This window comes from Canis lupus, chromosome 24, assembly GCF_003254725.2.
Source record: "Canis lupus dingo isolate Sandy chromosome 24, ASM325472v2, whole genome shotgun sequence".
Classification (NCBI taxonomy): domain Eukaryota; kingdom Metazoa; phylum Chordata; class Mammalia; order Carnivora; family Canidae; genus Canis; species Canis lupus.
Genome location: NC_064266.1, coordinates 18,879,829 through 18,940,776, shown reverse-complemented (window position 1 = coordinate 18,940,776; position 60,948 = coordinate 18,879,829). Strand labels below are relative to the sequence as shown.

The window sequence follows — 60,948 nt, the reverse complement described above, 5'->3', positions numbered from 1 at the left end:
GTAAATTTCCACACTAGGACTTTTTTAAAAAAATGTAAATGACAAACCAGCCAACACAAAATGTAGATTGTCAGGGTCATCCCCCTCTCCCCACCCTTCTTTTCAAAATGTCCTGGAGCCTGGCCCAGAGAGAGACTGATCCCCTCTTTTGCAGAGACTGTGGGGCAGAACTGGGATGAAACTGCGTCACCATGGCTGGTTCTGCTGCTGTCCCTGCTGTCTCTTTGGAAAGAACAGTCTCCCCTCAGTCTGGATTTACACCATTACAGTCCACATCCCTGTACCACCTCATTTGACTGTTCCCATCACTTAGCGGGCAGAGAAGGGTAGACACGATCACCCCCTATCGCAGACAGGGCTTCCAGGGCTGTGGGGTCCAGTGATGCCCAGGGCCCTGTCAGCATCAGAACCTACTACTGCTTCATGCCTCATGCCCCAAACCAAGTGCTCTTTCTACAGCACAGCAACCTGAACAAGCTGGCTGTGATGAGCATCTCCTACCTCTCATGCCGGCAGAAAACACCAACGTCACATACACTGAGAAAGGACCAAGCTGTTTTCTATTTCTGGGTTCTGTAGGCCCATTCTCTTGACCTCCCAAAGGACTTCTGAGCACCAGCTCTAGACGAGATACTTCGAGAAAAGCATGACATCATTTCCTAAACTCTACAATCCAGGAAGTTCGTCTTAGAAGAAAAAAAAATCATAAAAGCGAACTCCTGGCATTTCTTATCTCCCTTCTTCTGCCCAAGCTGGTCTTGCACAAGCAGGATGACCTTCCATTGGGTGACAAATATGTCGTAAGGGAAACGTTTACAAGCACTACAGGAATGACCTGGTGCCTCGCCCACTTCATTAGAATTCTAATTAGGTGTGTAGGAGAGGCTGCTATAAATGGTAAGGACATCCCCAGCCGGCTCCCCACACCTTCCGTCCGTCTGTCTGTGCCATTCCCAGAGAAGAGGCAGAGGAAGGCCAACATGACGGGTGAGTGCATGGCATCTTCCTTACAGGTCCTCGCTGGAAGCCCGTGCTTCTCCTGGGCCAGTCCAACGGGCCAGTGTTCAACCCCCGACGGTTGCCCTGGGGGCTCTGAAGGCTAGATCTTAGTACCCTGGGATGGTATTCCCCGGCGCCTCTTTCTCACTGGCTGCCTCACCACTCCAGCATGATGCCGGGGGTAGAACATGTTTGGAATGTAGTCCTGAGTGATGGGCACAGTATTCCACTCAGCTGGACGTCCTGTCCCTTAGATGGACAAGTCTCGCCTTTTCCAGCCCAGTGAGACCCGCCTCTCTTATTTCTCAGTGCGCTTGTTCCAGCTGTCAGTAAACATAGGCAAAGAAAAGCACATCGCAGAGCTACAAAGGAGAGAGAGAGTGACAGCGTGTAAGTTGATTTAAAAAAAAAAAAACTCATTAGCACAGCTGGAATGCTCCTAAGTAAACCACACATCCGGAAGCACCGCAGGCTCTTTGAAAAGCGACTTGATGAGCTGAAACCTCCCGTGACAGAAAGAGCAGGTGTGCCGCAAGACGGTCCCTTCTAGCTGCACCAGGGGAGGACGGGTGGGAAAGAGCTCTAAGGAGCACAGTTTCTTGGGCTCTGCAGTCACTGCTGAGGGTTTGGGTTCTCGTTAGCCAGTGCCCCTGCCAGGCAGCGTGCTAATTATTGCGTGTCAGGGGTGCTCAGCCTCGTGGGTTGACAGTGACGCCAAACCCAAACAAGGCATGAGTCAAACCTGTAAAAATCGTGAATGGTAGTTAGGACCTCGGGAAGGTCTGCCAAAGAAATCCTTCAGCCTGATGCAAAAGGCAAATGCTGGTTACCTTGGTAATCCCAAAGCCCAGGACAGGGTGGCTGCAAGCACCAAGCCCTCCCTTGTCCTCTGTATCCTCCTGGGAACATGCATTCATGCTGGGTTGCTAAGAAGAACTCTGGACCCTATAGACTCTAGCATGAGGAGATAAGTGTCCTCTAGGCCATCCCCCTCCCTCCAGGTGGAAAGGGCAGCGGCCCAGTGGGGACAGTCTTCCCGGGGCCACACAGCCCAAACTTGGTCCCAGCAGTGACCTTTCTGCTCTGTCCTGTTATCAGAGCTGAGCTCAGAGATGAGCACATGTGACATCTGGGACGCAGGAAAACAGTACAGACCTTGGTTGCTCGGTTGAGCTCTCTTCCCCACTGCTCTGTGTTCCTTGGCATCACCAAGCCTCAGGCTCCCGTTTGCAAGATGAAAGGCCTGCAGTAGACAGGCTTAGGCTCCTTCTGGTACTGGCCGCCCTGGCCATGAGAGGAAACCAGGATCAGGGAGCACGGGTCCTGGCACACGCTCACCCCAGTGGCGAGTGCATGGCATCACTCTGCAGGCCTGCAGGGACCCCAGCATAGCCTGCCCGTGGTGAGACCACGCCACTTCAGCAGGCCTGTGTTTCAGGGCCTGTGACTCATGGAGACACTGAGCTTTCAAAGTTCAGTATCTAAATCAACCAGAGCCATCCTAAGGTCACAACAGAATGTAGACAGTAGCCAGTTGGGGGAAAAAATCCGTTTTTAAAAAGGCAGGGTGAGTACCTTCATTCCCTTCGATTTGTGGCATTGTCACACAGGTGGTTCCTAGCTTAGCATCAGCCAAGCCAGGTAGTGCTCAGCAAATGTTTCTGGAATGAATGGCTTTACTTGTGGGACACCTAGGGAATAGAGCCATGGCAGGTGCGGGTGCGGGTGGGGGACACAGATACATGAGCTGTAGTATATGCCCTCAGTGAGCTTGCACTCACGGCCTGACACTGCTTGGAAACACCAGTTCCTAGGCAAGTGACCCACAAGGTGGACGGTCATGAGATTGCTTAGCAAATCCAAACCCAGCGCTGTGGGGCGCCAAGAGGAGGAGGGGATTAAGTGCAGCCAGGATTTAGGATAGGGGAGGCCCCGGGGGAGCAGATGGCATTTGGTCACGGACGATGAGTTAGGCATGGTCAGGAGCCTCGTGGGGTGAGGAGGGTTTGGGGCACAGGAAACAGGAAAATAAATGGGGATGGGTCGACAGGTATAACCCAGGGGACAAGCAGGGTCCCATGTGTGCTGGTTTGAAAGGACTCTGTGTCCCGCTCCAGGTTCTAACCGGAATCAGCAGGGACCTGGTTATTCCTCTCCTACTGGAGGGAGCAGCCCGGGTGGTGGTGGGGATGACGATGGCAGAGGAAGGCCTGGCTGGCAATGCTCTGCACAAAGTGGTGCAGCGTCCTAGGGCCCTCTGTGAGGGTGGAAGCCTTGTTCCCCACCCCCAAACATCCCCCAAAGCCCCTTGGGGGGGTCTGAGTCAGAGACAGAACCCCCAAAGTCTAAACCTGCAGGAGGCCAGGACTAATTCTCCGTCCCCCGTGGGGCGGTGAGCTTCTCTTGCCACCTGCTTTATGGGGCAGAGTGCTCACCTTCCTCAGCCTCATTCCTGATCTGCAGAGGACCTGTGCCATTTTGGGCTGTAGATCTGCCACAGAAAAGTTCTCCTTGGAGCTGGGACACCAGTGGCTCTTTCTGCCCCTGAAGCAGGGGTCTGCCTCCTTCTGTAAACTCAGAGAGTCCAGGGCTCTCCTGGAGCAGGGGGTACAGCTTCTGTCTCAGCCCCCTGGACCAGAGTGACACCGAGGCTACCTCTGCAGGCAGATCACCCCTTGGGCTCAGGGGCTCAGGGCTATACCCTCTTAGCACCTGTAAGAGGATGAGCTGCCCCTTCTCTGCCTCAGGACCCCACCTACCCCCCAGCTTCCTGTCACCCAGTGGCTGCAACCACCTGCAGGGAGGGCCACCCAGGATTCCACTTTTGCCACCAAGGATTCCACCTACAGAGATAGGACAGCCTCGGGGTTACAAGTGATGTCAGACGTGTCCTGGGTTGCATCTCAGCTCTGTTCCTACTAGCTGAGTGACTTTGGGCAGGCTACTTAACCCTGTGTCTCAGTTTTCTCATCTCTAAGACGGGGTGCTTTTAGGGGAGCCTGGTTAAGCATCCAACCAGGCTTAAGCATCCAACTCTTGATTTCAGCTCAGGTCATGATCTCAGGGTTGTGAGATGGAGACCCCCATCAGGCTCCACACTCAGTGAAGTGGGGAGTCTACTTGAAGATTCTCTTCCTCCTTCTGCCTCTGCTCCTTCCCCTATTCATGCTGTTTCTCTCTCAAATAAATAAATCTAAAATAAAGTAAAATAACACGTGGCATTTTAGTGTCCGCTTCATAGGTGCTCAGGCCACATAGCTTATTATCACTTGGGAACTTATTTCCTGAGTCTGTTTTCTCCTTGTCTTGGAGTCTGAAGAAAAACCCTATGAGACAAAGAGCATTTTGTTTTTCTATTGAGGAGGGTTTCCAAGGACCCTCTCCCCCTCCAGCCTCCTCACCAGCCTCTGGAGTCCCCAGTTCTCATCTGTATGTGGGCTATCTGTATTCACCTCCCATGATTTCTCCATCTGTGTCCACTCTGCTGGGCTGGGCTGCACAGATGGGGCAATTAATCCCCCCAAGGCTCCCCTGCCACTGGGGTGAGAACTCAAATAGGAAATCCTTTTCCCCATCGCTGGGGAGTGGAGGGAACAAGGCCCCAGGGGTTCTAGCAGGAGCTGAGGGATGGGTTCAGAAGGCTCTGCCTTCCTTGCTCTTAGCTTAGTTCCTTCTTTTGTGATGAGGAGCTGTGATCTCCCCGCACCCCCATTCCACCCCCTAGAATGGCCACGTGGCTCAGGTGAGACAGGTGGGGGCAGAGCGTGCTGCTGATGAGCGTAAAATGGTGACCAGGCCCAAGAGAGGGACCCTCAGTACTCCCTGCATATTAGAATCATGGAGGGGGGGGTTAAAACAACAACCCCCTAGTGCTGACCCTAACCCTGAGATTCTAATTGAATCTTTCTAGGAAGGGGGCCCCAGCCCAATCTAACACTCTCTAGACAGTTCTTATGTGCAGCCAGGGTGGAGAACCACTGGTTTAGGGGCTTCTAACAGCTCCTTTTGGAAACGAGGGGGCTGAGGAGTCCTTCTTCCTTCCTCTCTCCCTGACCGCATACTGTCAAGGTAGGGAGTAAGCTAGGGGTGGCCCTTTCTCCTCGACAGCTTCCTGGACCTGTGCCTAAGTCACTGACACCACAGTCACCTGGATTGGCTGTAGGCTGGCAACTTGGAGGCATGTGTGGTCAGGCAAAACTGGCTTCCAGTCTGGGCTGGGGCCAGGCTCTCTGTCTGAGTATGTGCTATTTGGCCAGTGACGTCACCAACTGGACTTTCAAATCTCTCATCTGTGACAGGGGAATAACAACATCATGGGAGTTTTGTCACTATTGAAGGACATAATGTCAATAAGATACACGGTGCCGGGTGTGTCCAAGGTCCCCAGTGGCAGTCCATAAAAAAGCTCCAACTCTCCTTCATCTTATGTCACTATTGGCATAACGTGTCGGATCCCAAGGGACTTGTCCCCCTCCCTGCCCCCACCTGTGGGGGCCCAAGTGTTAGTGATGGGATCCCGATAATTACCCTACAAGAGAGGATGTTGGGGCCTCACTGTCCCCTTCTATAGATGGAGAAAGCACCACCCAGAGATGTGGAGAGCTTGACCAAGGCCCCAGGACCCTTCAGACCACCAGTCCAGGGTGCATTCCACATGACCCCAGGGGGCCTCGCCAGCCCCTTGCTCAGCTGGCCAGTGGAACCCCATCTTCCCCTCCACCTGCGTGCCAAGAAACTGTACTTCCCGTGCTGCATGGGGATCGAACATGTCTGAACACGGGTGAAGGACAAAAGGAAATGAATGACCCGAGCTCAAGAGAGCTGAGAGCTGAGAGGAAAGCCCTGTGTGCCTGGGGCCAGTGGGGGGCTGGCCAGGAGCTGGGGGTGTTCCGGGTGTCCAGAGGGGAGTGGCAGGAGAGGGTGGGAATTGGGAATGGCTCACAGCCCCTCAGTGAGTGACCAGGCTTCCAGACCTGGTTTCTGGGCCACGCTCTGCTTCTAAACTACTTTGAAATCCTTTTGGGGGTTCAGTGGTCTTCCTGTAATATGAGAATATTGGATTACATCACTGCTTTTCAAGCTGTCAGCTGTCACTCATTAGAAGATTATAAAATCAGTTTAGTGGATTGTGACCAGCAATCAAAAAAAAAAAAAAGAGGAGAGAAAATATCAAAATATCAATACATTGTAAATAGTAAAGGTTAGTATTTTGTGAAACTTTATATCTATTATAGACTCATGTATTTAAACACTCTAATTTCTTAATGTGGTCTCTAAAAAAATACTTGAAGACACTTGGCTAGACAGTTTTTAGTTTAACAATCAGCCCTAATTAGCTCTAGAAATCTGTAAGATACAAATCTTTGCCTAGAGAGGAGACTTGGGGAATAGGGTCTGGACAGGTGGGGAAGATCCAGCCACCGGAGTATTAGTTATGTCATGCTGGACCACGTGCCAGCAACTGTATGGTGTGGTCCTCCTGGGAATGGGAAGCGGAGAACCCCAGGCACACACCTGGCAATCCCCGTCTGCTGCTGTCCTGTCTATGGCAGGTGATTCAGGTACAGAGCCAGGCTGATAAAGATTGAGACAGCTGACTAGTAACACAGTCCAGAATCTGTTCTGCGCTTCTCATGTTATCTCTGCCAAAGATGGACCACAGAGTGGGAGTTATGTTTTAGGTATATGTGATTAGGTTTGGTTATGAATGATGGTGAACTCACAAATAGGAATGGCTTAGAGAAACAAAACAGAAGTTTACTTCTTCCTTAAACAGTGGGTTGAGATGTGGGCCATTCTGGGAGGGTAAGGCAGCTGCACAGTGCCCAGGGGCCCGACCCCAACCAGGCTCCCACTCTGCCATTCCCAGGGCATTCCCTGCACATCTATCCACATCACACCCACACTCTGGGCAGCAGGATGGAAGAAGAGGGAGATAAGCAGATTAAGGGCATTTGCCAACCATTTTTAAAAAGAGATTTTCTCAAAAGAATTGAAAACAGGTATTCAAACAATGACCCGCAAAAGAACATTCCTAGCAATACTATTCACAAGAGCCAAAAGGTAGAAACAACCCAAATGCCCCTCAACTGATGAATGCGTAAACAAAGTACAGTACCGCCATATCACAGAATATTTTGCAGCCATAAGCAGGAATGAACTTCTGATAAATGCTACCTCGTGGACAAACCTTGAAAACGTTATGCTAAGTGAAAGAAACCAACCCTGAAGGCCACATAGCTGTGTGATTCCTCCTACATGAAATGTCCAGGTTAGGCAAATCTGTGGGAACAGAAAACAGGTTCATAGTAGCCAGGGGGAATGAGGAATGATTGTTAATAGGGGTGATGGGAAGATCTGAAACCAGACCATGGTGATGGTTTCACAACATAGTGAATGTACTATAGGCCACTGAATTGTACACTTTAAAAAGGCTACACTGGGAAATTTTATGTTCTGTGACTTTTAGCTCAATTAAAATAAAAAAAAAAAAAAAGAGGTTTCCTGGCAGCTTTATAACTTCTGCCTACAGGTCATTGGCCAGAACTCATTCACGTGACACCCCCCCCCCCCACCGGCTGCAGGGAGCCCGGGAAATGTAGTGCCCAGTTATATGGGGGATTTTATTACCAAGAAAGAAGGGGAGAGGGATGCCCGGGTGGCTCAGCGATTTAGCGCCTGCCTTCAGCCCAGGGCATGATCCTGGAGTCCTGGGATCGAGTCTCGCATCAGGTTCCCTGCATAGAGCCTGCGTCTCCCTCTGCCTGTATTTCTGCCTCTCTCTGTGTCTCTCATGAATAAATAAATAAATAAAATCTTCAAAAAAAAAAGAAGGGGTGAAGGAATATAGGGGTAGACACTTAGAATAGTCTCTGCCACACTGGGACTGCTGGAGCCACTGATATTCTCAGGAATTGGAGAAATTGCCCCAAGCCTGCCACCGGAGTTAAGCAGTAACTCCAGGAGGTGGCATGGAAATGAGAGAACCCTGGGATGAGAGTCCAGAGATGTCCTGCTGTGGGAAAGCCACATTCCAGGCCTCCATGAGCTCACATCCAGAGTGTGAGTGTGAGTGTATGATCTGTCTCCAAAGTTTCTTTCCCTCTGATGTTTTTCATGAGTCAATTGGAAGAGTCATGCAACTCTCCCTTCCTCCCTTCCTTCCATCCAGACTGGGGCAAGCCCTGAGGTTGTAGTAAACTCAACCTTGTGGAGAACCTTACATAGTTGTGTCCTTACCCCACTCCCTGCCTGTCCTTTTCCTTCCCCTTCCCCTTCCCTTCTGGCAGAGGGGGCTGTGATGAGTGATATGTCAAGGGATGGAGGGTGGGGGAAAACGAAGGAAACTAGGAAATCCACAGACAGGATCATCAGATCCTTGATTAAGGGGCTGGTAGAGCCAATCCTAGGGTTCAGAGAAAGGACAGTGATTGAAGGTGGCAAGGAGAAAAGTTTCAGAAACCACACCAGAGGCTTTATGAGTATGCACCCAACCTGCCCATCCCACTCAGGGATGCAGGGGCAGGCTGCTCCCCTTTTATTCACCTCTCATGTAGAAGGAATGCCTTTTTGTTTTGTGGGCTTTTTTTTTTTTTTTTTTGAACATGTTTCTCTTCCAGGTATTCACTCTTTCCTCTTGGTCAGAATGCAAATGCCAGTGGGAAAAACAATGCGTAATGAGGTCCACTCACCATGTGGGTAATTTCTGGGCTGAAGGTCTTGTAGGCCCCCCATTCCAGGCAGAGAACTGGGGATCACAGCAACAGGAGAGTGCCAGTAAAAACCTGACCCTGTCGGTTACTAGGTATATGACCTCAAATAAGACTTTGATCCCCCTGAGAGTCAGTTTCCAATTTGTAGAAGGATTCCACCCATGATGTATGCAAAGTGCTCTGCATATTGTTAATAGCAATTGACTTGCAGTTGACTGATGTCAAATGTAAGGCTTGCTTCTCCTCACCTTCCAGTTCAGAGAAGTCCTGTGTGTCTCACAGATGCCCTAATGGGGAGCTTGGCTCCTTCGTGCTGGGGCTCACGCGTGGTGTCAGGAAATGCAGAAATGACTGTCACAGTCACTCTGAGCGAAGTCTTGCCTCCCGGGGCATGCACAGTGCTCCTCATCTCCTTTCAGTGTCTCTGTAGCCTATGCACCTGGAGCTCAGCCTTTTCTTCATCATCTTCTCTATGAACAAACCATTGGTTTCTGGAGTGAAAGGGAGAAGGCCCTATTCTGGACTCAGCAAATAGTGCATAACCCTTGGTGGAGCAAAGAAGGATGTTTGGGCCTGTTGGAGGGGAGGCAGATGCCAGCTACAGACACGAACCCCTCTTTCCCTCCCCCTGAGCTTTGCAGAGGACTATCTGGGTATACACTTTCTACTCTCAAAAAGTTCATGATCTAAAGTAGTGAGCTTCATCTGGGGAGAAAGGTATGCTTCCTTTTGGGTTTGGGAGGAGGGTGAGGAATCTTTGGAGACTCATACGATCTGAGGCTACATGTTCCTTAGAGCTATTCTTTCTAAAACAAGACAGTATAAAGCTCTACCAAATCGCAACTGTCAGGGATACACGGAAAGTAGTAAACAAGCTGTCAAGAGGCAGGGGTTCAAAAACATGGGAACATTGCCCTAGAAAGACCAAGGAACTAACAAGTTAGCTCTGTACAAGCCCTAAAGAGCTCAATATTTGCCCAGTTACGTGGGAGTATATAGAAGGTCTAAGATCTGGGCTGTCACCATTCAATATTTATGTACAGGAACATTCATCTCCTTTCTGCTCTTCCTCTGCTCTTACCTTTATTCAATAGATACTTATGGATTGCAGGAATGTTTTCATTTCCCTGAGTTTGTGCCAAAGCTTATCACTTTATTCTTTCAATACTTACCTGTTGAGTGAATGAATGAATGAATGGGCAGATGTAAATGAATGAATCTTTCATGCCCTGAGCTGGTGGCAAGATCACTTCCTGAACCCCCTCTCTCCACTCGCATTCTTTGGCTCACTACTCCAGACAGTCTGCATTTCACTTGATAGAGTATCTATGAGGAGCTTCTGCCCATTTCTCCAGCTAATTGGGTGGGAGCCCGTGGCCCCAGGCCTGCCCTGGAGCCCCACTCTCTCCCACCTCAACTTTCTCTTGTGTGCAGAGCCTCTACACTAGCCAAACAACACATCTGCTGGCCCTGCCTTGGGATTCTCTCCCTATCTTCTGGAATGCAGGCTATTCCCTTTGCATCCAAGAAAACTCTCTTCAAGACCTGGCATTTTCAGTGAAGCTTTTCCTAATCCCTACAATTGAAAGTGATTCTTTTCTGCCTGCATCTCCAGGACAGCTTTTATGGGGAGACAGTGGACTTACCCCATTATATCATTCATTTCCACTTGCGCTTGTCTTACCCACAGCTGAAACTCTTCGAGGGTTAAGACTCCTTTTCAGGATCCCTGGGTGGCGCAGCGGTTTGGCGCCTGCCTTCAACCCAGGGCGCGATCCTGGAGACCCGGGATCGAATCCCACGTCGGGCTCTCGGTGCATGGAGCCTGCTTCTCCCTCTGCCTGTGTCTCTGCCTCTCCCTCTCTCTGTGTGACTATCATAAATAAATTTTAAAAAATTAAAAAAAAAACTCCTTTTCATACATTTTTACACTTCCAACATTGCACCTAATGTAGTGTCCTACAAATAATAGATACTTTATGCATGTTTACTGGATGAATGCGCCACACTCAACTTTCCCTATGAGCTAAATTTTGAGTTGTGGTCATGATGATCATTGCATGATGAGACTTTATTTGTTCATTTATTCCTTCATCCATTTGTCTATCTACCTGTCCTAACACTATCAAGTGATGTGCTTAGGCATAAGAATATGAAGATCAAGAAGGCCCATTCTGATGGTGAGAGGCAGATACACATTAAAAAAAAAAGTTGTGTCTGGCACTGGGACATGTCACCACACTCTCATCATATAGCCAGAAACCAGTTTGGTTTGCAGAGGAATGAGTGATAAAAATCTCGCATGCAACTTTGAGGAATACAATTTCTCAGAAGGTTTATCCAGGCTACCCTCCTTATACATCATGGCATCTGTCATAAATCCTTCTCAATTTAACTCCACAACCACATAAGAAGAATCTGGGGTTGGGTGGAGGTTCGAAGTGTTTAACCTCGGGGTCTTATCCAGAAATCTCATGGGGCTTTGACTGGTTCCCATATTCCGCTCTTGCCAGTGAGCAGTTGAAAGCCCCCTCCAGGCCAGTGATCACCCAATCTCTAGGCCTAGAAATGCTCCTCAGAGTCACGCTATCCTCCCCAGCCAGCAGCAGAGGCCCAGCTGACATCCAGGTATTGCACATCTAGAGAAAGTAAGGAATACACTACACTAGTACACATTTGCTGGATGTTGCAGTGGTAAAAAAAAAAAAAAAAAAAAAAAAAAACAACAACAACAACTTGTGGTATCTGGGAAGGTACAAAGAGAAAAGCAAGCAAGTCAAACTGAGATGATGGATTTGAGAGACATAACCTCCTCCCAGTTCTGTCCGAGCCCCTCTCCCCCCACCAAAGTAATGATGCTAAAGTGACAAAATGTGGTTACACAGAACTGATCGCATGGTTCTCCTGACTGGTTGGGTGAAAGTACCCTGAGCACATGGCCTGCTCCTTAAGGGCTGAATGACTGTTGACCAAGTAGAAGGGAAGGTATTCTCAGCTCCTTGATAGTATGTGCAGAGGTTCAGCTGCCTGAAAGGACAGCATGAGGAATAGGTTATGAAGTGCTTGCTATGCTCAGTCAAGGTCTTTGAATTTTAATGTGATTCTTCCTAGAAGTTTGGCTCTTTCCCAACTAGCCCCACCCAAAAGCTGTCCTTTTGGTAACTTACACCTTTTCCCAAGCCACCATCCCTTGCCTTCCAGGACCTCAGTTCCCCTCTTCTGTCTTACAGCTTTAGAACCCCAGAGTATCAACTGGCAGGCGACCTCCAACCGGCGTGCACATCACACAGACAGGTTCTCCAGCCAGGAGCTCATCTTGCGGAGAGGCCAATCCTTCAATTTCTCATTGAGCTTAAACCGAAGTCTTGGCACTGGAGAAAGTCTGGGTTTCGTAGTCTCCACAGGTACCTGCTCATCCTTCACACACACACACACACACACACACACACACACACACACACCTGAGCAGCCCTTGGGCCTGTGCATTCCTGGGAGTGGTGGTGTGACACTGGGGTCACTAGGCTCTGGGCTCTAACCCAGCTCTGCCATTGACTTGGTGTGACTTTGGGCAAGTTTCTGCATGTCTTTGAGCCTGAGAGTCCAACTCTTCAAACCAGAGAGATTTGGCCCACTTGGCCTCTCTGGTTGTGTCAGTTGTGTCCAGTGTTATTATTGGTACCTCAGTGGATGATGTCCCCACAAAACACCCCTGTGGTTGTATTGAGATCTGGTCTCTCCCCACAGTCTGGCCAGTACGCCTTGGTTTTCATTGTCCTCTGTCTTCTTTTATAGGACCTCAACCCTCAGAGTCAGCCAGGACAAAGGCTGTGTTTCCACTTTCCAATAGGACAAGTCGTGGTGGCTGGAGTGCAGAGCTTGTGTCCAACAAGGACAATATTCTGACCATCTCCATCTCCAGTCCTGTCAATGCACCTGTAGGATGGTACACACTGAGCACTCAGATCTCCTCCCAGGGCAAAGACTTCATTCTGAAACTTGGGATGTTCATTCTGCTCTTTAACCCCTGGTTGCAAGGTAGGCACGTAACCCACACTCCCAGCCATCAGCTAAGCAATACCAATGGAAAGAAGCTGGGGGAATGATTTTTACAGGCTCAAGTTCTATTAGGGGAGGTTTGTGGGCTATGGAAATAGAAGCCAGGAGGAGGCTAGGAGGAGGCTAGTGAAACTGCTCCATCACTGGGCTCCTCCAGAAGCCATAGATCTGAGTCCCAGTTCTGTTACCTAACCAGCTCTGTAAGTCTTGGCAGTCAATCTATCTTTCTGAGTTTCAAATTCCTTACCATTAAATGGATACCCTGCTATTTCCTCTGCGGCTATTGCAGGGACCTCATGAGCTTTTACAAAGTGCATAATATGGTATAACTAAAAGAGACAATGACCACAGTGTAATTCTACAGCATGGAGATGGCTTTCTGCCTGAAGGAGCAAGTGTCTCATTCCTGGAGTCTCATTTTCAGACCCTCAGGTCACCCCAGCTTCTCTTCCAAGTTCATAGTTCCCACAATATGAGTTGGAAGCATTAGAGTTCAAGGCTTCATTCCTTAGTGGAGATTGGTGGAAGGGCTGCAAGTATGGCTTGTTCCAGCCACAAGGCCAGTACTTAGGAATGGGAGAAGGACTGGTCTCTGAAGTCCTCTGTAAGATTCTAGTTTGTTACATCTGATTTTTGTATTGAACAGAGGATGGTGTTTTTATGAGTAACCATGTGGAAAGAGAGGAGTATGTTCTGGAAGATGCCGGCATCATCTATGTGGGGAGTACAAATCGAATCGGCATGGTTGGCTGGAACTTCGGACAGGTAAAAGGGTCATAAGGAGGCTGGGCATACTGTTCCTATTACCCAAGAAGCTCTGTGGCTGGCCCTGCGGAGGTGGAAGTTCCCAACTCTGTCTATTTGCCTGCCCTTCTGTTCATTCATTTACTCATTCAGAAGACATTTACTGACCACCTACTATGTACCAGGCCCCAGCTGCACACTTTTGCACACGGAAGAGAGATAAGACACATTTTCTGTCATTGAGGAGGTCGTGATCTAGTGTACAAAACAAATATATCATTAAATTGATACAATGAGGTTTTCTTGGTGCCATGATACACAGATGAAGATAAGGCCTAGATGAGACACTTGGGCAATAATGTACTTTCTGTTACTCATTCCATCTAAGAATGTGACAGAACTTCCTGGAAGGAAGTTTGGCCTCTCAAAGCCTTAGCCTTTTGTCCTTCGTTACTCTGACCACCCCATCTGAGTCCACAGAGCTCTCAGGTGTGCTTAGCCTAGAACATATTAGGGGACCCCCTCCACCTTTTCTTCCCAGCATATAGTCAACTAGAGCAAGGCAGCTGTATATTTCATATGTTGGAGGTTTTGGGCCAAATTTCACTGGAAGGAAGAAAAAAGAAAAAAAAGTGTAAGGGCATAGGGTGTGCCTCGGGGTAGAAAGGAGGCTAATTTTAATGGCATGGTCTGGAAAAGCCTCTCTTAGGGAGGAAATTTTAATCAGAAACCTGAAGGAGGCAAAGGAGTTAGATAGGTGTCTTGGGGAAGCGCATTAGAGGCCGAAGGAACAGCACATGCGAAGACCCTAAGGCAAGAGGAAGCATGGCCTTCTCCGTTTGAGAAGCGGTAACTAAAAACAAGCCTTATTTTGAGAAAATGGCCTCAAAATCTTCATTTAGTGAGATATTATATCTTCATAATTAATTTCCCAGAAGTCGAAATAATGTGCTCAAGATTGTAGAGCCAGCTGGAAACTTTGAGATGAGCTTGGCCTGCTCCCCTGTTATACAGATGGAGAAATTGAGGCCCAGGCAGGCTAAGTGATTTGTTCCCAATTTTCCCTGACAGTGAGGAAGTCTGGTTCACTTTAGGGACTTCGGCACAGGGCTCTGTGCATAGCCAGGGCTTCTGCCTGAGTTTGCGGGTTCAAGGCTGGGCGAGGCAGCTGCTCCTTGGGAGCTCTCTATCCTGGAAGCCACAGGGTGAAAGGACCCAAGTCATGCCTGTGGTTCTCACCAGCATAGCTCCTGTACCCTTAATTAGCCAACACTCCTTGTCGTTTCTTTCATCATCATCTATGGTGTCTTTTGGAACAGTTTGAAGAAGGCATTCTGAACATTTGCCTCTCGATCCTGGATCACAGCCTGAATTTCCGCCGTGACCCTGCTACGGATGTGGCCCGCAGAAATGACCCCAAATATGTTGGTCGAGTGCTCAGTGCCATGGTGAGTGATAGGAATACCATCATAACTGTTTGTTACCATCGATCAAACTCAACAATGGGTTAGGTCTGTGTTTTTTTATGTATATCATCTCATTGAAGCCTCACAAAATATAGTCGGTGGCTATTACCACCCTGCTCTGCACACACGGACTATGAGACTTCTCTAAATTAAAGGACTTGCCTCAGACACATGGTGAGTGAATGGCAGAGGCGGCACTGGCCCCAGGTCTGGCCTGGCTCCAAGGCCCTGGCCACTGTATCTTGACGCCTTTCTTGGATGATAAGGGAACTTGCCCTTTTGGTGTCTACTAGGCTAGGAGGAGACAAAGGTGAAACTGCTCCATCACTGGGCTCCTCCAGAAAAGGGTAAGTTCCCAAGTAAGCCTGAGGTATTAACCTCCTCTGCTTTGCTCCATCCCCTCCTCAGAAGAGCACTCACATGTCAGACTGGGCAGGCAGTGAGCTGACCCACTCAGTATCTAGATGGGAAACCGGCAGAGCTGAAGTGACTGGCTCACAGCCCATGGCCAATGAGTCAAACCAGAACAAGTCCTCAAACGGCCTGCCCAGGGCCTCTTGCATCCACTCAGTCCTTCCACGTGGGACCTGCCCCCTCCCTGAACACACACACACACACACACACACACACACACATACACACACTAGATCCTGGAAGAATCTATCTCCTGGTACTCAGTGCACTGACAAGGTCTCCATCACAAAGTGTCCAAACATGGTATCAACCTGCTTAAAAGTTATGAATTACAAAGCTGAAAGTCAAGGAGTTCTTGAACTTGAATCCTCTCAAACCAATGGCCTGGAAGCGTCTAACTTTTTTGTTGTTAATGGCCGAGGCATTTCTCTGTCTCTTTACTTTGAGGTTGGAGCCTGAGTTAACCAGTTAGTTATGTTGTTAGACATTGGAGCAATCTGTTTTCCGGAAAAGTGCAGGCTGAGTCGGAGCTTGCAGGGAAAGGAGGCGGGAGGCCCAGAGGATGTGGAGCCGCTGAGGCAGGGGCAGGAACCAAGGAGGGAAGGCCTGGGCTGAATCTTGCCAGTGGAGTGGCCTGGGAGCAGCAGGATGGTGCTGAGGCTGAGGTTAAGGGAGGCTGAGCCTCGTAGACCCAGGAGAGGGTGGGGGAGGCCAGCCGGCTCCAGCAGCTGCTGACTCACTCTGACCTTGGGCACAAAGCAGGTTATGGTAGCACCAAGTTCCTTAGCTGCTCCTCCCCACTGTTCTCTCCAGGCCTCTTGGTCGGGCTGGGCCTGCAGCTAATTATGGTCTGTACGGGGCTTTGAAATGCTCAGCTTTCAGCCAGAGATGACCTTGCTGATTACCACTTCAGTGGCTGCAGCCTGTGTGACTCAGAGATGGGATGGGCCACAGAATGTTCCATCATGGAGAAGGCCTGTCTTGCCTGATTTTGCGATGAGAGCCCAGACTTTGCTGGAAGTGGGGAAAGGGGCTGTGGAAGGTGGCTCCACCCTTGTGGGGCAAGGACTCTTCTGTGTCCAGGCTCTGTTCTCCTTAGTCTCGGCCCTTGCAGAGCCCAGAGAGAGGGAGCAGGGCTCACAGCCTCTCACTGGACAGTCGGGATAAGTGCTGGCCGAAGTTTCATGAACTCTGAACACTTGGCTCCTGGAGGCTCATTTGTTTCTAACTCTCCTTGTAAGGGAAGGAAGGTGAAGAACAACAGGCCCAGAGAGGGGAACTGACCTGCCCACAGTCACCCAGCTGACAAGTGACAAAGTTGGGCTTATACCCTGGTTTCTCTTTTCTTTCTCTTGTAAACTTTTTATTGTGGAAAAGCTCAGACCTTCACAAAAATAGAGGAAACAGTACAACGAACTCCCAGGTTACCCACCATCAGCTTTTGTGATCACCTCCTTAGGCCAGTCTGGTTTCAGCTCTGACCCCCTCCTTTACAGATTATTTGATAAATCCCAGACATTAAATCACTTCATCTATAAATATTACAATATGTGTCTCTAAAAGACAATGGAACTCAGGTCTCTTGATTCCTAATTCGGTGCTCTGTTCACACTGCATCCTGCTTGTACTACTTATAAGAGAATCAGATCTTCAGTTGAATGAATGAGTGAGTGAATGAATGAATGAAAAGCAGTATTCCATCTTTATATGTTCCAAGAAGTTAGCAGCTAAAGTTCTAAAGGCACCTTTTTAGACCAGTACACCAAAACTGAGTTTCAAAATACAGACTCCCAAGTCAGACATGAATGACAGCCCATACGTGCTGGCAGGAAGTTATCTGCACGTTGCCTGTCTGACCCTGCAGTGCCACTGACAAGCCGTGAATTCTCAGGTTGCCATGTGAGCCTGCTCATGGGATTGATAGATGGGTTAGGGGCAATTGATCATGGCCTATTAAGCAAAACACTTTTAAATTAATAAACTGTTTAATACCCCTAGAAGATCATTATTACAATTATCATTCCCAAGTCACCCAGAAAGACACAGAAAATTCTCTTGACATCTTCATGGTTTCCTTCCACATGTCCCCACCTTGTCCCCCTCTATGCTGATTCATCTGGGGCTCCCCCTGCCCAGGTCAACGGCAATGATGACAACGGTGTGCTCTCAGGAAACTGGAGTGGCAACTACACAGGTGGCCGGGACCCACGGAACTGGAATGGCAGTGTGGAGATCCTCAAGGAGTGGAAAAAATCTGGCTTCAGGCCAGTGCGCTTTGGCCAGTGCTGGGTCTTTGCTGGAACCCTCAACACAGGTACTCGGGGTTGGTGACAACAATGGGGGACCCCAAGGTGCCATTTCCATCGCAGCCTGGGTCCTTATGCTGCCCCTTGACTTGCAGTGCTGAGGTCTTTTGGGATTCCCTCCCGGGTGGTCACCAACTTCAACTCAGCTCATGACACAGACCGAAACCTCAGCGTGGATGTGTACTACGACCCCTATGGGAGGCCCATGGACAAAGGCAGTGATAGTGTCTGGTGAGTAACTGACTTTCTGAGCACCAAACCGGAGCAGCTTCTTAGTCCACCTCCCAACCCCCAACCCCCAACCCCCAACAGGTCCTGGGACCAGACTCCAAACAGGAGCTGGGAGACAAGTGATAAGTCAGCACAAGCTTTAGAATGGGAATGTTGGCCATGCTTATTAGACTTCTAGTACGATCCAAAACAACTCTTTCCAGGGCTCTGTAAAGACTGGAAGTCCAGTGTCTTGCCTTAGGGTGAAGGGTCTGGTACCAGTGAGAGATAGTGGCTCACGGGCTCTGCACAACTGCCCTGAATTTATAGGGTCCACTAGACCCTAAGCTACTTAAGAATATAAATGATGACACTCTTGATTTTCCAGTAACAAATATAAATTTATCTTATATCAGGCAACCCATATGACTTATGGTTTGCTTAAAGAAAGGCAACACATTTTCTCTTATGCATGTGTACCTTTTATGTACTTTGATTGATAGAATAAAAAGTCAATTACTCTGGATTCCTACTGAAAAAAAGAAGCTTTGTGTGTATTTGAACATATATATTTCTAACCATCAACATGCCATGTGCACATGTATGTATCTACACATAAGTATGTAATATGTAATAGGTGGCAACTGGAAGTCAGTTGTATAAAACTTATAGACATATATCTATAACTTCATATAGCAGTATAAAAATGCATAAAATAAATATTATTACAGCTATCTGAGATCATACTAAATGCCAGTTTATTACCAAGTGGTAACTGAAAATGGTTATGTCTATACCCACATGTATTACATAGATATCTATGTGCCTATATATGCAAAGAACTACATGCATATGTCAACAATCTACTGTTTTGTTTTGTTTTTTTAACAATCTACTGGTTTTAATCCATTTCAAAGAATATCCCTCCACACAAACACACAATCACTCACACACATATAGGGCTAGATAACCTGATAGCAGATGCCATCTTATTTCCGGATGTCCAATTTTGAGATAGTCTGTATAAGATATTTCCTATTACTTAATATTCCCAGTATAAGTAGGTCCAACTTTTCTGAAATGTGCTTAATGTAATCAATTGAATAAAGTTGAAGGAAAATAAACGCAAACAAAAAAGTTGTTAAAACAGGTAAACAACAACCCCATACCGACAATGGAACTAAGATAAATATCCCCTCACCTCCGAGGGAGAATAAGACTTACATAAGTCACCCAAGGTCACGTGGCTTCTAGGGTGTAATGAGACAGAGAAGGCTTGTTTCAGGACATTCCTTCCTGATCTACACATATACAACTTTTTCTCTAATGACATTGCTACATAGCAAGATGTTGTTTCCCAGCTGCTCATAAATGAGTATTTTCTTTTTCTCCTCCCTGTTTTTTTCTTTTGTTGTTGTGTTCAAAATCCCACTGCAACCTGTTTTCACCACTGGGTGAAAATGCCATTCCTGACCTTGGCTTCCTTGCAAGAGGAGATGATTGATCCAACATCATTTGGGAGGGGAGGTCCCTTGGGGCGTAACACCTCTGGGATTATCCTCCTTGCCAGGATCCAGAGAGGGACCAGAAAGCTGGAGACTCCATCCTTTACTGAAAACATTCTGGTTCTGTTAGAAGACAGGGAATGGGAAGCCATTAGTCAAAGCTGTTTAGTGTGTCGTGGGACGGTGTGTGGTATGCCAGGGAAGTGCATCAGGCAGTAAGCCCTGTGGGAGCTTGGGGAAGGAGTCATGGAGGAAGGCTCCCTCGGAACAGAAATGTGGGGCTTTTAAACTGAATTTGGAATTAGGACCCAGACCTCTTGGTTACTGGTTCACACTACCACCCACATTAGCTTTATAATTCATTCCAAAAATAATCATGTAGGGACAAGTATGGGCCCGTGGAGACATTCCAGGGCATCTCCACTGTCATTTTTTGGCCTCATTGGAGGGTGTCAGGCCCCAAAGCTCTGATTATTGCTGGAGGTCTCCTCATTTCTTACCCTCTCGCCCCCCACCAGGCTTTCCGAGCCCTCTCAGAAAGCAGTGGCAACCAGCGGTCCCTACCCAACCCACTGCCTACCAGCTGCAGGTAGAGAACCTGAGGACAGGGAGTCCTGAGTCCTGGTTCCAGCCCCACTACCATCTTGCTCTTACTGGCTTTAATTTTTTTTTATTCTCATCTTCCCTTTTGTATGAGAGCTACCCTTCCCAAGGGACCTATATGTTTCCTTCTGCATAGATTCCACCCAGGGGGGAGATAAACCACGAGTCATTCTCTGCCTGGCATGACTTTCCTAGCCCTTATTATAAGGACAATTTGGGTTTGGACAGAAACACTTTGATGTGAATCTCTCTGTGTTGCACATGTTGAAAGCGTTTAGAACCTTGCCCAATTTGCCTAAAGTAATAGAAAGTAGGGATCAAGTGAGGTTAAGCATCTGAAAGTTGTTGATAATAGCAGCAGTGCATAGTTTGCGAGCAACTGTTGTGTACCAGGCACTATCCTAAGTGCTTCCACTTACTCGTCAGAAATGATGAGGTAGGCACTATTATCATCACCCCATTTTACAATTGAGGCAACTGAGACACAGAGTCACTCACCCAAGGGCACTCAACTAGCAAATGGTGGAGTTGGGATTTGAACCCAGGCAGCTTTGTAAACTATAAAGCACAAGAGAGATGCCAGAGAATGTTGTTATTATTTCTGATTGATGTTACCTTGAGCAATAGAACATTGCTTACCTTGAGATTTTCCTGGTTGGCTGGATACCAACCAGAGCTATGGTGAGGTTGGGTGCCGTCCAACCCATGCAGATGGCGGAGTGAGGCTTTTTGGTTCATGCCTGGGCAGCAGATGGTACTTCTCTGTCAAGGCTAAGCAGTACCTCACGGGCTCAGCAGGGGGAAATGACTTGCCTGAAGTCAAACTGTGAATTTGTGTCCAAGCTAGGGGTGGAACACAGATTCCCACAGATGGTACTCTCCCAAATCAGAAAACCTTAGGACTGGAAGGATCTCGGGGAGGGACTTGCTGATTTCATGAATGAGAAAATGAGCTTTTATGTGCCTCAGTTTCCCATCTGTCCAAAGAAGGGCTAGATCAAGGGACCTCAGCAATTTCTTCTAGATCTTCTTTCTTTAAATCACATTCACTGCTTCTACTGGGGTACATGTTCTTCTTAACTATTCTTTTTTTTTTAACATTTTATTTATTTATTCATGAGAGACATAGAGAGAGGCAGGCTCCCCATGGGAAGCCCAATATGGGACTCAATCCCAGGACCCCAGGATCATGACCTGAGCCAAAAGGAAGATGCTCTACCACTGAGCCACGCAGATGCCCCTCTTCTTAGCCATCCAGCTCATACCAGTGATTTGGCTTAGGAGGCCCAAGCCCCTGGACTATTTGCTTCTTGAGAATCAGGCTGCTTTGGGGTGGGGGTGAGGGGCTTAGTTTGGAATGCTTTTTTTACACAACTCTTTTTCTGAGCCACTGTAAAGGAGGACTCCAGGGCCTTCCTTATTCAGTCACTGAGCAGTAAGCAAATGATTTGGAACAGTAGGACCAAGGTTATACTTGCCATTTCTGGCTTGTTTTCTTAATTTGTTTGACTTGATTCCCCAATTTCCAGAGTCACAGACCTGACTCTACTTGTAGACTTTATATAGCTCTATAGCTCCGAGATGGCAGGCACGTGGAGGTTGCCCTGCCCCATCGCAGGGAGGTGGAGTTGACTAATTCTGGGGAAGAGCTCTGGGCAACCACACCTGAGCCCGAGCTCCTGGCTCCTGATGCAATCTCTCCATGGCTACCAGACTCCACTCATACTTAGCCACCCCAATGTACCTGGCTCAGACCTGCAGCAAGGAATCCAAGACTCTTAAGAGTGGCTCAAGTTCCAGAAAACATGATTAAGTATGTACTCTGCCCCAGAACCCTGTCACTGGCACCTGGTACCAAGAGGGGGGAGATGTAGGAACTATGCCTGAGGAGCTCACAGCTGCATGAGAAGACAGGTAATTATGGAGTAGAAAACATCAAATAACTGAATCGTGTGCAAAATTCAGAGGTAGCACAGACATATGGTTGGTTCTCTTCCAATACCTCAGGGAAAGGCTTTTGTGGCGAAAGTAGTAGCTGGCTGGACTGCTATTTACCAGTAGAAGGGGTAGGAGTTGGGAGGCCACTTTCTAGACAGGGTCTCCTGACCCCATGATTTCAAAGGTAAGCATAACTCAGATGCTGTCTCTAGGGCTGTGGTTTATCAACTTTCAAGATCACATTAGAATTGATTTAGGTGGAGGGAGAGAGGGGAAGCCACATCTGTTAGTAGATATCTCGAGTAGTTCTGAGACCTACAGTGTGTCCTTTTCTTGAGCTCCTCCTCCTGAAACCCCTCCAGACTGAAACAGAGCCCAAGTGGGAGGTGAGACAGAGTATGTCATCCAATCAGAAACAAAGCAGAATTTCCATGGTGCACCCTTGGGCATTTGAAAGGCATCTGCATCCCAAATAGCTGCCAGTAAAGTGCTGGCTTCCAAAGGAGGGAGGGACCAGGATGTATCTGTTATCTGCTCTGTCATAAATTCCCGCCTTGCAAACAAGTATTAAAACACAGCTACTTTTTGTTTTTGTTTTTGCTACCAACCCACCCTTGCCCTGGGGTTCTCTGTCTGGGACTAAATGAACGTGAAACTTGGGTGTTTTTACTGTTTTCTCATCCCTGTCTTGTACCTTGATCATTACTCACACCACCTGCTTTCTCCTGGTGGTGATTTCTCACTGATCTTGAAGGCCCATTCAAAAAGATATTTTTGTCGGTCTTCCTAGGGATAATTTTTTTTTTTTTTAAGAGAGAGAAAGCACACCAGTGGGGGTTTGTGGGGAGGAGCAAAGGGCAAGGGAGAGAGACTTTAAGTAGGCTCCATGCCCAGCACGGAGCCTGACACCGTGCTCCATCTCACAACCCTGAAATCAAGAGTCCAATGCTTAACCGAATGAGCTGCCCAGGCACCCCCACTAGTAATAATTTTTTTATGATGACTTTCCTCCCCACACACAATTATAGGAAATTTCAGGATAAAGAAGTAAAAGTCATCTGAAACCCTATTGTTCACATACTTTTAATATTTGATAGTTTTCCAGCCAATCTTTTCTCTATCAGTTTTTGTCGTCTATGGAATTGAGATTATACATTTTATAAGGCATGGATATAAGGCAGAGTATATAACAGGTATACCCTACTTTTTCCTACATCTGGAAATCAACTTTGCAGTTTTAAATTGTGTGTTTATACTGAAACGTCATATTATAAGCATTTTCCCTATGTCATTAAATAATCATCAAAAATAAGATTTTAAATGCATCATATTCCCTTATATGGTTGAACCATTATTTCTTTTCCTGCTGTTACTATTACCATTCCCTATTCCCCAGGTTACTTATTTCCCTTCTTTTCCCTGTTACACATAATGCAGTAATGGGCATTCTTACATGTAGGTCTTGAACACATCTGTGATTAGTCTTATAAGAAAGATTCCTAGAAATGGTATGTCCTGGGTTAAAGAGAATGAACATTTTAAAGGCTTATGGCTTCCAGAAAAATTGTGATGATCTGTGTTTCATCGCAGTAGTGAAAAGAGTATTCTTTTTCTCCACTCATATAGTTGGTTGATACCTTTCTTAATCATCTGTTCACCTCTTAGGGCCTTATCCCCTTCTGCCTTGTTTAGAAGCTGACTTTTTGTATCTCCCCTTGTTTCCTGAAGGACTACCAGGGTCATGTTGCACGCCAGAAGTACTGATGGGCACTTATAACTCCTCCAATAGCTGTAGAGTGTACAAACCCCTCATGCACATAGATCCTATCTGGCCCTATGGGGAGCCTCTTCCAAACATGCAAAATGAAAACAAATTTTTCTTGATTATAAAATAATAAAAAGTAGGGGCGCCTGGGTGGCACAGTCAGTTAAGCCTCCAACTCTTGGTTTCAGCTTGGGTTGTGATCTCAGGGTGGTGGGATCATGAGCAGGCTCCATGCTCAGCAGGGAGTCTACTTGAAGAGTCTCTCCCTCTGCCCCTCCCCCGGCTCACTTATTCACTCTCTCTCTAATAAATCTTTAAAAATAATAACAACAAATATATAAGGAGAGTCATTAATAATATAGCTATCCAAAGAAAAACACTAATAACATTTTGAGATAGATCCTCCCAGACATTTCGTTCTGTTTATAGTGACACACATTGGATGTATGTGTAATGAGTTTTAAGTAGCCAAATAGGATAAACTTAAACAGTCTGTTTTATAATTTTTTGTATCTTTCTATGCCAATAAATAAAAATTTAGAGTGACACTATAGTTTGGTGGTTAAAATCAGAGACCCTGCACTATTTCTTACTTGCTATCTTTTACACATCTTTCCCTGTGAGTGCTAGATTGATTTTGCTCATTCTTTTGGACAGCGTTGGATACTCTGTTGCATGGCTGTGCCATAACTTGCCTGACAATTTTCCTATTGGTGGATTTTTCCTCCATTGTTTTTGCTGTTACAAACGATGCTACAGTGAACGTCTTTCCATGTACACCTGTGTGCACTCGTGTAAATTATTTTACAGAAGAAATTCCTAGAAGTGGAATGACTGGCTCAGTGGATATGTAGATTTTTAAAGGTTTTTCATACTCATTGCCAAATGGCCCTCCATAAATATCACACCAATTTAAACTCCCACTAGTGGCCTTTGACCATGCTTGTTTTCTCACACTTAGAAATGACTATCACACAATTATGTGTATCATCCTGGGCTTTCATCTTTGTCATCTTATGGGTGTAATGGTATCTCTTTGTCACTTTAATTTTCTTTTCACAGCAGTGAGATTAAAACTATTTTCATACATTCAGTGATCCCTTGTATTTTTTATAAAAATTGCCTGCTCATCGTCTCTTATTGGTGTGTTTCACTTGTTCTTTTGTGTGTTTTTCTTACTGATTTGTAAGTACTTTATACTATTAATTACAGTAAATCTCTGTCTATATATATGTTGTATATGTCTTTCCTATTTTATTGATTTTTTTTCAATCATTTTTTCTTTCTTGTTCAGCTTGGGCAATTTCTACTGATCTATCTTCAAGTTTACAGATTTTTTCCACCGTCCTCTCCATTCTAAGCCCATCCACTGAATTATTTCATTTAAGATAGTGGTCTTTTTTTCCAGTTGAAAATTTCCTTTTTTTTTTTTTTTTTTTCATCTTTTCTCTTGCTCTACTTTTTTTTTTTAAAGATTTTATTTTTTTATTCATGAGAGACACAGAGAGAGAGGGAGGCAGAGACACAGGCAGAGGGAGAAGCAGGCTCCATGCAAGGGAGCCTGACGTGGGACTCAATCCCGGGTCTCCAGGATCACGCCCTAGACTAAAGGTGGCGCTAAACCGCTGAGCCACCTGGGCTGCCCTTCTCTTGCTCTACTAAGAGTTCCTCTCTTTTCACTTGTTATTGCCATATTTTCCTTTATTTCACTGAGCATGGTTACAATAGCTGCTTTAAAGTCTTGGTTCAATCATTCCAGCATCTGTACTATTTTAAGGTTACTCTGTTGATTGTCTTTTCCCTTGAAAGATAGATCATGTTTTTCTGGTTCTTCATATGTTGAGTCATCTGGGACCGTATCCTAGGCATTGGGTATGTCAGGATGCTGTTAGGTTATTTTAGCAGCCTGCCTAAGGTGGACCCAGACTGTGACCTCTGTCTCACGTGTGACCAGCAACAACTCAAATCTCAGCTCACTTCTTTTATCTTCAGTCTGACTGATCGTTGTCTGCCACATACATGCATGGGTCAGAGTTGCTCAGAGGCTTGGGTGCAGTTTATGTACAAATTTGGGATTTTCTTTCCCTGACTCCTTCCTTTCCAGAGCTTCCTCTTCACTGTCTAGTGGTCCTGGTTGACCTGGGCTATTTCTTGGCTCCTCAGGTCAGGAAAATGTGGAATGTCTGTTACAGTTTTTATTGCCCAGCACTTTACCCCAACTGTGACCTATCCTTAGGGCCCAGCCACTGAAAGTACAATTTGCTCCCATGATGGCTCCTTTCTCCAAGTTTTGTCTCCTTTCCAAAATCCTCCTGTTTTGTTCACTCTTGAGTAATTACCTTGTTTTTTTGGTTTTTGTTTTGTTTTGTTTTTCTCTTGGAGTTGATTGTTATCTGCAGAAGGGACCATCTGTTATGAGCTTACTCTAACATACAGGAAACAGAGCTACAGTTTGGTTGATTGGCTGGTTTGTATATGCAAGTTTAATATTTTTACCTAGCCAAAATTTTCAGTCGTTTTCTTTATGGTTTCCAAGTTGGTACTCTGCTTTGAACTAATTTCCCCACCTCATGAATATTAAAAAAAAATTGTTTCCAAGTTGTATAGAACTTAGATTCATGTCACACCTATAGCATCTTCTAATCGGATCAAAGCTGCCAGAGCCACTGCTAATGCAGTTGCATTGGGTGTGGAGAAGAGAACCAGACCCGAGAGGGCAGAACCATGAGGTGGAATGACTAACACTTTAGCTAAGAGGTTATCCCTGGAGATGTGACTGAGAATACAGATTGGGAGACGAAGGGATCCTAACAATGAAGAACATTCTAGGGCTAGCATATGTCATTCTTCAATCTAGACCTCAGCCTGGAAGCACATGGCTCTTCTGCAGAGCTGTCACTCTTGCTGCAGCCTCATCCATCCTCGGCCAACATGAGATACAGACATGTGCCCCAGTAGGACATGCAAGAGAAAGCGGTGTGGGTTTGCCTGCTTGGTTGCTGGCTCTAATCTGGAGCCATTCTGCTCCTCAGGAAGGCAGTAGAATGTGGTGGTCAAGGATGCAGATTTGGGGGGTAGGCATATAACTGGGTCCAAACTTTGACTCTGCCATCATAAGCTGCTTAACTTTTCTGAGCCTCTCCTTTTCTGAGATTGGCATAAAAATAGTACCTGTTTCATAGTGCCATGAGGACTCATGAGAGAGTGCTCAGCAAGGTTAAGCCTAGTAGCTGGTGCAGAGTAAACTCGTTCAATGAGTACTGGACGCTACACTGTTGGGCTGGAGATGTGGTATTTTGCTACCTCCTGCTGTGTGGCCTTGGGTAAGCTCTGCAGTCTGTGATTCTGTCTGCAGGAATTTCCACGTCTGGAATGAAGCCTGGTTTGTGCGGACTGACCTGGGCCCCTTGTACAATGGATGGCAAGTTCTGGACGCCACGCCCCAGGAGAGGAGCCAAGGTAACCCTCTACTGGCCCTGCTGACCACCCCTTTCTCTGTCCATGACAGTGGACAGCAACATAGGAAAGCCACTGAGGGCTCTCCATCTCTGGAAGACATGATGGAATTAAAACAAAAATATTTTCAGAGTAGATTTCCCAACCTAATTTTGCTTGGCGCCAGCTGCTATTTAAATGAGTGGCTTCCCTGCCCTGCGCCCACACGACTGTTGTCACTGCTGTGGAGGCCCTGGCACGTGCCTGGCAACAAGGGAAAGAAACCACACTCTGCCAACAGAGATTTCCCCACACTGCCTCTAGTAGCCTGTGTCTCCTGGCACAGAAAGCTTCTGGTCTCCATTGCCCAGGGATTTAGCCCCAATTCCCCAATTCAGCTGGAGGTCTCCATGATCGAGGGCTCCCAGCACCTCTGTCCCATCCACGGTGTCCCTCTGCCAAGCCAAGCTCTCCTTCATGTAGTCTGGCCTCATCCCTGTCCTGGTGCGCAGGGCTTCTGCTCCCACTTCTGGTCTCTCAGAGCTTGGGTCTCAGACTCTCCCAGAATTTTTCTTTTCTTTCTTGAAAAGCACCCCCTCCAGGGCTGGTCTTGTTTGCCACCTTCTTTTCAAATTGTTTGTTCAAACTTAAAAAAAAAAAATTATGGGGTACCAGAGTGGCTCCATCAATTAAGCATCTGACTTTTTTTTTTAAGATTTTATTTATTTATTTACAAGAGACACAGAGAGAGAGACTGAGACATAGGCAGAGCTTCCTGTGGGGAGCCCAATGCAGGACCTGATCCCAGGACTCTAGAATCACCACCTGAGCCAAAGGCAGATGCTCAACCACTGAGCCACCCAGGTGATCCAGCATCTGACTTTTGATTTCATCTCAGGTCATGATCTCAATGTTGTGAGTTCAAGCACCACGTTGGGCTCCACACTGGGCATGGAGCTTACTTTTTTAAAAAAAATTAATTATAAAAGTAATATGTGCACATGGTTAAAAAAAATTCAAACCATTCTAAAAGGATTTATAATAAAAACTAAGTCATACCCCCCATCCCCTATCCCAGCCTCAACAAGAAGCAATGAGCATTACTGGATTTGGGGAGGGGAGAAACCTTCCAGATATTTTCCAGGCCTGTGGATTTCACACTTTTCACTATGACCCTTTAATGGTTATAAAATCAAGTTAGTGGGTTATGACTATCATTTTAAGAAATGAAGTAGAATGGGGGTGCCTGGCTGGCTCATTTGGTAAAGCATGCAACTTTTGATCTTGGGGGTGTGAGTTTGAGCCCCACACTCGGTGTAGAAATTACTTAAAAATAAAATCTTTTAGGGGGATCCCTAGGTGGCTCAGTGGTTTAGCGCCTGCCTTCGGCCCAAGGCGTGATCCTGGAGTTCCGGGATCGAGTCCCACATCAGGCTCCATGCATTGGAGCCTGCTTCTCCCTCTGCCTGTGTCTCTGCCTCTCTCTGTGTGTCTCTCATAAATAAATAAATAAATAAATAAATAAATAAATAAATAAATAAAATCTTTTAAAAACTAAAGAAAGAAGTAAAGTAGGATGTCATAGAAAGGTGGGAAGAGAGGAAAAGAAAAATATCAGGGTGCATTGGACACAGTAAGAACAAGTATTGTCAAAAAAAAAAAAAAAAAAAAAAAAAAAAGAACAAGTATTGTCCTGTAAAACTTCTGTCTCAGAACCATCTATGTGCCATGATGTAGAGATTATGGTAAAAAAAAAAAAAAATTTGAAAGTCACTGCTCCAAGCATATAAAAGTACATGTATGTGTCTTTTAAAAATTTTTTTAGAGTGAGGAGGCAGGGGAGAGGGAGAAGGAGAGAGAATCTTAAGTGGGTTCCATCCTCAGCACGGAGCCTGACATGAGGCTCAATTTCATGACCCCGAGATCATGACCTGAGCTGAAATCAAGAGTCAGACGCTTAACCGACTGAGCCACCCAGGCACCCTAAATGTGTCTTTTTTATTTGTCTTGTAAACACAAATAGAATAACCCCCTTCCTTTTATTCTGCTGCACCTTGCTTTTTTTCACTTGGGGACTTTGTGAATGAGACTCTATGTTATATATCTATTTTTGCATTAACATATCTATCTACATCTTTATCTATTAAGCTGATCTATCCATGCCAAGTGCTAGCAGAGGAAGGTGATAGGCAGGGCTTGTGAGCTCAGAGGAGCAAGTCTCCTGTGGCCTGGGTTTAGGGAATTCTTTTAGAAATAGGGAGTGAGAAAAAAAAAAACAAAAAAACAAAAAAACAAAAAAAAAAAAGAAATAGGGAGTGAGGAGTTGGGAAGGATGATTTGCAGGGGTAGGTAAGAGGCAGCCCTGAGCACAAGAGATAGAAAGGAGACAGTGCAAGGGCGGCAGGTCAGCATCCACCAATGTGCCCACGGAGGGCAGGACGGGGCCAGGCTCTGCAGGAGAGCACTCTGAGTGGGGTGCCACTGCAGCAGATAACAGGACCAGGGGGCGTCGGTGCTGAGTGCTGAATGAGTGGGGCCGGCAGGTGGAGGGCCGAGGGAGCGTTGGCGGGGAGAGGCAGGGGAGTGGTGCCGCTGTGGGTGGCTCCCGGGGAACAGGTCCTGGGGGGGGCTGTGGCACGTGGGCCCAGCCGTGGCATGCACGCAGTCTCTGCTCCTCACCACCAGGGGTGTTCCAGTGCGGCCCCGCTTCGGTCGCTGCTGTCCGGGAGGGAGATGTGAACCTGGACTTTGACATGCCCTTCGTCTTCGCGGAGGTGAACGCCGACCGCATCACCTGGATCTATGACGTCTACAACAGCACGCAGAAGCAGAACGCCTCGGACGCTCACAGCATCGGCAGGTACATCAGCACCAAGGCGGTGGGCAGCAACTCTCGCATGGACATCACGGAGAAGTACAAGCATCCAGAAGGTAGGAGGCGCACTGGTGGGGCTGTGCCACCCCGGCCTTGACCGGGGGAAGACGCTGTGCGGGGGGAGAAGGGAGAGCCGCTCGTCCTCCCCGTGTCCTCAGCCCGTTCTGCCTAATGGTGGGAGTGCTCCCTGGCACCTAACACCCGGCTCCTCGGGGACAGAGGAGTTCCACTGGGGACAGTACCGTCACAGGCAGATCCAGCGCCCATGGACTTCTGCTGCAGGGCACAGCAGCTGTCAACCCAGCTCTTCCCCAGCTGTGTCCCTTTCCTACAACTGGAGTGACAGCCCTGTGATGGGACATCACAGGAAGAAACATCGCCCCCAGGAGAGGCTGCCCAGGGCTTTAGGAGAAATTTCTCAGTCAGCCTGTTCCCCTAGCCTCCAGGAAATACAGGCAGGAAACACCATGTGAACAAAGACATGGACAAAAAGACCCTGAAGATGTGGGTCCTTGCTAGGCATGCATCAGAGGCCCCCCAAGAAGCCCGAAGCACCCACCTGAATCAGCGGGAAGGCTCGCTTCTACAGAGCTGACGCTTGGCAAATTACAGTAGTTACTCTAGTCTGGAAGCTGCTTTGGGAGTCAACAGCCTTTGTTGCTGGGAATTCTCCAGAGTGACAGAGTTACACATGCAAAGGTGATGTTCATTTGCAGAAATAGCCCAAAGTAAATGAACGCTGGCTCTAGCAGGCCAGTCACTCTGTAAGGGGTCACATTTCTCTTTCTAGTCTATTTGGAAACAGATGCTTGGGCTGATCCTCAAAGAGCACAGGTTCTGAGGGGTCAAGAGCCATGTGCTCCTAAAGTCACCCTGAGCACACCCTCAGGTGAACCCCCAACACTCTCACTACTGCTGGCTGTTAGCATCAGCGACAGTTCACAGCAGAGGAGAGCTGGAAAAAGAGCTCAGGAGATGGGGTCTGACTCCAAGTCTAAGTGGATGACCCCTCTGGGTGTGATATTTGGGGACATTTGGAGGCATGGGCTTACGGTAATAAGATTGGTGGCCTTGGTGTGGTCCCCAGTTTGCCTCTGCAGGCCCTCCCATGGCAAGGGTTGGACAGCCTGTGTCTCTCAAAAACACATCCTAAGACCCACCCCAGGGCCTGCTCCATGCTCGGCTCTGGGGAAGCAATGAGGGGCATGGCAGATGGGGCCCCTGCCCTACACCCCCTGGGCTGAGCTCACAGATATAGGAGAAGTATTTTCAACACTGTCATGATGGAGAAACTAGTATAGGGGTCAGGGGACAAATAACTGAGGGCTGGAGGTCAATTCCAGAAAGTGCCAAGTGCAGTCCCTGACACCTGGGGAGGACTTATTATTAAATTGTGGTGAAGTGTATCTACTTGGACATCCGCGGCTTCACTGGAATAATGACCTCCCAAGGTGCCTTTGGAAGTGCACTGCCTACTTGGATATAGGTCCTATGGGTTCCTTCTCTTACTGTCATACCTTGCTTCTGCTCCTTAAGGGGCTCTGACTGTCCCAGCCAGACCTTCTAAGCAACGGAGGGGGGCCAAGCCATGGGCAGGTTGGGGTGATTCCCCGCAGGATTCTTGGCAATGCCCCAGCCTCTCTGCGTGACAGCAGAGCCGATCACCCTGTTACCCAGTTCTCCTTACTTAATGATGCCAGCTTGTCTCCGAGGGCCCCAGGGAAGAAAAGCTTATAAAATGGGTTGCCAAGCATTTACACAATGACAACACCAAGGGAGAAAACAGTAGCAGGAAGCTTGGTCCTGAGTAAGCCCATCAGGTGACCTATATAGGTATCTGGGCTCTGAGCCTCATTGTGCAAACACACCTGCTTTGAGGTCCTGGGCACAGGAGGCTCAGCTCCCGGCACAGACATCAGCCCTGGGTGTGGACTTAGAACTCTGCTGGATGATGGGAAGGCACCACAAAGAACCCAGCCCACCAGGAGCGATCAGCTTGGGTAATCTGGCTGCCTGTCTCCTTTTCAATATGAGGTTTGGGGGGATGCTTGGATTATGGGTGTAGATGCCTGGGGACTGGCCACCCCCTCCTCTACCTCTAAGCCCAAGATTAGACCAGTTACTTGGACAGGTTGCTTCTCCTCCTTAGGACCTTACTTCTAACATGATGGGCTTGGATGAGTTGGCCTCCGAGGTCTCAGCCAGTTGTTACATATAACTTATGGGAAAGAACTCGCTTCGTAGTAAAGTGCTTATGATAAGTCCTCTGGTGTCTTAAAACTTTCAAGTTGGTTGGGAAAGATGGGGGCTCTAAGTATGGTCTGCAATTAAAAACATAGTAACTCTTTGCATATGTTTGCCCTTATTCCTGGAAAATCAACACACCTTCTTATTAGTGGATCTGCCTTCAGGTCAAGACAGGGAGCCTTATGTGAACTGTGCAGCCCAGAGGCTTAGAAGTGGTTACCTGCCTTAATGCCCAAAAGCCATGACTTTGAGGGTACACGACGGCCATTCTCCGGGAGCTATTTATACCATCACGTTCAGCAGCACTCACAAGCTGAGCCACCATCAGAAAATCTGTCCTTTTTGTTTTTAAAATCTGAAGTCTCTCGACAAATTAAACTAGTCCTAACATGGAACCGAACCAACCATGGGAAGTTCTTCCTTGACGAGGGCAGAAGTGCCACTATGTGACTTCAAAGCACCTTAAAAACAAAGCAGAATAACATAGTAAAGTTATGAAAAAATTTTGAAAAAAATTTTTTTAGTGAAGCCAATTCTAAATTATAACCTTTTTAGAATGAACTCATTCTAATCTTTTTTCTAACTCAATTTTTGTTACTTATTTTTAAAGTATCTGTTCTTACAAGGAAACTTTTATCAATCAATCAATCAATAAAACAGAAAAGGAAGAAACCTAACCTAATTAGGCTGAGACAAATATCAGGCCATATGGTAATTTTGTGCAGGTGCTGATAAAGCCTTCCCTACAGCTGGAAATGCAGAGCTGACTGGGAAAGCGCACAGACTGGCTGGTCTGTGAGCCTCGTGTTAAGGAGGATGAAATGGAGAGACCCAGAGAGCGTGGACACTTGCTTGGATCAGAATCGTTGCGTGGCCGCAGAGCCAATTAGTCCCAGGCTGCCTTTCCAGGTAGAGCGCTGTCCTTCATCCGGGCTGCCACCCCCTCCCTGAGATGGTTCCCTCTTTTCCCACCACACAGGTTCCAGCCAGGAAAGGCAAGTGTTTGAAAAGGCTTTGGGGAAACTTAAACCCCATGCATCATTTGGTGCAACGTCTGCAAGACACTTGGCAGAAGATGAAAGGGAACCCAGCATTTCTGGGAAGTTCAAGGTCACTGGCATACTGGAAGTGGGCAAAGAAGTCAACATGGCCCTGATACTCAAAAACCTGACAAGAGACATGAAGACAGTGACCGTGAACATGACAGCCTGGACCATCGTCTACAACGGCACACTGGTACACGAGGTGTGGAAGGACTCTGTCACAATATCCCTGGATCCCAATGAAGGTAACTCATCCTGTGGTGTGTGGGGAGGCCGCGCATCCGAGGTGGCCGATGTTCTTTTGGGGTTGGAGAGTTCCTGTTGGAACGGATTCAGCTTACACAGGAACAACACATGGTCGCTGTGGTTAAGGCTTGGGTTTTAAAGGTTTGCAAGTCATGGGGAACAGTGCAAATCAGGTTGGTGCCAACCAAAATCCTTCGACATCCTGGGGAGAGGAAGGAGGGAACCTTTGGCAGTTAGCCACACCGAAGTATGTACCACTTCGCTCAGCCCGCAGAGAGCTGCCTTAGATCCTCTCTCATTTAGCCTTCTAAAAAGAACAGATTTTAGAATCACCTTTTACAGAGGCAGAAACTGAGGCTTGGAGAGATCATGACTTGCATAACAGATTGAGTGTCATAGCTAGTAAGTGGCAAGACTGGGATCTCCTAATGCTACAGCCAGGCCCACTCCCCATCTACTAGATTCTATCTCTGTCACTCCCCACCACCTGCCCTCACCCCAGGGCTCCCCACCCCCCATCCCACAGTGAATCACTTTTCACTTCCAGGTTTGACCCTGGAAAGGTGGCAATATACAGCAGGGTCTTAAACCCTTGTCTTGTGTTCCTCCCCGCATAGCTGCCAGGTGGGGAGTCTCCTGATTCCCGAGGGCAGAAATGGCTTTTCTCAGAGGCCTGAGAATTTGGGAGGAACAGAGACTCAAGGCAGATAGGTAGCACAGACAGGGAGGGAGCCAGGTGGAGCAGAAAAAGGCTGGTGCTCTGGGAGGATTAGCACACAGGTGTGTCCACATTGGCAAAATCCTCCAAGCTGTTATGAAAAGTTGGTCCTTACAAAGCAGATTAACAAGGGTGGGGTGGCTATTGGCTTCACATAAATAAAAACTGATTAATTATACAGCCGTCTTGAAAGAGCTCTGTCTGTAGGGAAACAGATGTTTTATACCTGTCAGAAGGCAGCATCCCTAGCTAAGTCTATCTTCTGGCGGAATTTTAGCCAAAATCATCCCCACACCAGAAGCAACCGTCAGGCTGCTAGCTACCTTCAAAGCCCAAGGGGAGAGCTTTTTTTGCATGTCAAAAATAGTTCACATGAGGGTAATGATTAAAACAAACAAAAACAAAAAGCCAACCCATTCTGCACATTCATCTGCCCATTCAGGGCAGGCCAGGCAAATTCCTCCAGTGCAAACAGCAGAGGCACCTTCCTCCTCAAAGAGCATATGACCCTGTGGGTATCAGGGCACCCAGGCCACCCAGCATGACCACTGAGAGAGAGGTGGGAGTGACCTGGACCACAGAGGAGGGAGAGGGCCCCTGAGTCTTGGGAGGAGCCAGGTAAAGAGACAGAAGCTGGGAAGGAATTGCCACCTGAGGGAACCATGTGTGTCCAAGCACGGAGGTGACAATGTGCCCATGTTGTCCAAGGACCAATGAGAAACACCAAGGGCACTTTCGAGGGAGAGCTGAGTTAGCTTCAGTGATGCAGGGCCAGACTGAGCGGTCTGAACTTTATTTCCGAGGCAGCAGGGAGCCATGGAAAAAATTTTGAAGTGACAGGGAAGAAGGGGAGTAAGATGTTGGGGGGTGGTATGCTTCTGAAGCCATGTCTGCCTGGTTGTGGGGGTGACTGGGAAGCAGGGGAGACCAGAGGTGGGCAAGTGGTTCAGGGTGCTGCCACAACAGAATCCCAGGCCATTAGTGGGTCTGGGAGGATCCTGAGCTCGTATTGAGCTAATCCCTCGCTTCCCTTCCCAGTTATTACTGTGTTGTCATCGTTAAGCAATCAGTTAGCATTTGTATTCTTTCCTGCCCTCTGACATTTTCCAGGATGGGAGGAAGCTTCAGTCCCTACCAGCCCAGTTTCCTAGGAAGCTACCCAGCCAGTCAGTGTCCTGGTGCCTCCCTGGCCCCTGCTCTGGAGGCTGCACAGAACGGGGGCACATTTCCCACAGAGCCCAGCAGGGAGGGTTCAGTCAAGCTCTGGCTGCAGACATTCCTGGCCAGCTCCCGCCACCTTGGTTTGGCATCAGCTCTGAAGGTTCCAGAAGTCAACCCCATTCCCTCTCACTCTGCCCTCCCTGGCTTCTCCTTCCAGAAATACAGCATCCCGTGAAGATCACATATGCTCAATATGAGAAGTACCTGAAGGCAGATAACATGATCCGGACTACAGCTGTGTGCCAGGTCTCTGAGGAGGCAGAGGTGTTGGTAGAAAGGGACATCATTCTGGACAACCCCAGCCTGACCCTGGAGGTAAAGAAGGGTGAAGGGGTGCCTTCCCAGCCATCCCAGCCCTGCTAGCACCCCCAAACCGCAAGGAAGCTCCTTCCCTGCTGAGGGGGCAGGGTATTGGGCATAGCTCAGGTCCAGCCTCTGCCAAATGGATTGGCAAGATTCCCACTCACACCAGTGTCCTTGCTCCTTATGATAAACAGGCACATTTCCCCACAGGCTCCTTTGGTTCTGGCTCCAGATACACTGGGGGGTGTCAGCTGAGAAGCAGCTGGAGAGACTCCTCGGCTCACTCACCCAGTCAGCTCTGAGCACCTGCTATGGTCTGGGTTCCGCCAGGCTCAGGAATCACAAGGAGTCACAAGGGGTGGGTCCTGCCCGCAAGGAGCCTACAGCCCAGCCCCTGGCCATGTCTGTGGAGCATTTCAGAATTAGGCCCACTCACTTGCATCTCTCCACATTCAAGATGCCAGAGTTACAGAATCATGGACTCTTAGGAGCCCACTCTCTTCACTCTTCACATACCCCGCCTCTTCACACATGAGTGAACCGAGGCCCAGAGAAGAAAAGGGAACTGCCATCACTGCCAGAGCCGGGGCTGGACCTCAGGTCCTGGGATTCCCAGCCCAGGACCATTTCCAGGTGTCTGGGTGTGTCCTCAGCCAGCAACAGCGTCTTCATGGTGGTTGAGGATGAGGGGTCTCGGTCTCTGCTTTTAGGGCTTGCTTTTGGCTCTGATTGGCTCCCAGGGTCCTTCCCAGGAGCCCAGGTTGGGGGAGGGGGGCTTGCCGGTGTACTGAAACACCCGGGACCACTCTATCCCTTTCTCAGCACTAGGGCCCGTCCTTGTACTGACTCCAAGCCTGTCTCTTCCTGTCCAGCCTAGCTGGCACCCTCCCCCTAGCCCATGGTGGAAGACAGTAGAACCAGACAGCACAGGTCTGAGGGATGAGGTGCTGGCAGTCAAGGATGGCCAGATGGATGGCAGAGGAGATGGCTCTTCCAATGAGGTCCCACAGAGAGCCTCACAGGTCACAGGTCAGGTCCACCCACATCTCCTGTACCTACTGTCTGCCCTGGCTGCCTAGACGACACTAGCCTTTTCTGTCCTGTCACAGTGCCAGCAGCATTCTGAGCTTCTAGAGGGGCCAGATGATTGTGGCTGCCCCAGTGCCAGCCTTCCCTAATCTGCACCCTAGTCTCCAGGATTCCTGACCTCAGAGGACAGGGACCAAGGGGTGCCTACTCCCGAGCCACTTGCCTGTTCCTGAGCTCTTCTGCTCTTCTGGTGGGTCTGGACTGGGCTCCAGAATGGGAATCGGTCCCTTACCTCAGAGGGGGAGCCAGTGAGTGGACAGGCAGTTTGAGGAGGAGCAGAGAGGGGCAGCAGTTCAGCCCTTGGACCTGACCTTATATCCAGGCCCCATCATGTATCAACAGCCACACTGAGTAAACCTTGATCTCTGTGTGTCGGGTGTTCCAACTCTGTTACGGGGCTAACAGAATACTTTCCTTGCAGGTACCATGTCCTCAGAGAAGCCTTTCCTGGAGCGCCCTCTCCCTGCCCATCCAAATGAGGCAGGGTCTCCAGCTATACGCCCTGGAGAGCCTGTGTCCTCTCATTTTGTGACATTTGCTCTGGTTGAACTTATACCTTTTTTATTTTTATTTTTTAAGATTTTGTTTATTTGTGAGGGACACAGAGAGAGACACAGAGACACAGGCAGAGGGAGAAGCAGCCTCCCTGTGGGGAGCCCGATGCTGAACTTGATCCCAGGACCCTGGGATCACACCCTGAGCCAAAGGCAGATGCTCAACCCCTGAGCTACCCAGGTGCCCTGAACTTATACCTTTTTTGTGCACTTGTTTGGTCCTCTGTCGGACTGTCAACTCCACCAGGGGAGGTGCCGCCCCTGTTCTGGGCGTTGTCCGTATGATATCATAGAAGCTAATCAGAATTGGTAAGCTGAGAGCACTGGGCTCCAGCACGCATCTGCCCCACTCACAAGAATCTTCATTGTCACTCAGTGCTTGTCCTCTGTGTGCTGAAGCCTCTTCCTGCCTCCCAAGACATTTCCTAGACCCGCACCTCCTCCCTGCAGACATGATGGGCAGCGGAGAGCTGCTTCCTGCGTGAGACTGGGAGGTGATGCTGAGTAGCAGCCAGTTCAGTTATGAAGACATTCCGTGTTACAATGATCAGTGTTTAAATGAGGGTAGTTTTTCCCTATGACATTCCTTTATCCTCAAACATTCTTATAGCTTTATCTTTTATTCAACACTTGCTCTACACCTTTTGGATTTCCATATCAAGTCAGCTTTGTCTCTAAAAAGCCTATATCTTTAAAAAGAAGATTAGAATATAAACAGGCGGAAAAGGTGCCACCAAGAACTTTCTTGCTTAATCTTTTAAAAAGGCATCTGAGGGCACCTGGGTGGCTCAGTCAATTCAGCATCTGACTCTTGATTTCAGGTCAGGTCATGATCTCAGGGTTGTGAGATCCGGCTCCACATTGGGTGTGGAATCTGCTTAAGATTCTCTCTCCCTCACCTTCTGCCCTTCTCCCCACCTCTAAAGAAGGCATCTGATCCTTCTTTTGGACATCTTTGTCTGAATCTCCTTCTAATCCAATGTCACCTTCAGCCTTGAGAGCATCAACGCAGTCTTGTCTTGATTGAAAGAATCAATGTGTAGCTCACTCAGAGTGGGCACAGATTTCAAAACTCATGAGGGTAATCTGTATGAGAAGATAATAATTCAGGTGAAATCCCATGACCTTATCTGGCACTGATTGGCAGCAGGCATTGAGGATGTTACACTGTAGAATCAGACCATGAAATCTGAACTTTGTTCCATAGGGTGATGTCCTTCATGTTGGCCCGTGAACCACTGATAATCAGGCACAGATTTCTGGTGGCTCTTACCCTCTCTTTTGGGTGCATATACAGATTTGGGTCAATGGGCCAGGGCGGTGAGCAGCAATAATGAAAGAACAAATCCACAAAAATCTCAAATTGAATATCAATGTGAAAAATACAGCATTATTACCGTAGCCTTGTTGTATCCCAGTGGCATAAAATTATGCTTCGTGCTTCACATCCTGTCACACCTGTACATGAGTTCCATGGGAAGAATTACCAAAGAGATCATGGTCTCAATGCTTCAGGTTTGCACAAAGTATTGGTAGACATCCCAGGATGCAAAAAGCAAAGGCTCCAGAACCAGAGAGGCCTTGGTTGTTGCATTTATCTAAAGCTTTATTGCTGTCAAATGGGTTGCTGTGTGGATGAGGGGCAAGAAAAGAAAAACCATGCAAACAACAGATGATCCTCCAAAGAAGGACAAAAGAAAGCCAGCAGCCACACCGTTTCCAGACCTATTTCTCAGACGTTTTCTTCTACATTCATGATCTCATTTAGTTTCTTCCGTGCAAGGGAGGGAGGGACAGTGAGCCTTCGTTAGCGGATGCCCGGCCAGGAGAGGTGATGTGTCTGCTCGGTCACGACTATTGCTTGGAAAAGCACAGCTTTCTCTTTGACAGCAAAGAGTCCAGGTGGCTTTTCTCCGGTCTCTGACCAGAGTCAGAGGGGTGCAGGTGGGGTGCAGGAGCCCTGTCTAGACCACACGTGGCACACAGGGAATCCTTGGGCCCCTGAGGTATCGAAGGACATTGATAGACTGGGGTGTCATCAGAGGAGAGTGGCCTGAATTGAGGTGGGGGCCCAATGCCTTGTCCTCTGGACAGGAGCGTGAAGCTCTGAGCAGGAGTGGAGGTCTGAGCAGGGTCAGGCCTCCCGGGGAGGGCACATCTAGGCTAGGAGGGAAGAGACAGGACCAGTGAGTAAGAGCCTCAAGGAAAGTACTGTCACTAAGTTCAGAATGAAATAGTCTCCAGCCCTCTGAGCTGCCCGTGTGGAACTTGGCAGTCCTGGGAGGTGGAGCTTCCCTTCCCAGGATGACCAGGCAGGAGGGCCTGGGAGCCCAGGGGGGAAGGTAAAGTGCCCTCAGCCACTACAATGTGCCGCCTCTCCCACTGAGCCTGGTGTCCTGTCCGAAGCATGGGCATGACAGCAGTTTCCCGGGAACCCCCCGCACAGACGCATTCCCATCACCCAGTGGCCTGCCCAGCCTGGTGGGATCTCAGCAAGAGGCAAGTGAGATGAGCAGCTGCACTCTGACTCCGTCAACCCATTCTCCCCACAGGTGCTGGACCAGGCCCAGGTGCAAAAGCCAGTGAATGTCCAGATGCTCTTCTCCAACCCGCTGGACGAGCCGGTGAAAGACTGCGTGCTGATGGTGGAGGGCAGCGGTCTGCTGCTGGGCAGCCTCAGGATTGAGTGAGTCCCAGCCTAGGGCCCTGTGAGAGATGCTGAGAGGGGTGCCCCTGGGAGAACCTGCAGGTGGGGAGGCACATTTGCACCTGGCTTGGGGGTTTGCCAGGCTTGAACCCCCGGCAAGTCCAGATCACCAGAGCTTGGAGCTGGTCCTCAAGGGCTTAGCAGATGTGAGAGATCATGGAACTCCTCCCTCCCCTGCTGAGGGGCCCCATAATCCAGGGAGGGAGCCAGAGGGAGCCACCTCACCAGTGCAGGACTCAAGGGCCACAGAGGGCCTGCCTAGCCTGAGGTCCGGGAACCCCCTCATCAACACTGACCTATGCCCTTCCCCACCAGCGTGCCAACCCTGCGCCCCAAGGAGCGGTCTCGGGTACGTTTCGAGATCCTGCCCACTCGGAGCGGCACCAAGCAGCTGCTCGCCGATTTCTCCTGCAACAAGTTCCCTGCGATCAAGGCCATGCTGTCCATTGACGTGGCCGAGTGAAGGGCCTGCGTGGCCCCCATACAAACTTGGGTAACACGGAGCAGGCAGGGCGCACCTGTGGAGTGAGCCCCCTGCCCATGCTGTCCAGCCTGGGAAACCCACAACATCCCCTCGGTGGCCTGGCCTGGATGCCCAGCCTCCGGCACACGCCCTCGCCCGCACTCCCAGGCTGGGCTGGCTCCACCGGGGCCTGGGACTTCACTTTTGCACATTCCCATGAGCCCCATGGCCCCCTCAGCCCCCCAGCGCATCAGCGCTGCAGAACAGAGTGGCACCTGACCCAGCGGCTCTCTGAATGGATCCGGGGAGAGGACAGTCCGGACTGTTTGCTGATCCCAAGCCTGCAGTTGGGACATTCCTACTCCTCCCTCGGGCCACAGCGGAGGGATGGGGATGATTGGCTCTCTGACATGGCACTCACGTCTTTACACTCAAAATAAAGGTTAAAAAGAACACAATCAGGCTCTCCAAGGCTGCTGCTTTGCCGAAGAGGTGGAGGAGAAAACGGGGCGGGGGCCGTGTTCTCCTGGAGAAGGGATGACCCAAAGGGGCTGTGCTCCCCACATCCTAAAGTCCAAAGGGAGCGGGTTCGTTCTGTGTGGCTCCGGGTGCAGAAGGAAAACATCCTCTAATACGATGTCCAAACATAGATTAGGCTGCCTGGAGAGGGAGCGCCTCGTTCCGTGTGGCTGCTGGGTCAGCTCTACGGGTGTCAGAGTGGGAAGGGACTTCAAAGTCTTTCCTGGAACCTTTTTGCTGAGCAGGCTCCCGTGGTGGCCCAGCCTCTGTTCACGCTGGGCTCTTCCCTCCTCGTGCCACACGGCCCCTCCTGAGCCAGGAGGCCTCAGCACTGCTAGCTCAGCTGGAACCTTCTCTGCCTTCACACATGCTCTGATGATTCCCCAGTCTTTGCCTCTTGAAAGCCCATCACTTTACTGTCACTTGTGCTGACGAATTTTGTTTTGGCAATTGTGCCTCGCTTTCTGAATCTAAGGGACCAGTCCAGGCTAAATGGAAGCTTCAGCCCCACATCCAGCTCAAAGTGTCTGCCGATGCTCAGCTCAGGCCTAACCTACTCTGTCTTCCATCCACCTCCCTGCTCCTACTGCTTGATCCATCAGAGCTGGAGAAAAACCATAAAGGTCTGTCCCTACTGGTCCCAAGCTGACACAGCTTGGCCACTGAGGCTGTCTGTGTGGCTGCAGTGTAAAGGCAGCCTTTCTGAGCTACAATCACATCTCCTTGATCCACCAAGCAGGGAGTGAGCTCTCTGGCCCCAGTTGGCCCTCTCCTCCTCCTTCATCTCAAGCTGCTCCAGGCTCAGCTCCCCCGTCTCCCCAATTCCCTGGGGGCAGTCAGCACCAGAACCTGTGCCCACTTGCACTCCCAATGTCAAGGAACCCTCACCAGGCCCCAGCTCTATTGTCTGGATGCAGCAGACGTCCCCTGCAGAAACAAGGGGCTTGCTTCTCTTCTTGGAAGCTCTGCCACTCTCTCCAAGTGTTCTGGGGGCCTTGCCCGGGGACTCGGCCTGGAGATGGGATGTTCCATTCCTCCTCAAGAGATTCTGCACCAGTCCCCAATGAGGAGGGCTAGGGTGAAATTGACAGACACCAACTCCAGTTTCTGATAGAAAGGAGATCCAAAGATGTCCATATCTTCTGTCCCTGTGAGGCCTGCCCCAGACCTTAATTCCCTCAAGCATCTCTCATCAGCAAGTATTTCTTGAGTGTATACTTTGTGCCAGGCTCTCTGCCAGGCATAGGATCAAGAGAGATTGAAAATCAGTCATGGTGTGATCCCTGCCCTTGGGTTTCCACCCTCGAGGGGGACTCCTAAGGTGTGATGTTAAAAATCCATGTGGAGTTTCTAACCAACCCCAGGCACATGTGTCCTGTAAGGGTTGTATCTAATAGAAGCCCTCCATCCCAATGGGGTTCTAGAGAATTTTAGCAATGAAACAAAGGAAAGCAGGCAGCACTACATTTATTTCTGGGAGAACCAAAGTTGGAGTTTGTAAGTTAATTTGACATCCAATTGTCCTCCATATACACATTAAGGATCACCTTGTCTTCTTGGAGAATTGACCCCCTTATCATTATGGAACATCCTCCTTTCATTTTTTAAGATTTTTACTTATTTATTTGAGACAGAGAGAGTGTGTGCAAGACAGCAGGGGTGGGGGAGAAGCAGACTCCCTACTGGGCGGGGAGCCCAATGTGGGACCCTGGGACCATGACCTGAGCCGAAGGCAGACATTTAACCAACTGAGCCACCCAGGCACCCTTGGAATGTCCTTCTTTACCTCCCATAACATTCCTTGGCTCTGAAATCTGTGCAGTCTGAAAATAATGTAGCTGCTCTCACTTTCTTTTGATTAGCATAGTATATCTTTCTCCATTCATTTACTTTTAATCTTTATATTTAAAGTTAATTTATTCTATACAAAATATAGTTGAGTCTTTTTTTGATCCATTCTGACAATCTGTCTTTTAATTGGTGTATTTAGACGATTAACATCTAAAGTAACTAGACACGGTTGGATTCATATCTACCATATTTGTTACTGGTTTCCATTTCTTCCTCTGATGCTTTGCTCCTATTTTTATATCCTACTATCTTTCTGCCTTTCTTTGGTTTTCCTTGATCATAGCTGTCCCTCATTTCACTTATTTATAAGCATACATACATATGCTATATCTGGCATGTTATATATATATATAACAGATAGAGCATATGTATGTATGTATATATGTTATATATATATATAACAGATATATAACAATATATTGTTATTATTATTTTGAATAAACAGTTATCTTTTAGATCAATTAACAATAAGAAAATACAAGTTTTTATTTTACCTTCACTTTATTCCACCTCTAGTGCTTTTCCTTTCTTTATGTAAAGCTGAGTTACTTTCTGAACTATATCGTTTTTCCTCTCTCACATGAGCTTCTTTTAACACTTCTTGCAAGGCAGATCTACTGGCAACAAATCCCCTCAGTTTCTGTTTGCCTGAGAAAGTCGCTATTTCTCCTCACCTTTGAAGGGTATGAGGTTGATGGGGTTTTTAGTCTCAACACTTTAAATATTTTGCTCCATTCTCTTCTCTATTGCATGCTTTCTGAGAAGTCAGGTGTAATTTTTTTATGTTTGCTCCTATATAGAGAAGGTCGGGTTTGTTTCCCCTCTGGCTCCTTGCAGGAGTTTTTCTCTATCTTTGATCTTCTGAAGTTTGAGAATGAAATGTCTAGGTGTAGGGTGTTTGGGGGTTTTTTGGTTTTGTTTTTTGGTATTTATCCTGCCTAGTCTTCTCTGCACTTCCTGGATCTGTGACTTGGGGGTCTGACATTAATTTGAGGAAATTCTTAATCATTATTGTTTCAAATATTTCTTCTATTCCTTTCTCTCTTTCTCCTCCTTCTAGTGTTCCCATCACATGTATATGTTACATCATATGGAGTTGTCCCACAGTTCTTGCATACTCTGTTCTGCTTTTTTATTTCTTTCCTAGTCTTTTTTTTTCTCTTTGTTTTCAGTTTTGGAGGTTTCTATCAAGATATCTCAAGCTCAGTGGTTGTCTCCTAGCCATGTCCAGTCTACTAATAAGCCCATCAAATACATTATTTCTGTTACAGTGTTTCTGATCTCTTGAATTTTTTTTTCTTTTTTCTTTTTCTTAGGCTTTCCATCTCTCTGCTTACATTGCCCATCTGCTCTTTCTTGCATGTTGTCTACTTTATCCATTAGGGCTCTTAGCATATCAATCACAGTTGTTTTAAATTCTTGGTCTGATAATGCCAGCATCCTTGCTGCATCTGAGTCTGGTTTTGATGCTTTCTCTGTCTCTTCAAACTGTGTTTTTGCCTTGCAATTTTTTTGGGGAGCCAAGCATCAGTGATGCACTGGATCAAATGAACTGTTGTAAATAACCTTTAGTAATGTGGTGATCAGGTATGGGAGGGAAGAAAGCATCCTATAGTCCGATGATTAGGTATGTTTTATTTTTTTAAAGATTTTATTTATTTATTCATGAAAGACACACAGAGAGAGGCAGAGACATAGGGGGAGAAGCAGGCTCCCCACAGGGAACCTGATGCAGGACTCAACCCCAGGACCCCAGGATCATGACCTGAGCCAAAGGCAGATGCTCAACCGCTGAGCCACCCAGGTGTCCCTGCTTAGGGGTTTATGCTCCTGTTAAGTGATGACTCTATATTCGCCTGTTAGTGTCTCCAATTTCAGGTTGTTTGCATTGTGACCTCACCTCTCTTATGGTTCTAAGAGAGTTGGTTTGTTCAGCTTTGTACCTGTTAGGATGGAGTAGCAACTTTCAAGCTTTGTACTCACCAGACCAGAAGCCCATTCTAAGTATTTTATAGGTATTTGTGGATTTACTCCACCCCATGATCCTTTGAGGAAAAGACTAATATTGCCTTCATTTTACAAATGAGACAACTGATACTCAAACGGTTAATTAGGTCATGGGAGAGTTAGTAAAGGCAGCGGCTGGTCCCCAGGCAGGCTGGCTCCTTTCTAACCCCTCTATTATGCAGTGCTGCCTACACAGATTCTAAAAAGGTACCCAGTGATAAATTTTATCACAGGTTTACAAAGAGACAGGGAAGTATAGGATGCAGAAACTCAAGGAAGAATGTCTCTGCTGTGGCACCCAGCCCTGGAAAGGCATTCTTGGATGTCTCCTCCCAAACTACTTGCCTGCAACTGCTTAGAAACCGGCTCTGGCATTCCAATACTGAGGAGGTACCATCAGTAGGACACCTGGGAGTCCCTCTTTCCAGAAGCAGCCTCTTCATCTGCCCAGCTTCTGGCTCTCAGTCACTCCTCCTCCTGACCTTGATCATACCTGCCTGAGAAGCCAGCCTTAGGGGCACTTGGGTGGCTCAGGGGATAAGCATATGCCTTTGGCTCAGGTTGTGATCCCAGGGTCCTGGGATTAAGTCCCACATCGGGCTTTCTATGGGATTCCTGCTCCTCCCTCTGCCTAAGAAGCCAGCCTTAAACCACTGGATTCAACCAACATCTCCTGCTCAGGAGGAGGGCTTCTCTATTATGTTGTTTCTCCTCTGGGCAACCTTCAAAGAGGGGACTTTATGTACCTACCCTTGGACCAACGAGGAAGCAACAGTTTAGAGCTAGCTCTCTCCATTCTTGGCTCTCATTCTAGCCTTCATCTGCCTTTATGATCACCTACATATTTACTGCAACCGTTTGTCTGTCGTGGTTGCCGATCTACAGCGTGGAAACATAGGCAAACATGCATAAAAATGATTTATTGATATCACATTAGAATATATGATACATTCAGTGACATTGCATGATAAATTAAATGTGTTTGAATTATTGCACAGCATAATTTGTTGTGCTGTGCAAAAGGGCGACAAAATTGGAGTGTTAACGTGGCAATTCCATTAATCCTGCATGCTGCCTGGTATGATCAATGCCTCTGATTTCCACTGAATAAACCCACACTTTTAGCATGCTTCAGGAGATATAATCAAGAGGTTCAATCTGGAACAAAATAAAATAATATTACTTATGTCTTCTGAGTTTATGGCCACTCTGTAGTAAATTAGCTTTCTCTATTGTAAAATAAAAAATTTAAGACACATTTATTAAAATATTGTATACAAATATATTCACAATACAAAACTACTTAAATGCAAAAGCATAGGAAAATGAAAAAACAGTTCCTGTTCCCCACTCACTTCCACTTTTCCCCCCAGAAAACAGGCAGGTTTTGAGATTGCCGAGCTCTCCTCCGGAGTTTTCTGAGCCCCTGAGGGATGAGAGATGAGAGTAGGATGCCTCCTACTGTTCCACTATGGGAATTGCAGACATCTGATGGCCAGTGCTTCAGACTGAAGGACTAGCCTTTTGTTGAAATTTGAAATGCCTGTTTAAACTTTAAGAGACTGGGAACATAGTTCTACAGAGAGATTTTGATATCTTTGTGTATGACATTGGCAAACTGACTCGCCTGATCCTGGAAGATGTGACCTCCCAGGGTCACCAAGCCATTAAAAAATGCCATGGCCAAGATCTCACTGAATCACAGATGGTTAATGAGCCCCTACTATGACCAGGTTCTAGGGATTCCACACAGATGAACTGTGGTTCCTGGAAGTTTGTCATCATAGGGAGGCAGAGGCACAGGAGTGGGTGTGGGGAGATAGGTAATAAAATAAGTAATCAAATAAACACAAAATACAATGGATGAATAAAATCCAGGATATGGGTATATGTTGGGAAGGGGAGGCCCTCTGATAGGTGATATTTGGGTGGAACCCCAGGGTGGACTATGAGGGAAAGCCAGGTGAAGATCTAAAGGAGTGAGTTCCAGGAACAGTAGGGCAAAGCTCTGAGGAGGGAGTATCCTTGGAACACAGAGGAAGCAATGTTCCTGCAGTAAACAGTGGAGGGTGGGAAGAATCAGGATAAAGACGGGGGGGGGGGGGGGGGGGGGGGGGGGTTAGAGATCCTACTGTAAGGCCACTGTAAGGATTTTGGTTCCTACTCTGAATGAGATGAGGAGGCCAGAATGGTTTTGAGCAGAGGAATGACAAGATTTAACTTGTGTTTTTGAAGAAAGCCTCTGGCTGTTGCAGGACGTCCAGTGAGGAGGCTGTTGTAACCGTCCAGGGCAGAGGTATCAGTGCTCAGGGCAGGGTGGCAGCAATGTAGGGTGAGAAGTGGTGCAGAAGGCTGAACCCACCAGCTGTCCCAGGGGATTGGATGTGGGATATGAAGAAAGTAGGCACGAATGACATTATCTGGTAGCCCAAGCCATTCCATGACTCCAGACTTCTCCAAGCACAACTGGTTTGCTCTTCCTCCACCACATGAGCCCTGGGAAACTAACGTGGAAGGCTCTTTACCTCCCCCTCCCAGGCTCACTCCTGCCACCATCAGGCCGCCTTTCTTGTCCAACCCCCAAGCTGCTGTGCTGGGACCCTAGTCTAAGCTTAAGAAGCATCTTCTTCAGCAGAGGTCCCAGATGCTGAGAGCTCCATGCCAATCCTGGAAAGAAGAGCAGGGCTTGGTTAGGCACAGTGGGGGTGGGGGATGGGCATGGGGTGGGTGGGAGGGATTTGGCGGGGAGGGAAGAACTCTTGAGGTCCAGCTGGGAGACTAGGGTAATCAGGGAGGACTTCTCAGAGGAGCTAGCCTGGAAGGATGTTAGGACTCCCTCATGTTCAAAGAGGGGACCTAGGACCCTGGCAGGGGGAGACAAGAGAAGGAAGTTGTGTTGCTAAATGTGAGAATGAGAAGGACTGGGGAAACCCCAGCCCTGACTGGCCAGAGTCAATTTCAATTTGGGGGGCGCAGCCCAGGGAAGGGAGCCCTGTGGCAGATTATGTTTTCCATTTTCTGAAAAGGGCCACATACTAATTAAAATTCCATATGCTCTTCCAGACTCGATAAAAAAGTGGAGTCTAATTTCCACCCTTTCAAAGGGTTGTCCTTTGAGACTGCCTTTATGAACAGAATGCAGTAGAAGTGATGCACTTTGACTTCTAATAAATCATAAAAGACGGCCTGGCTTTTGCCTGGCTCTCTCTTGGGGCGCTTACCTTGGGAGCCCAGCCCCTGTGCTGTGAGGCAGCCCAGGCCTTCTGTAGGTGGCCAGCTGAAAGCCTAGCAAAGTTTCCTGTCTCCAGCCAGCATCAACCATCAACCGCATGAGTAAATGAACCTTCGGGTGGCTTCAGCCCCAGACGTTGAGTTACCCCCTCTCTCTTGACTTCAAGCTGAGGCCCTAGACATCATGAAGCAGAGGTGAGCCATCCCCACCATGTCCTGTCTGAGATCCTTGCTCAGGAGAACAATTAATGGATGTTTTACACCACTGAGTTTGGGGGTAGTTTTTACCCACTAACTGGGACAAGCTCTAACACATGTCAGCCTGGCGAATTAATTTCCTAGTGTCATTTATGTCTCCCTATTATTTCCAGGGTGATCAATGTCTAAATAGGCATTATGCCCAGGCATTAAGGCTAATTATAGCCTTTTATCTAAATATTATTTTATTTTTTTCCCCATCGTGCTTGGCTGGTGCCTGTTTGTTGGGGAGGCAGGCACCCTCCCCACCCAGGGCAGGAACAGCCCTTGTGATTCTGTTTAAGAGCAGGGATTTCTCTCCATGATGCTCTCTCATAGTCAACGATGTGCCTGGTCCTCACAAAGGAGGAGATATGGGGGACTGAAGGGATAAGACCCGAGGTAAGGGCTTCTTTACCCATCGGGTGCCTCCCAGGTCAGCCCCATCCCAAACACGCCACGCACCATGCACCAGCCATCTCTGCACCTGCTCAGCCCATCACAACCACCCGAACACCCACTAGGTGTCGGGCACTGTGTTGCATACAGGAGAACATGATGGTCCATGGTCTCGTGGAGTTTACATCCTAATATGCAGCCATACAGAACAAGTAAATGTTCTGTCTGGCTGCACAAATAAAATACTGACCATTTGTGATGAGTATGATGAGGGAGAGACACACATGTTGTCTAGGGAATAGCAGGTTGCCTTCCCCGCCCCCCCTCCACCCCCTGGAAAATTTAAAGTAGTTAGAAGGGTAATTAAATTTAAGTCCTTGCCAGGGACGCTCTCTCCGAGGAGCTGCCTTTAGGCAAAGACTGGAAAGAGCTAAGCTTGGTAGCCCTGTCTGCAAGCAATGGAAATTGGCTCTGGCTGGATCAAAGAAAGGAGGAAATTGTGAAAGGACCTCAGGAACTCCCAGACCTGGGCGGAGAAGACGGAGAACCAGGCTTAGAAAGCAGCAGAAGCAAAAGGTGGCCACAGAGGCAGCATCACAGACAAAATTGCATCACAAAACCAGTATATTGAGCACATGATTGCTGATCTGATAATAAGGTAGCACTAGAACCTATTTTGGCCACCAAAACTGTCACCATCATCCCCTGGAATGCAGTCCTCATTGTCCCCACTTCTTGTCACCAGCTCTCAATTAAAAATTCCAGGTGAGAACACGTGCTTGGCTAAGCCTAAGTCATGTGACTGTGTGCCTGCTGCATCAAAGTCTAGGGACTTTGGACAAGATACCTGAATCTGCAGCAGCCTTCTTGTCACTATGAAACAAGTGTGAAAAAGAAAAGCCAACAGCCAGGGATAATATAGCAGAAAGCTTTAAAAAAAAAAAAAAAGAAAGAAAGAAAAAAACTAGCTCCTTGATGGAACGGCTGAACTGCTATACTAGCCTTGAGACTGTCTAATCCTAGACATTTTATTAAAGAGACAATAGAAGTCTTTAGAACCTAAGCCACTGTTGTCAGAGATTCTATTACTTGCAACAAAAGCATTTTTAACTGTTGCAGAGGCAAAGAGACACATGCTAAGTCACTTGCATCTAAGGTGACTGGTCAGATGTGCTCTAATGGGTAGAGGAAGCAGGGCAATACGGTTTGTCACATTTTTTAATCACGATCAACTAGAAGTGCTTGTTAAATGCAGATTCTCACAGCTCAACCTCCAAACTCTCTGGCTTGGAATTGTGAGGCATGTGCATTTTATGCCATCCAGATGTAGCTGATGTAGGCACTCCACTGAGCATCCTTGATGACTTCTGCCAACACAGGCACCTGGCTTGGAGGAGCATCAGGGCAAACAAACCCAAGTCCACTCCATTTTCTGACTCCTGCTCTGAGTTCCGACTTCTCATCCGCAAAATTAAATGGGGTCATGAATATCAAGCAGTTCACAGTACCTGGACACAGAAACAACATAATAAATGACTAATAATAAATCAATCATCAAACTGATTAAATTATTGAATGAAATTAATTATATAAATAAAATTATTTTAAAGCTTTTTTTTTTTAATTTTTTTTTTATTTATTTATGATAGTCACACAGAGAGAGAGGCAGAGACACAGGCAGAAGGAGAGGCAGAGACACAGGCAGAAGCAGGCTCCATGCACCGGGAGCCTGACGTGGGATTCGATCCCGGGTCTCCAGGATCGCGCCCTGGGCCAAAGGCAGGCGCTAAACCGCTGCGCCACCCAGGGATCCCAATAAAATTATTTTAAACAGTAAATAATATGATTTATTATACCAGACTGCCGAGGGACCCCAGCTCTCCCTCTCCACTGACTGTATGACCTTGGCAAATTACTTAAACTCTCTGTGCTTCCGTTTCTTCCTTCATACAGTGAAGACAATACTGGTGCCCACCTGACAGAGCTGAGTTAGTCATGCTGAGCTCTTAGAACAGTGCCTGGCAGAGAAGTGTTCAGGAAAGGGCAGATTTAATTATTATTGCCAGATCCAAGCATCGTCCTAGCCACTCCTAACCGGGCTCCAGGGTTTGAGAGTACTAGGGGAGACACACTCCTGCCTGGAGATAACTGGAAGGACTTTTGCAATGGATGAGATTTGATCTCCTCTCAGTTCAGGATGGTCTAATGGGGGCTGAGTTGGTGACAGAGAGAGACCTGGGCTGAGGCTCAGCTCAGAGCTCTAAGGGTTTGCCTGGAATAGAGCAGAATCCCCATTCTCCAGGGAATCACAGGGATAGACACTGAGAGCCCTGGCCTGGTTATTAAGAGCCCAGGGTGATGAGGGCTGGGGACAGCCTGCTGCAATCTTAAGGATAACCAACAGAGGGAGCCTTAGACCGGAACCAGCCTCCAAAATTCAGCAACTAGCAAAAGACTCACTCAGGAAACCAGGTGATTTCAATGGACATTAAGACAAGAATAAGCACCACAGAGAGTGCATCAAAAGCACCAGGGGAGCTTGTTATAGTCGCACGTATTCATCCAGTATGGATTTTTAAAGACACCAGCAGAGGGGCACCTGGGTGGCTCAGTTGGTTAAGCATCTGCCTTGGGCTCAGGTCATGATCTCAGGGTCCTGGGATGGAGCTCTACTTCAGGTTCCCTGCTCCTCAGGGAGCCTGTCTCTCCGTCTCCCTGCTGCTTATATGCTCTCTCTCACTCTTTCTCTCTCAAATAAATAAATAAAATCTTTTTTTAAAAAGGTAATAGCAGAAAACAATGCCAGACTGCCTAAAATAAAAGAATAAAAGAAAAAATAGAATAGAGGCCATAATAAAAAAGAAAGCAAAAAATAAATGAACAGAAAATGTTCGGTAGAAAGGCTGAACAAAGCAAAATATTGGTTTATTGAAAAAAATAATAAAACAAACCTCTAGCAAGTTGATGAAGAAAATTATAAAACTACATTGATATGTTTACAAGGTATAAAAATGTCATGTGTATGACAATAATGACACAAAGCATTGAGGAGAAAAAAGAGCTATCTATCCTGGAGTAAAGTTTCCAGATGCCATTTGCAGTAAGTCGGTATTAATCCAAGCAAGAATGTTTTAAGATACTAATTGTAACCCCCAGGCAATCACTAAGAAAATAAGTTAAAAATTATAGTGAAAGAAACAGCAAGGAAATGGCTTTTCCTGGGTGGGTGACAGCCAGTGACCCCAGGCTCCTTGACCATTGTGGGCCTTGCCTTCTTCACTTCCAAGAAGCTGTCTGGAGTCAGGAAAAAGTAGCCAAAAGGAAATGATCAATGCTCTTGACTTCATAAAACATTTTAAATGCTTCATGTCAAATGATAGCATGATAAACAGGCCACAGTGCCTGGGAGCAGGAGTTGAGGGCCAGAAGGAGCAGAGGAAAGAGCCCCGGGCTCCTGGCCGAGTTCAGAGGGTGGGAAATGAAGCCTTCAAAGCAGATAGAGGGTTGATAAAAAGATTGGTCTTGGACATGTGTCTTTGGTGCCTGAGGGGTATCCTGGTGAAAGCTCCGGTAGACATTGGTTGTCAGTTTCTAGATTTCATGAGACAGAGATTCAAAAAGACACCAAGCTATAATTGATCCTCAATGTCATGGGCATGGATGAGGTCACTGAGGGTGAATACTTAGAGCAGAAAAGAAGCTTAAGAATCAGTCTTCCAACCTAACTGGAGTGATCTGAAGGGTGAGGTTTTAATGGTAATGAATGAACTGCAATTGGATAGAACTTCCATTCTTTATGAAAGAACTTCTATTTTAACTTTATTTACACCTCTCTTTTACAGCTTTATGGAGATAAAATTGATGAGTAAAATTGTAATAAATTGTAATATTTAAAATGTCCGCCCTGATGATTTGATATATGTACACATTCTGATAGGATCCCCTCCCACCTAGTTAATTAACACATCCATTCCCTCACAGATTAATTATTATTATTATTATTGGTGAGAACATTTGTATTCCACTCTTAGCAAATTTCAATTATACAATCTAGTATTGTCAATTATAATCACCTTGTTGTACATTAGATCCCCAGACCCTATTCATCTGATAGCTGAAAGTTTGTATGCTTTCACCAACCTCTCCTTGTTTCCCCCACCTTGGCCCCCAGCCCCTGACAGCCACCATTTTACTCTCTCTATGAGTTCACTTTTATTTTCTAAATATGCTTCTGATTTATTTTATTTTTAATTTATTTTTAAGATTTTATTTATTTATTCCTGAGAGACACACAGAGAGAGACAGAGACACAGGCAGAGGGAGAAGCAGGCTCCCTGTGGGGAGCCCAATGTGGGAAGGCAGTCCAGGTAGGCTCATTCCTTCCCTGGATTGGACAGGAGTCACTCTGACACGACCAAGTGGACCCCGGCTCTGGCAAGAGGGACCCACCCAAATCCCATAGGCAACCAGGGCTTTCCTCCCCTCCCAGAGATGTCAGGTGCTGAGTGACATCAGCAAGGGAGATCCTGCCACAATGAACACCGAGAAATCTCCAACCCCAGATGGGTTTCATTGGAGAATTCTATCAAACATTAGAGAAGAATTAACATGAAGCTTGTGTAATCTCTTACAGAAAATAGAAGAAAGAACACTTCTCAATTTTTTTTTCTGCATGTATCTGGTTTTGGCATCAGGGTGAGATTGACCTCCAGGTTGTTTTGTGCCTTCAATATTTCATTCCTCTTTATTGCCGAGTAGAATTCCATGGTGTGGATGTTCCACTGTCTGTAAATAATTCACCTGTTGTTTAGGTGAAGGCCTGGTTTTCATTCTTGGGATTTTACAAATATAGCTGCTATGGGTTGGTGTCAAGTTTTTGCGTGAACATAAGTTTTCATTTTTCTGGATAAATGCCAAAGAATACAGTTGTTGGGTCATATGGGAATCACATGTTTTGTTTTATAAGAAATTGGCAAACTGTTTCCAGAGTGGCCATACCTTTTTACATTCCCATCAAGAATGGATGAGTCATCAAGGTTCTTCACAACTTCACCAGCATTTGGGACAAACTATTGGTACACACAACTTAGATGAACTTTGGGGGGGAATTATGCCATGTGGAAGAGAAGAAAAGCCAATCCTGGGAGATTACCTACTATGATCCTATCTACATAACATTCTCCAAGCATCAACATTATAGAAATGGAGAACATGGGATGCCTGGGTGGCTCAGTGGTTGAGCATCTACCTTGACTCAGGTCGTGATCCTGGGGTACTGGGATGGAGTCCCACAAAAGGCTCCTTTCAGAGAGCCTGCTTATCCCTCTACCTATGTCTCTGCCTCTCTTTCTGTGTCTCTTATGAATAAACAAATACAATCTTTAAAAAAAAAAGAAAAGAGAAAGAAGAAAGAAAGAAAGAAAGAAAGAAGAAGGAAGGAAGGAAGGAAGGAAGGAAGGAAGGAAGGAAGGAAGGAAGGAAGGAAGGAAGGAACTAGAGAACAGATTACTGATTTCCAGTGGTTAGAGATGGGGAGGGAGTATACAGGAGGGAGGTGAGTGTGATTATAAAAGAGCAACATGAGGAGGGCTCCTTCTAGGGATGGAACTGCTCTGTATCTTGGTTGTGAGGGTGGCTACACAAACCTACATGGATGATAAAATTTTTCATGAAACAAAACACACACCCATTGATATGAGTAAAATCAGAAATCCAAGTAAAGCACATGAACTGTATACTGTCAGCATCTCGAATGAATTTTGTAAGATGTTACCACTGGGAGAAACTGGATAAATGGTACATGGATCTCTCTGTCATGTCTTACAACTGCATGTGATTCTGCAATTTCCTCAGAATTAAAAGTTTCACTGAAAAGAGACATCCGGGCAAACATGTTCCAGCGCCATGGTACCATCTGTCAATAGGCAGCCCCGGACCACTTCTCATATCTAAGGATACTACACACAGCAGTGTCCAGTCCAACAAGAGGACCAATCTGGGGAACAGATCTTTTGGAAACCAATGTGGGGAAGGAGTTATATGCAGGCATGGAGCTGTTCGGTTGGGGCTGTTGCTGGTCACAGAGCGTGGTCAAGATTAAAGATGGTATCACAGGTACTGGCACAAAAACAGACACATAGATCAATAGAACAGAATAGAGAATCCAGAAGTCGACCCTCAACTTTATGGTCAACTAATATTCAACAAAGCAGGAAAGACTATCCACTGGAAAAAAGACAGTCTCTTCAATAAATGGTGCTGGAAAATTGGACAGCCACGTGCAGAAGAATGAAACTAGACCACTCTCTTGCACCATACACAAAGATAAACTCAAAATGGTTGAAAGATCTAAATGTGAGACAAGATTCCATCAAAATCCTAGAGGAAAACACAGGCAAAACCCTTTTTGAACTTGGCCACAGCAACTTCTTGCAAGATACATCCATGGGGATCCCTGGGTGGCGCAGCGGTTTGGCGCCTGCCTTTGGCCCAGGGCGCGATCCTGGAGACCCGGGATCGAATCCCACGTCGGACTCCCGGTGCATGGAGCCTGCTTCTCCCTCTGCCTGTGTCTTTGCCTCTCTCTGTGTGTGTGTGTGTGTGTGTGTGTGACTATCATAAATTAAAAAAAAAAAAAGATACATCCACGAAGGCCAGGGAAACAAAAGCAAAAATGAATTATTGGGACTTCATCAAGATAAAAAGTTTCTGCACAGCAAAAGAAACAGTCAACAAAACTAAACTAAAAGACAACTTACAGAATGGGAGACGATATTTGCAAATGACCCATCAGATAAAGGGCTAGTATCCAAGATCTATAAAGAACTTAATAAACTCAACAGCAAAGAAACAAACAATCCAATCATGAAATGGGCAAAAGACATGAAGAGAAATCTCACAGAGGAAGACATAGACATGGCCAACAAGCACATGAGAAAATCTCCGCATCACCTGCCATCAGGGAAATACAAATCAAAACCACAATGAGATACCACCTCACACCAGTGAGAATGGGGAAAATTAACAAGACAGGGAACAAATGTTGGAGAGGATGTGGAGAAAGGGGGACCCTCTTGCACTGTTGGTGGGAATGTGAACTGGTGCAGCCACTCTGGAAAACTGTGTGGAGGTTCCTCAAAGAGTTAAAAATAGACCTGCCCTACAACCCAGCAATTGCACTGTTGGGGATTTACCCCAAAGATACAGGTGCAGTGAAACACCGGGACACCTGCACCCCGATGTTTCTAGCAGCAATGTCCACAATAGCCAAACTGTGGAAGGAGCCTCGGTGTCCATCGAAAGATGATGGATAAAGAAGATGTGGTCTATGTATACAATGGAATGTTACTCAGCCATTAGAAACAACAAATACCCATTATTTGCTTTGACGTGGATGGACCTGAAGGGTATTATGCTGCGTGAAATAAATCAATCGGAAAAGGACAAACATTGTATGGTCTCATTCATTTGGGGAATATAAAAATTAACGAAAAGGAATAAAGGGAAAGGAGAAAAAATGAGTGAAAATATCAGTGAGAGTGAAAAAACATGAGAGACTCCTAACTCTGGGAAATGAACAGGGGGTAGTGGAAAGGGAGGTGGGCGGGGGGTTGGGGTGACTGGGTGATGGGCACTGAGAGGGGCACTTGGCAGGATGAGCACTGGGTGTTATGCTATATGTTGGCAAATTGAACTCCAATATAAATAAATAAATAAATAAATAAATAAATAAATAAATAAATAAAAGATGGTATCACAAGCTCCCTGTAGTCATGACGTCTTGGCCTCCCAGAATTCTCTCCCTGGCAAGGGGCGGTAGGGGGAACACAGTGCATGACCCAGGTCTAAGGACAAATCAAATCCAATAATTCTACAAGATTTGTATGAAAAGTATCAGTTACCCACTCCCTTTCTCCTAATTGCCCCTCTCCACTGACAAGTTCTTTCCGATTTCGTGGTAAACAGAATTCTAAGATGGTCACTGTGATAATTTTTTTCTTTTTCTTTTTTTTTTTTTTTAAGATTTTATTTATCTATTCACGAGAGACACACAGAGTGAGGCAGAGACATAGGCTGAGCAGGCTCCCTGCAGAGAACCCAGTGTGGGACTCAATCCCAGGACCCCAGGATTGTGACGTGAGCGGAAAGCAGACTGAGCCACCCAGGCGTCCCTTTTTTCTTTTTATTGTGGTATAATTGACATACCACATTTTATTGGTTTCGGGTATACAATATAATGATTTTATATTTGTATATATTGTGAAATAATCCCCGCAAGTTGTTAACATCTGTCACCAAACATAGAAAATTTTTTTCTTGTGAAAACTTTGAAGAGTTACTCTCAGCAAGTCTCAAGTGTGCAATACGATATTAACTATGATCTTACCACACTGTACATTACAACCCCAGAACTGATTTATTTTTTTAACTGGAAATTTGTAACTTTTCACCCCCTTTACTCATTTCACCTACCCCCTCACACACACACACACACACACACACACACACACGCCCCTGGCACCCACCAATCTGTTCTCTGTATCTATGAGCTTGGTTGATTTTGTGTGATGGTTAATTTTATGTGTCAACTTGACTGGGCCACAGGGTGCTCAGATATTTGGTCAAACACTATTCTGAGTGTTTCTGTGAATCTTTTTGGATAAGATTAACATTTAAATTGATAGACTGAGTAAAGCAGATTGCCCTCACTCACGTGGGTGGGCCTCATTCAATCATTCAAGGGCCTAAATAGAAAAAAAAAGCTGATTCTTCTGTGAGTAAGAGGGAAGTCCTCCTGCCTTCAAGCTGGGACTCTTTATTCTACCTTTAGATTCAAACTGAAACACTAGTTCTTCTTGGGTTGCCAGCCACTGACTTATAGATTAGAAAGACACCATTGGCTCTCCTGGTTCTCAATCCTTTGAATTTGAACTAGAATTACACCATCCACTCTCCTGGGTCTCCAGCTTTTCAACTCACCTGGCTAATCTTGGAATTCGTCATCCACCATAACTGCATGAGCCAATTCCTTGTAATAAATGTCCTTATATACATTTTATTGGCTCTCTGGAGAACCCTGACTATTACAACCACCAATAACCCTTCTCCTTATAAAAATCCTCTCCCCTTTGAGTGTGGATAGAAACTATGAGTGTGGTATTACTCCCATGATTGTGTTACATTACATGGCAAAAGGGAGACTATACTGAGAGGGCCTGGCCTAATCAGGTGAGTCTTTTGAGAGTAAATTTTCTCTGCCTGGTTGCAGAAAAGGAAGTCAGAAAGACCTGCTCTTGCTGGGCTGGAAGAAAGCAAACATCCATGCTGTAAACTGTCTGTGGGGCTACTTGGCAAGTAACTGAGGATGGCTTCTAGTAGTTGAGTGCTGTTCCCAGTTGACAGCTAGCAAGACAAAAAGGACCGCAAGCGGGGATCCCTGAGTGGCGCAGCGGTTTGGCGCCTGCCTTTGGCCCAGGGCGCGATCCTGGAGGCCCGGGATCGAATCCCACATCGGGCTCCCGGTGCATGGAGCCTGCTTCTCCCTCTGCCTGTGTCTCTGCCTCTCTCTCTCTCTCTCTGTGACTGTCATAAATAAAAATAAAATAAAGTGTGGTGATCTTTTAAAAAAAAAAAAAAAAAAAAAAAAAAAAAAAAAAGGACCGCAAGCCTTCATCTATAGGGTTCTACCAACATGCTGAATGAGTCTGAAAGAGAAGCCTAACCTTCCAATGAGAGAGCAGCCCAGGCCAACAACTTGATTTCAGCCATGTGAGACCATCAGCAGAGACTCCAGTTAAAGCAAGCCTACACCTACAGAAATTGTGAAATTAGAGCTGTCTGGGTTTTTTGGTTTGGCTGGTTTTTCAAAAACAGAGTTTTAGGGGACCTGAGTGGGTCAGTTGGTCAAGTGGCCAACTGTTGTCTTCAGCTTGGGTTATGATCTCAGGGTCCTGGGATCAAGCCCCAGACTCCACTCAGAGAGGATTCTGCCGTGGATTTTCTCTCTCCCGCTGCCTCTGCCCCTCCCTCTCCTCATTCTCTCCTTCTCTTCCTCCCTTTCTCTCTCTGTCAAAGAAATAAATAAAATCTTTTTTAAAAAATAAGAAAAATTTAAAAATAAAAAATAAAAGGAAGTGTACTACTCCATTTTGGGGAGTAGAATTAAATCGGAAAACAGAATGAAGGAAAACAGAATTGGAAAACAGCCAATGAAGGAGGAAGAGGTTATAACTCTACATGGTAGGTTCTCTTCATCAGGCTAGTGGGCTGCTACACACACTAACCCAGAATGACACCATACTAATAGGATTATATAGGTTGTTTTTTTTTTTTAATGTGGTGAAATTCACATGACATAAAATTAACCGCTTTAAAGTGAACAACCCAGTGGCATTTAGTACATTCATAGTGTTGTGCGACCATCACCTCTATAAATTTCTAAAACCTTTTCATCCTCCAAACAAGAACCCCGTATCCATGAAATGGTCAACTCCCCACATCCCCTCCCCTCAGCCCTTGGCAACCAACCAATCAGTTGTGTCTTTCTGGTCTTACTTATTTTGAATATTCCATAGACAAGGAACCATACAGTGTGGGGCCCTTTGTGTCTGGCTTCTTTCACTTACTATGATGCTTTCAAGGTTCATCCATGGTATGCTAGACATTAGTACGTCATTCTCTTAATGGCTGAATAATGTGCCATTGTATGCATATCCCACAATATATTCATTCATGCATCATTTGATGTGCATTTGGGTTGTTTCCCCTTTTGGCCATTGTGAATCATGCTGCCATGAATATGGTATACATGTACTTGTTTGAAACCTGTTTCCAATTATTTTGAATATACAGCTTGGAGTAAAATTGTGGACTTATAGGGTAATTTTATGTTTAATTTTTTGAGGAGCCACCAAATATTTTTCTATACATGTTGTTTTAGCTGCTATTTGTGGCAATTTATCATGTAGAATTAAAACACAACTACACCTTTCTTTTACTTGATTTTTTAAAAAATCTACAGCCATGTCTTCAAATAACATACTCTGAATAATTTGATAGCTGCATCTTTATTTTTCAGAAATACAGTGACGACTGTCCCTTGACTTCCCACCTTGGAAAATGAGGGTTAGGTCCTCTTGATTCCCACCCCCAGCCCAACCTCCAGTACAGTCTTCCTGTCCTCCTCCTCCCAGGGTAGTTATGTCATAACTTTGGTAGGATTATTATGTGGTCCTTACATTATTATAACATCCATATAGCTGCATCATGCTTACTCTTCCTTTCCTGCACGAAATTGGTTTTCTCTGGAGTTATGATTTAAAATCTAGACTTTATGTTTGCTTCATTTTCTATATACTTATTACTATTTCAAAAACCAGACACTCTGGCAAATGTTGAAATAGCCTCTCAAGATTTGTGGACACCTCAGCTATTCCATCCATTCTAACATTCTGGAGAAGCTTCTCAGAGCCTTCTGACCTGCTGGACCCTGGACGGGTTGCTTCTTACACCCAGTAACCAGCTGGAGTCCTGGGGTTTCCCTTCTGGATCATTCTGGAATTTGTCCCTCTTCTCCTTTGGAGCTCCTGTTTCTTATATCACCTGTCTTTTCTTCTTACCTGACTTAATCTCTCTTTTATATTGCAAGATATGCTGCAGTAATTTCCCAAGAAAGGGTCCTTAGAGGTAAATCTTTTGAGACTTTGCATGTCTACAAATGTCTTTATTTTACCCTCACACTTGGCTTCTAGCTTGGCTGGATCAAGAATTCTGAAGCAGAAATTATTTTCCCTCAGAATTTTCTGCATTCTAGTGTTACTGAGAAAATGGAAGCCACTTCCATTCCCAATTCTTTGTTTGTGATCTGTTGCTTTCCTCTGAGGGCTTCTGTAATTTCACAAGACCTGGTGAGTGTCCTTAGTTGTCCGTTGTCCATTCTACTTGTCATCCAGAAAGTCTTTTCTCCCTGGAAGGGCATGTCCTTGGGTTCTGAGGAATTTTCTTTAAATACTTCACTGATAATTCATATCTGTCTCCATCTATGTCTTTATGAAACTCCCGTGGCCTGGATATTGGACCTTATGGA

General features: G+C 46.8%; 1 protein-coding gene across 2 annotated transcripts; it reads left to right on the top strand.

The window, feature by feature from the left end:
* Positions 1-868: 868 nt before the first annotated feature.
* Positions 869-41,077, top strand: TGM3 (transglutaminase 3). 2 transcript variants are annotated; one of them, XM_025469521.3, is made up of 13 exons: positions 869-987; positions 11,942-12,115; positions 12,504-12,746; positions 13,414-13,532; positions 14,831-14,959; positions 17,528-17,705; positions 17,793-17,928; positions 27,074-27,177; positions 29,839-30,084; positions 33,255-33,563; positions 35,661-35,818; positions 40,002-40,135; positions 40,472-41,077. In XM_025469521.3, the coding sequence occupies exons 1-13, from the start codon at positions 981-983 to the stop codon at positions 40,617-40,619; spliced, it is 2,085 nt and encodes a 694-aa protein (XP_025325306.1). In that variant the 5' UTR covers positions 869-980; the 3' UTR covers positions 40,620-41,077. The 2 variants fall into 2 exon arrangements, with proteins under 2 accessions (XP_025325306.1, XP_048956727.1); XM_049100770.1 differs by lacking the exon at positions 869-987 and adding an exon at positions 1,239-1,389.
* The last annotated feature ends 19,871 nt before the right edge of the window (positions 41,078-60,948 follow it).

What these genes read in the sequence shown, in the direction of transcription:
- TGM3 (XM_049100770.1), top strand. Translation starts at nt 1,254, where the DNA reads ATGGACAAGTCTCGCCTTTTCCAGCCCAGTGAGACCCGCCTCTCTTAT. An exon ending in ATCCCTGGATCCCAATGAAG is followed by an intron (nt 33,564 to 35,660) that starts GTAACTCATCCT and finishes TTCTCCTTCCAG; the next exon opens with AAATACAGCATCCCGTGAAG. An exon ending in CTGGGCAGCCTCAGGATTGA is followed by an intron (nt 40,136 to 40,471) that starts GTGAGTCCCAGC and finishes CTTCCCCACCAG; the next exon opens with CGTGCCAACCCTGCGCCCCA.